Source organism: Phyllostomus discolor, chromosome 14 (assembly GCF_004126475.2).
Source record: "Phyllostomus discolor isolate MPI-MPIP mPhyDis1 chromosome 14, mPhyDis1.pri.v3, whole genome shotgun sequence".
Classification (NCBI taxonomy): Eukaryota; Metazoa; Chordata; class Mammalia; order Chiroptera; family Phyllostomidae; genus Phyllostomus; species Phyllostomus discolor.
The window spans coordinates 32,079,233-32,149,230 of NC_040916.2; the positions used below are offsets into that span (position 1 = coordinate 32,079,233).

Sequence of the window (69,998 nt, forward strand, 5' to 3'; positions counted from 1 at the left end):
ATCAGCATGCCCAGAGGTTGCTCCTAATTCTAGGAAACTCAGGTCTCTTGAATCACATGGCAATATAAATCGTTAGCTTTACCACCAGGGAAAGTAATCATTGACACTGCATTAAAACATATCAATGTCTAATAATCCCATGAGAGCTAAACTGCTACCTCCAAGATGCACTAAAAGTCAAAACACTACCTGAGTGGAGTCTTGCTCCAAAAAGTGAGAATAACTGTTGTATTCTTTGTAAACTGTAACTTTTATCAATGATGTGATGAGGTATTTTAAGAATCTTACAATTTTGGGAGGATGACACTCGACTTTGACTCTTTAAAGCTACTCACTCACTCAGTGAGTTTTATGTAACTTGCTCAATCAAATGTAAAATCAAATTTTTCTTTGAATCAGGTGTCCAGTCCGTTTTTGAAAGAAGAGGAGATGGAATCATTAAACTCAGTGACTGCAGCAAAAACTCACCCATCTCACCCACCCGTTAGGGGAAGGATAACGCAAAAGCCAGGGCTGGTTTTCACACAAAACAGATTCATTAATGTAAAGCAAAGACTACGTCCTATCAACTAGTTCTCCTCCTTTTAAAAGTGCTAAATTTTGTTTTCATTGTATACAGTACATCTACCACTGATACACCTTTCTTTATCTCTATGTAACAGAATACGATAGTTTATTGTATTTCATTTTCAAATTACGTTTGAAGAACTAAACCCTCAATGGACACTTCATTGAAGAGAGAAGATTCAGTATTGAAAAGTTTACCCTAAACTCACCTGCAGGTGGGCCAGGGCCGTGCGGCGCCCTCACCTGTGCCCAGGGCACGTGGCCGCAGGAGGGGAGGGGCTGGCCTCCAGAGAGGAGTCTTCAAGGATTTTCATAGCGTCCGCTGATGTCTCGCTGGATAAAACAACGACGACAACAAAAAGTCAGAATCACAGGTTTCTATTTGAGAGGAAACCTGGGAGGGTCGGGAAGCTGGATGTCATCACGTGACTAGGAATTCTTGTGGATGGAAGCGGTTTTTAGTGACTGCCACGGAGGAAGAAAGGGAAAAACATTCATTATAGAATGAGAAGACTTCATCTTCCCTCAGAACAGCCTATGAAACAGAACCTTGTTTTAAACTACAAAGAACGAAAAACATACTGCTTTAAAAAGATTGTATTCCTTTTCATGATCAGCTTCACTGTTAGTTTCGATGATTTCCTGAGTAATTTAAGGGCTGCCTGTGCTCCTCGCTATGACCCCTCAGTCACAGCACCTTGTCCTGACTTGGGTCCCTCCGCCCCTGCGATGAGGACCCTTGTGATCACGTGGAACCCATCTCAAGGTCCTTAAGGCAGTCACGTGTGCCCCGTCCCCTTGGCCATGGACACAGCCCATGTGGGAGGTTTGAGGGTTAGAATGTGGGTATCTCGGGCGGCCGGGGGCGGGGGGTTCAACTTGCCATGCCTTTATCTGTACGTGTTTTTATCCTATTGCATTATATTTTTCTAGGTTTATGTTTTACCGTGAGGTATGGTGACACACAATATCATTCGAGTGTCTTTCAAAGTCGCCCAGTCTACACAATGGACGTGCTTTTTTTGGTGCCCCCAGTGCGTGATAAGGCTGACAAGAGACAGAGCCCATATTCTTGCTAACGAAGTTCCAGAGGCCAGATTCTCCCTGCCCCCGTCCTGGCACCTAGACTGTGGTCCTGTGACCTCCGCCCAGCCCACGTGGGCTCCGGCTGCAAGTGGCTGAGACCACTTAGACGTCCTTCCCAGGGGGGTGGTGGCAGCCGGGATCCAGTGTGGCCCGGCCGGGGCCGAGTGCCCTGCTGCCTGACCCCCCCCCCGTCAGTGGGCAGATTCCGAACCTGGGCTTGCACCCTCCCTTTAAGGGCTGCTCACTATCCCTCCAACATGGTTCTTTCATGTTCATGTAGTCAATTCATTTTCGATGCTTTCGCAAACAACCTTCATGGGCGACAGGGTCTTTTTTTCTCCCCTAACGACTTGTGAAAATGACTGATGGGTAACCTAAGAGCCTCCTTGTAATTTTGAATCACTAATTGACTATGAAAGATCAGCGTCAGCAGGAGGGACGGCACTGATGGACCCCAGCTCTGGCCCCAGCAAAGAGCCAGCACAGCACCACACAGTGATGCGTGGCTCCGCAATCATCAAGGAGTGATGTGTGTTTGCTCGGTTACTGGGTTTATTTCTAACTGATATTCCCCCATATGGACGTAACTCTTAAATAACTGAAATATTTGGCCAACTGGGCTGCGTTAGCCTTGAACCACGAGATACCCAGAAATGTATCAAATGGCTCTGCCACATTCGCCCCAAGGTGTCGATGTTTTTTGCCTTCCACAGGCTTGGGGGTGAGAGCGAATCCCGAGGCTGCAGCACGGTCGGTGCCGGCAGGGCCGGGCGGAGCCCCCCTTCCCCCGCCCTGTGAGCGAATTCTCCCTGTCACGTTCTCTGAGCCTCGTGCCAGGTCCAAGGTGAAGGAGGACAATGCCCGCAGGTGGCAGGGGACATCCAGGGCAGCTCTTTGGAACAGTGACGCGATCTCCGCCTGCAGGGAGCTCTCTCCTGCGGGACGGACGTGAGGCAGGCATGCGGGCCTCGCGGGTGCCCTGAAGGGCGACTGAGGAGGGCGGGTGTGAGAGGGGCTGCTGGCTCGTTTCCGACGCCTCCAGAGCTCTCCTCGCCACGTACCATCACACTGTCCCGTCCAGTGACACCTCCTGGCTCCCTCAGCATTGCTGCTGCGGCCCCTCCTTCCCGGCCGGCTCTTCTGCCGGCCACGCTGTGTTTGAGCCCCTACTAATGGGCACAGTCAGCTCCTGGGTGGGTCGCATCCCAACGTCCAGCAGCCCCATCCTCACAAGGACTTCTAGGCGCAAAGCCAGCCCTCCAAGATCAAAGCCATGGTCCCTGATAAAGGCTGGCCCAGGATTCCAGACCCTCCAGGGCCCTGGAGCGAGATGCATTCCTCCAGGGCCGCATTCCTCCAGGGCCGCATTCCTCCGGGGCCGCGGGGCTGTCCGGGAAACCTGCAGCCCTGCTGGGGCAGGTCCCGAAATGTCAACCGTGGAGGGCCAGGTGCAAAAGGCACACAGCAACCTGGGGAACGGGTGTAACCGGTGTCCCCACCTCGCCCCAGCCTGCAAGAGCTGGAGAGAGCGGGGGCGCGGGCGCATTGTAAACGCTTCTGGCTGGAGACCCCGCCCGGAAAACTGCGGGAGCCGGGTCTTGGCCCGGACTGTGTTACCGCGGGAGATGTGTGTGCGTCTCTAAACGCAGTCTCAGCCCTGGCGGTGGTCTCAGGCAAACCGGTTTCTCTGCTCCGTCCTGGGACCTGTGAAAGGGGGGTGTGAGGGCCCACCCCCGCCAGCCTCCTGGATAGCAGCAGCGCGTTCAGAGCGGTCCCGGGGAGACACTGTTAGTGAGAGCTGCTCGTCACGCACACCCCACGGCGGTCCTCCTATCAGCCCTGTGACTAGGTGTTTCCACCCCCAACAGTGAGTCAACCCTCAGGTTCATTACCCCACTTCCCAGACAGGGAGATGCAGACTCACTGGCTGCCTGCAGCCCCCAAGTTCCTGCTCACCCCGGGCCCCTCCTCGTGGCCTCGCCCCTCCCCCCCAGAACCCCTGCCCACTCACCTGTTGCTCGGGTGACCCCGGTGGCTCCCTGTGGGCCTCCCCAGGACAGGGCAGCTGTTGGCTCCCTCGGGTTGATGGGAGAGCCCTCCTCGGGACGCCACCGAGGGCCTCGTCAGGGACCCTCACGGAGTAGCTCAGCTTGAAACAAGGTACTCAGTTTGACCCCGGCAGCAGAGCTCCCCGCCATCGTCGGCATGGAGGCTACCAACGGCAGCACCGGCTCCGGAGGGCCTGGGAGTGTGCGCTCAGACCTCGCATCGGGGTGGTGCGCTGTGCGGACCGAACCGGGCGCTTCATCTCTCCGCGCCTGATCTGTCCCGAGGTGACGTGTGTGGCTGGGTGTCCTGCGGCTCTTCCCAGGCGCCGCTGCCCCCTTCCCTGCTCGTCTCCGCGCCCCACAGTCCCCGCCCCCCCTCACCACCCTGCAGGACTCCGGGCCACGCGCTTCCCGTGGCGTGAGCAGTAGGGCCGAGGGTGGGGGAGAGGAGCAGCGAGGTGGTCCGCCTTCTCCCCCACGTGGGCACCAGCTCCCGCCCCTCCCCCCTGCCCTGAGTTTTCACGGGCTCCGGGGACACAGTCTCTACCCCTTGGCCCTTGGGTTCCTGCCCACTCCTGCCCGCCCCTGGCCGCCGCCGCAGCCGCCGAGTGCCCCTTCCGCGGTGAGCGGGCCTTCTTCGCCCCGTCTCTCCGCCGTGCCCTCCCGGGACCTCCGCCCCGGGTCTCGCTCGGAACCGGCGGGTACGGTGTGCAAAAGAGTTCGGAAAAGCTGTGAAGCACGATCGATAAAGGAACAGCTTCTCAGCTTAGTGTTGTTTTGTGATAATTGGTCATATTCTCACCATCAGTACTATATTCCGAAGTCTGCAAAACTTTCCTGCTAACAGCCAGATACTACGCTAGGCCGGGAATGAGAAAATCTGAAGCGAGAGGGATCGAGGGGATGTGGAATACCGTCACCTGGGTCGGTTCCTTCCTCTTCTCAGATTAGGGGACCGAGGCCAGGAGGCTGAGCGGTGCTCCCAAGGGAAGGGTGACCAGCCAGGGTTGAAGTCCCTTCAAAGAGCGGGTGCCCACGTGCGGACGGGACGAGCAGACACAGTTTTGGCACAGATGTCAACCTGTGTGCATGCAGGCCCACTTACACGCACCTTGCGGATTTCCAGTAGGGACGCTGTGGCAGCTGCTCCCCCGTCCGGCTGGGACCCTGACGCATTTTTGATTTCTGCTCTCAGCGCCTCGTAGGAGTCTATATTCATTATAACGCTCGCTTGCCTATTAGCAGTTTTGCATCAACACATTCATATTTTTAAATAAGACTATGGTTTTTCTAACACGTGGAGAAAAGTTATGCTTACTGCGCATATATTTTGACTGTGCTTTCGTGCCCTGGGGAGTGAATTTCTGAGTGATTCTTAAGGAACACCAAAATGAATTCTCATTTTTGCCACTGTTAACAAATATATTTTAAAGGGTCGAATGATTTTTCCAAACCACAGTCTCCAGCCTTTTTCTGCAGGGAGCTTAGGGGTCCTTGGTCACAGAGAACAGAAGAGCACCCGGACGTATGTGAGGGGCAGGGGTTTTCCTGGGAGGATGAGGGCGGCTGCTCAGGGGAGCAGCCAGGGGACCCCGTTCTTCGGGGCTCCGCCATCAGAAAGTCTTGGCTACAAATCCTTTGTGACCTTGCGCTGCTCTGCTCAAGGTTCAAGTCCTGGGAGCACCGGCCTGGCCCGGCTGAGGGCCCAGGCTCCCGGCTCGGCCCAGGCCGCTGGGCGCCAGGACTGTGGTCCTGGTGTGTGGGATGCAGAGGGGCGGTTTGCCTGAGGAAAAGCGGGGTGACAGCCGGGCAGGAGGGAGGAGAAGTGAGGCCAGCTGAAAGGACAGACGGCACCACAGAAGTCTTTGGAGCCTTTCACAACTCCTAAAGGCCCTGGATACAGTGCCTCTCCTTCTGAAACCAGAAAAGCCGGCGTTTGGGCTGCCTGTCATCACCTACCAGCCCTAATAAGCAATGGTAGGGATTGAATCTTTTTTTAAAATGTTCTTTTAGAAGATGTTATTTAACACTTTCTTTTTTTAAAGATTTTATTTATTTATTTTTAGAGAGGGAAGGGAGGGAGAGAGAGAGAGAGAGAAACATCGATGTGCGGTTGCTGGGGGCCATGGCCTGCAACCCAGGCATGTGCCCTGACTGGGAATTGAACCTGCAATGCTTTGGTTCGCAGCCTGAGCTCCATCCACTGAGCTACACCAGCCAGGGGGATTGGATGTTTCTGGGTGCTTTATTCAGAAGGCCAGCGATCTGAGAAGATGGCGGGTTTGGACCCTAACAGACCGTCTTAAATTCCACTTTAAACTGACTCTTTTTATAAGGAGAAGAACAGCGTAAGTAAGGGGTTTGGAATTCAGCGGAAAGGTCACTCAGATAACTCACTGCAGCATTCTTTCATCCGTGTCCCTGGGCTCCTGGTCTTTATCTGTGTCCCTGGGCCCAGGGTCCTTATCTGTGCCCTGGGCGGTGGTCTTTCATCTGTGTCCTGGGCGGTGGGCTCTCCCCCTGGAGCACAGCAGCTCCTCCGATACCATCTTGAAGGCTTGCAGTCTGCCCCAGGCACGAAGGTGGAACTGCTTAGGGTCTCCCCCGAGTCAGGGTGGGTCACACCTTCAGTTCCTGGAACAATAGCTTTTACGTGCATTGATTACTAAGCTTATTCGCTGTTACCTGAAACTAAAAATTTTCCAACATTTGAGTCCCTTGTCATTTCTTCAAAATAATTTTTGCCGTTTGGACATGGGGACACAAAGAGGGCGAACATGAACCTGGGGCTGAAAGAGGGCCGCAGGCAGGTTCTGGGAGATTCTTGCAGAGACCACCGTCCCAGCACCCGGCAGCCCCGAGGGGCTGCTGCAGTGGGGGGCCGAGTTCCCGACCCCTCCCTCTGTGGGACAGGTGAGCTCTCTCTTCCTGGTTGAGGACAGCATAGCAGCCTCGTCCTCGTCACCATGGAAACAAAACATTGGCAGCAGCAAAGTCTGTTGCCTTTTCTTCATCCCTCCAGTTAGAAGCAATCATTTGGATTTCAGGATCCTTTGGGTGGACAAAAAAACCCACCCCCCAAAAAACACAAAAAAGCAACCCGCAAACAAAGCCTTTAAAAAGTAGTTGTTACTTCGAGGGTGAGCATGCTTTTCCTGACCCCCTCTTGTCTGGGAAATTCTGGGACGAATGTAAAGTATTTGCCCCGGAGGGAGAGCGTGTGGAGGCATCCTGTACTGTCATCTGCCAAAGCCGGCACTTGACTCCCGTGTGGGGAAGAAGTGGATCAACGACACCTATTCATAAAAAAGAGTTCGTGACTGGACACTTTTTTGGGGCAGAAAACGTCTTTCACAGGTGAGAAGTTTTTACTCTAAGTATGCAGACCTTAGAGACCTTCGAAAGGAAAAATATATACATTTCAACTATTTCATCTGTTTTTTTTAGATTAATTAGGTTTAACTATTTCTTTTTGTAATTTGAAAAAATATATTTTGTTGATTACGCTATTACAGTTGTCCCATTTCACCCCCCTTTATTCCCCCCTGCCCTGTACACCCCCTCCCACCTGCATTCCCCCCCATTTAGTTCATGTCCACAGGTCTTACATATAAGTACTTTGGCTTCTACATTTCCCATACTATTCTTAACCTCCCCCGGTCTATTTCCTACTTACCTTTTCTACTACTTATTCTCTGTACCTGTCCCCCTCTTTCCCCCTCCCACTCCCCTGCTGATAACCCTCCATGTGATCTCCATTTCTGTGGTTCTGTTCCTGTTCTAGTTGTTTGCTTAGTTTGTTTTTGTTTTTGTTTTTGTTTTAGGTGTGGTTGTTAATAACTGAGTTTGCTGTCATTTTACTGTTATTTTTAATGTATTTTTCTTAGATAAGTCCTTTTAACATTTCATATAATAAGGACTTGGTGATGATGAACTCCTTTGATTTGACCTTATCTGGGAAGCACTTTATCTGCCCTTCCATTCTAAATGAAAGCTTTGCTGGATAGAGTCATCTTGGATGTAGGTCCTTGCCTTTCTTGACTTTCAAAACTTCTTTCCAGCCCCTTCTTGACTGCAAGGTTTCTTTTGAGAAATCAGCTGATAGTCTTATGGGCACTCCTTTGTAGGTAACTCTCTCCTTTCGTCTTGCTGCTTTTAAGATTCTCTCCTTATCTTTAATCTTGGCTAATGTAATTATGATGTGCCTTGGTGTGTGCTTCCTTGGGTCCAACTTCTTTGGGACTCTCTGGGCTTCCTGGACTTCCTGGAAGTCTATTTCCTTTGCCAGAATGGGGAAGTTCTCCTTCATTATTTGTTCAAATAATTTTTCCACTTGCTGCTCTTCCTGTTCTCCTTCTGGCACCCCTATGATTTGGATGTTGGGATGTTTAAAGATGTCCTGGAAGTTTCTAAGCTTCTCCTCATTTTTTTAAAATTCTTTTTTCTCCATTCTTTTCTGGTTGAATGTTTCTTTCTTACTTCTGGTCCACACCATTGATTTGAGTACTGGTGTCCTTCCCATCACTGCTGGTTCCCTGTACATTTTCCTTTATTTCACTTAGCATAGCCTTTATTTTTTCCTCTATTTTGTGACCATATTCAACCAATTCTGTGAGCATCCTGATTACCAGTGTTTTGAACTGTGCATCTGATATGTTGGCTCTCTCTTCGTCACTTAGTTGTGTTTTTTCTGGAGCTTTGATCTGTTCTTCCATGTGGGCCATTTTTTGTCTCTATAGCCTGTTATGGTGTAAGGGGCAGAAGCTTAGCTGTTCACCAGGACGGGGCATCCCACAACCGTCGTTGCATTATGATGCTGTATGTGGGGGAGGGTCCGAGACGGAACAATGCCAGCTCTCAGCCAGCTTTCCGTCACTTCCCCCATTACCCACAAGCAAATTGGGCCCTTCTGGTGCTGAGTCTGGGTGCGTGCATCTGTGTACATTCTAGGACCCTGTGGGTCTCTCCAAAGAACTCTCCTGTGAAGCTGGGAGTTTCTCCCGCTGCCGCAACCCCCACAGGTGTTTTCAGTTAGAGATTTGAGGCTTTATTTCCCCGCGCTGGGGCCCTGGGTTGTGGGTCTGTCTCGCTCCCCAGTTGTTCCTCCCAGTTTGTCCACACACGAATGTAGGCCCACCCGGTCCTCCAGCTGCCACCTGGCCACGTGTCTTCCCCACCAGGCTCTCGTCTCCACCCCTCCTACTGGTCTGGATGAATGTGTCTTCTTTAACTCCTTGGTTGTTCGACTTCCATACAGTTTGATTTTCTGTCAGTTCTGGTTGTTGTTTTTTTTAAAGATTTTATTTATTTTTTTTTAGAGAGGGAAGGGAGGGAGATAGAGAGAGAGAGAGAAACATCAATGTGCAGTTGCTGGGGATCATGGCCTGCAACCCAGGCATGTACCCTGGCTGGGAATTGAACCTGCGACACTTTGGTTTGCAGCCCGAGTTCAATCCACTGAGCTATGCCAGCTAGGGCATTTTTTTTTGTTTTTAAATTTGTTATTGTCCTTCTTTTGGTTCTGCGAGGAGGCACAGTGTGTCTACCTACACCTCCATCTTGGCTGGAAGTCTGTTATATCCATGTTTAACTATTTCTAATGTATATATAATTTATTTATTATATTTGTTACACACCTCCCCTTGCTAGAAAGTGGAGTACACAGGAGTAGAGATCTCTGCCTGTTTTGCTTACTGCTGGGTTTCAGTATGTGCTCAATAAGTGTTTTGAGTAGATTAACACTATGTAACTTACTTATTATGATATTGATGGTTAATTGGATATTTCTCCTACAAGACTATCATCCCCACAAGGGCAGGAATATTTTTCTGCTTTACTCAAGTACCTAGAACTGGACCTGGTGCATTTTGGGTTTAAATAAATATTTAATGACTGAGTGAATGAATAAATAAAATAGTTTAATAAAAATCAATCTATCTCTATACCCCAGTTATAGAAATATAGTTGGAAGGTTTACTGTGCTGCTAAGCTGAAGCTTTGCATACTATGTCCTTATCTAAACAGCTTTTTAAACAACATTAAGATGCAATTGATATACAATGCTTTATAAGTTCAGGTTATGTAAGTGGCAGTTTGGGGACATTTACATGTTGCGATATGATTAACACTGCACTGCTGGCTGTCACCCCCGTCACATCACACAGTCACTTCTTTTTTGTGGTGAGAACATTTCAGAGGTAGTCTCTTAGCAACTCTGGAGTTTGTGATGCAGTGTTGTCGCCTGTGCTCACCGGGCCACGGATCTCCAGGACTTGTTCGGCTTCAGGTTGCCAGCTGGTACCCTCACACAATGTCCCCCCAAACTCCTGCCACCCGACCTCCGGCTTAACCGCCTCCTGTAACCACCATTCTCCTCTCTGGGTCTACAAGTTCGGCTAAGAGAGCTTGGACAAAGAATGGATGATACAGGGCCTTATTCTCAGCGATTTTCAGAGCTCTCCCAAGACCGGACCTTGCCAGCTCCTCCTCCCACCTCCTGTTCCAAGGACACACCCTGGGTGGGCGCTGGCTGAACCTCCAGCTTCTCAAGTTCATAGTCCAGAAGGTCATTTACAGTCTTGAATACAACTGTAAGTGTTGCCTCTGCATTTTCATGTAGTATCAATGTAAGTTTAACCCTTAGCAGAAATAAGTCAGTGGTGCCCACCTTCCAAGATCAGTTAACGTGGTGGAGACTATGCATTTGAGTGTCTAAGGCAAATATAAAAGGCGTGACAGGGTGAGTGAGGCGAGAACCAAGGGACCCTCTCCCCAGCCCGGTTCCTCTCGGTCTCCGTGGGCAGCAGTGCCACCCGCTCTGCATGTGGCCCACAAAGGGCTGGTGGGTGGGCAGTTCGAGGGCTGTTTGCCAGGAGGCCCCAGAGGTTGAACAGCAGCATTATAATTGGGAATAATAATTTTCTTTTCTGCAGAGTATCTCTTTCAGAGGGAAAAAGGTACGTTGTTTGACTTATTATTGCTGTAGTCATTCTGCAAGCAAGAAAACCCAAATGAAATGTCGTCTTATGTTACCTAATTACTAGGGAAATGGGTAAAAATGATTGTTTATATATCAGATTGGTTCTTGTGAATGTCTTCTAGTATGGAAAAGACTGACAGGCTCACATGGGGCACACACTTGCCTTGTCCCCGTGTGTGTGTGATGATGACATCGTCATGGCGAGAGGCCGCACTCACTCACTTGCTCAGCTAGTACTTACTGACACCTGGCCGGGGGCAGGCTTTGCGCCAGGGAGACCACAGTAGGTCCCTGGCCTCCAGGAGCAGAAGACCTCGTAGGACACCCATCCTGCAAAGCAACAACACACGCAGAATCAATCATGATTTAATATGTGCTAAAGAGAGAGAAGCGAATACATGTGAAAGGCAAGCATGGGCTGTGGGTGCCTGGGCCAGTCGGCAGGCTCGGGGAAGGCTTCCCGGAGGGCAGAGTTTAAGGTGGCACCAAAGGCTAAACATGAAGGTGCGAGCCTGGGGCGGGAGGGTGGTTGGCGTGGGGCACAGTTGTCAAGAACATTTCCTGCCACAAAAAAAGCATGCGTGAAGGCCTTGAGGTACACAAGGGCGTGGGACATTCTGAGAAGCAAAGGAACGTCCTTCAATGAGGATGGAAAGTAGGAGGAGGGGTAGGAGGAGACAGACATGGAGAGGTTCAGAGACGGTCTTGGAGGCCTTGTTCAATATTTTGGACTTCACTCTAATAACAAGAAGAAGGCTTTGAAGGATTTCTTTTCCCCAAATTCATTTTTTAATTGAATTCACTGGGGTGACATTGGTGAATAAAATGAAATACGTTTCAGGTGTACAATTCTATAATACACCCTCGGCACAGCGTACCCTCTTAAAACAGAAGTAATGCTTTCACAAAACTCCCGTTGAAGGATTCACACGACCCGGCTTGAAGGCTCAGTGCAAGTCTGTAGTGATACACACAGCGCGGTCCTGGCGAAAGAAAAGGCAAACGGGAGGATGGAGCGGAAGGGAGAGCCGGAAACAGGCTCGGCTGACCTTTGACACGGAAGCCAAGGGAGCGCGGCAGGGCGTGAGCGAGACGGTCTCTCCGGCAGACGGTGCCGGAGCGGCTGGACGTCCATGCGCAGAGGAAGGAACCTAGACGCGGGCCTTGCTTCCCTGGACCACAAGTAACTGAAGATGGATCGCAGGCCTAAAAGTCAAACGCAAAAAGCTGTAAAGTCCGAGAGGGTAATGCTCAGAAAATCTAGGTGACTTTGGGCATGATGGTGGCTCTTTAGACACAACAGCAAAGGCACGATCTTTGCGAGAAAACATGGATAAACTGGACTTCATTAAAGTGAAAAACTCCACGGCCCTGTCACGAGAATGAGAAGACTAGAATGAAGTGCACACAAAAGACACATCAGGTGAACGACTGTTATCCCAAAACACACAACAAACTCTAAAAACTCAACAGTAAGGCAATGCACAAGTCAATCACAAAAGGTGCAAAGACCTGACCAAAGGCCTCGCCAGGGAAGACGTACCGACGGCAAGTCGGCGTATGAAAAGGCATTCCACACCCTCCATTGCTAGGACACGATCGGTCAAAACAACCGGGAGGTGCCCCCGCACGCCGGGTAGGAGGGCCAACACCCAGAACACCTACAGCACCTCACGCTGGCGAGGATGTGAGCGGACACTGTGGAGCACAGCCTGGCAGTTTCTCACAGGCATTCTCCCCACGTGAGCCACCGGTGGTGCCTCTCGGTGTCGACCCGTGCGAATTGCCTGGTCTGCACGAAACACCTGCCCGCAGGTGCTTGTGGCGACTTCGCTCCTGCTGGTCAAAGCTTGGGAGGGGCCAGGGTGGCCTTCAGAGGCCAGTGGATGACTGCACTGTGGAGCACCCGGACGACGGAATATTACTCAACACTAAAAATAAATGAGCTGCTGAGCCATGAAAAGACACGGAACAACTAAAATGCATATTATTCAGTGAATGACGCCAACCTGAAAACACTAAGCACCGTTTGATTCCAACTATTGGCCATGCCGGAGGAGGTAAGAGTGCGGAGACCCTGAAAAGACAGGTGGCTGTGAGGGGTGGGCGGGGCGGCGGGGATGGACAGGCAGGGCCCAGAGAGTATCTAGTTCCACATCATCCTGTCACAGCAGGTGTGTGTTGGGATACACTTGTCAAAACCGTAGAATGGACAACGCCCGGAGTGAGCCTCAGCGCCAACTCTGGAGTTCAGGTGGCAGTGACGTCAGGGTAGCGTCATCGGTCGTAACAGAGGGACACCTGGGTGGGGATGTTGATGGTGGGGGGGGGGCTTGTGCAGGGTCAGAGGGCACACAGGATCTCCTCAACCGTCCATCCACTCAACATTGCTCTGAACCTGAGGCCGTTCTAAAAAATTAAGTTTATTCATTGAAAAAAAAATGGAATTACCAAGTTAAAGAGCAAAAGCAATAGCCCATCTCCTCCTAGTTCTCTAGTGGAGAACGGACTCAGAGGAGCAGGCGTGGAAGTCGAAGAAACAGTGATTCAGCGAGAGGCAACCACAGCTCGGACGCAGGGCCGGGCCGCCATGGGCAGAGAGAGACCTGGGCAGATTGGGTTTCGGCCACAGAACTGGCAGGGCCTGCCGAGGCGTTGGACCGTCCAGGTGACCCTGGTGACTAAAGACATCGTTCTCGCAGCCCTGCGAGGAGGGAGGACGTGAAGGGTGGCCGGGGAGCGTGGGGGCTTTGTGGGAGAGGAGCTGCTGCACCTCGGTTGGGGCTGAGGCGTCTGGGGCACTGAGTCAGAGACTACCCAGGCTACTTTCACTAATTTGTTTTGACTCTGTGGTGATAGGAGTTTCACTAATGCCGGCTTCTCAAAAGTGGCCTTTCCTGGGCTTTAACTTCTCATTTGCATAACCGAAGGGCCTGTTTTGATGGTTTTTCAAGAATAAAAGAGACTCTGACTCAAATATGTATCACGCACCAAATTCCCCAGAAAACTGCTAGCAGTTCTGAAATGAGTTCCCCCCCCGCTCTGTTTCCATGCCTGCGAGAGGGCTGCAAGGATTCCGGGGCCCTGTTTCAGGCCGCTGGGGCTTGGGGCTGAGCCCTCCTTCTGGCAGTCGGGGCAGGAAGGCACGGTCTCAGGGCCTGGGGCCACAAGGACGCAGGCTCCCTGGGCACACACGCCGCAGGGGAGGCCGGGGGGCATGGAGGGGCTCCTCTCTTAGTCATGCCTGTGAAGACCAGCGATTGCATATCCTCAGCAGGGTTAGCCCCTGTGTCTGTGCGTTGGGTCAGCACGTAACTAAAGCCTCCTTGACGTCCTCCGTCTGCAGAGCACGGGCAGGGAAGGCGCGAGGGAAACGGGAGAGGCCGGGAAGAGAGCCGGCCCCAGGTTCAGCTGGAGAGTCCATGCGGTTTGACCTGAAGTCGAGCCAGTGGCGATGAAGCCTCTTACCAAGCAGCCAGCAATTATTATTTTTTTGTATGCAATGGTGAATAGCCAGTTTGACCAATTTCTTTCCCCGAGTTGACGGAACTTTAGTGGTAATTCAGCCTCCATCTCTTCTTTTCGGGGTGTTGGAGGGGCCCTAGATGCTTCTGGGGAACCTTTAACCAGGGGCGTCCCACCTGTGGCCCAGGGTGGCTATGAATGCAGCCCAATGCAGAATCGTAAATTTACCTAAAACATTGTGAGATTTTGTGTGCGTGATTAATTGTCACCATGTATTTAATGTGTGGCCCAAGGCAACTCTTCTTCTTCCAGCATGGCCCAGAGACGCCAAAGGTCGGGTCAAAGTCCTTTGATGTTTAAGGAACAAGAAACAGCCCTGACTTTCTGTGGCTTTCCCTCACTAGCTCAGCAGGTGTTTGAGTGACCGCTGGCTGTCTCCCAGGGACCCCTCCCGGCCACCGACACAACCACTCACTTGCAGAGCTCGCACCCTGGCGGGAGCAGACACACAGACTGCACACTGAGCATGTGCTGCTGACGGTGTGAGTGCTGTCACGGGCGGAGCGGGTTCAAGGAGGTGGAGGGTAGAGAGGAAGTGTGTGTTTTCAGCCCGGGGACCAACTGGCCTCTCTTAGCCGCTGACATTTGATCTGAGGGCGACCTGCATGGAGGGAAGGTGTGAGCCGTCTGTGAGAACGTTCTAGAAAGAGGAAACAGCGTGTTGAAAGGCCCGCGTGGGCACGTGATTACGTCTGAGTGCAGTTAAATAACAAGCTTCAGTGATTGTTCTTTGCAGTGCTCCGAACAGACACTCATTTCAAATAAGTGAGACAGCCAGGAGTGTGGTCACCACGTGACCTTCCAGAAGTCCTCAGTTTCCAGCGGCTTAAATTTAGCAACAGAGACAAAGCTCCGGGGGCCGGGAATTCTGGCTGATCGTGGGAACGCACCCAAGATGCTCTGTTTGTTCCCGCGCTGCCGACCATCAGCTCCCCTCCTGCTGCAGGAAGGAGATTTTTAACAATGACAAACAATGCGTTCTGTGAGAGTTAGAATGGACTGGGAGGGTGGGGGTGGGGGAAAAGGATGCGGAGTGAATGTGTTAAGATCCCGTAGGCACTTGCAAGCATTGGTTTGCTGGTCCTGAGCTGGAAGGAGAGAAGTCACAGTGACAGATGATTTTTGTCGGGAAGCAGGACCTGGAAGGCCGGTGGCCGAGTGCTGGGGATGGGCAGGGCCTTAGAGGCCCAGAGAGGGGTGGAGGCTCACTGCAGGCCCCTGGGTGGGTCCCCTGGGTGGGACCCAGGGCTCCCGCCCTCCTCACTAGGAGCTGGGCCGTCTCTGGCCATCCAGATGCTGAGGTAGGGGCACCCCCGAGCCCACAGAGTGTGCCCGTATCCGAGGCCACTCGCTCAAAGAAGCCGAGCCTGGCCACCTGGCGGGACAACACAAGGTCACGTCGTCCCGTGTCGGTGCTCAGCGTGGGACCCATTGCCTGCCGATGCGTCCTTACGTGCTCTGTGTTCGTTTCTTTACGGTCGGCCTTCCCGCGGGGATGGGACGTCTCCTCCGTGGCTGCGGTCCCCGCCTGAAAACGCCGGCTGGTCCGGAGCGGGTGCTCCGGGGACCGCCGCCGAGTGAGCACACGCATCTCCACTCTTCTCTCTGCGGCCTCGGGGTCGCCTTACCCTAGTTCGCCCTGGCAGGCGGCTCTTGCTCCTTGAACAGGTGCACGAGATGGCTCTCACCCGCTCCTGCCACCCTTTGCTCGTGGGAGGCAGCCCCTCCCTCCCGTGGAGCCCACCTGCAGATGGCGGTGTGGCCGACGGGAGGCCAGCCCAGCCTGAAGGAGGCTGTTCTCAGTGCGGGGTGGGCACCTGGCAGGGACAGTGACAGTGGAAGGAGGTGAGGAAGTGCATTCAGAAGCTCCTTCAGCGGACCCGGTTGGTGGCCAATTTGACATGGGCGATGAGAAGGGGTGGCCGGAATGGGGCCTCGGGTCTAGTCTCACTGAGGAGCGGAGGGGAGACACCACGGAGGGGTGTGTGACGGTCGCAGGCCCCGTGGGCCTGAGAAGGGAAGGGCAGAAACCACACGGTGGCCTCGGAGGTTCCGATCTTGAGGCGCGTGTGAGGCACGCAGAGGCGGGTCTGCGGTGGCTCCTCGGGCTGAGCCCGGAGGGTGGGGGAAAGCACGGAGCTGAGATGCAGGTGCAGGGCGTCGGCACACCGCGACAGAGAAGGCCTTCGGGGCAGGTGAGCAAACCAGCAGCGGCTGAGCGGATGGGGGGCGCACGGGGACGTGGCCCTTAGAGAGGCGGTGCGCACAGTGGGAAAGCGGGCACATGGGCCAAGTTACTGAAGCTTCCTGGGCCTCAGTTTCTTCACCTGTACAATGGGTACTAGGACCCTGGTTGTAGAATTGTAGAGATAAACGTATTACATACCACATGCTCATTGAGGACAGTGCCTGGCACATAACGTAAGCTATGTCATTATTTCCACTATAGAACAGGATGTTTAAGATAATACAGAAGAGAAGTTGGTTAAGGGTGTGGAGAAAGCATGATTTGAGGGAGAAGGCAGCTTGGGCTGGGGCAGGGTGACGGAAGAGCAGAGGGCCGCGTTCCGAGTTTCAACTAGGCGTAGTCAACAGCGTCAACTATTACAGAAAGCTCCCGGAAAGGGGACCGAGGAGCCCCTGGCTCCGCTGGTCAGGGAGTCATGGCGTCCTTAGAAAGATCAAGTTCAAGAGAGCCAGTTGCAGCAGAGCAGCCTGCCTGGGTGTAGGAGAAATATGGAAATGACCTCAGTTCAGAGATGGTGCATCGAACACTTTCACTTCCTCTCATCCCACGAGTCACACACACACACACAATAGTGAAGAGATTTTGTTTTGTTTGCTTAAACAAAGAAAGAAAAGGCTAGAGGTGGCAGCAACAGCATTTTGGAAGCTGAAAAGCAGAGGGATGAGACTTAATGATCTTAGTGGAGTTAAGAAAGCTGCAGACTAGGTCGAGGTGGGGGCGCCCAGACACAGGCCGAGTCGCTCCACAGAACCCCGGGCGGGCCGGCACTGCGAGCTCTAGGTGCGTCTGACAGTGGGGTTGAAAGTTAGGGTGACAATGAAGTCTGCTTTAGAAGCGGTGAGACTCCTTCCCTCTCCTCGCCCCGCCCCACCAGGACCTGGCCCAGCCCTGTCTCTCCCACGCTGGGCAGAAGACAGGGTGACCACCGAGGCCAACACGGGAGGGCGCAGTGGGAGTCCAGGGTGCAGGGTGGCAGAGCCCGGCTCCGCCCCCTCACTGCCCTCCCAGGATGCTGCGGCCGAGTCCGAATCTTCTGGAAAGGAGACTGCAGATCTTTCTCTTCTGGGTAAATGAATATCCAATAGGAAAAAGACCCTAAAGATACTGATGGTCAAGGGTCCTTGTAGGTTGGCTTGTAATAGTATGAAGTAGCTGTGACACACAGCTTTTGTTTTAGTTTTTCATAACCCTGACTGGGGATTGAACCCACAACCTTGGTGAGTTGGGACGACACTCCAGCTAACCTAGCTACCTGCCCAGGGTGACGTATCCTTTTCAATGCCATCTAAATGTAGCCCAAAGTTGACTTCCCCTCAGCCACATTCCAAACATGCCTAGAGCGACTCCCAAAGTCACTGCCACACAAGGGGGGTGCATAGAGGACACTTCCTGTTGGGAAGACAGGCATCGCAGCCAACTATGGTTCAAATAACTTACTTTTAATATTTCTATCACTGAGGGGGCATCTTGTTAGGGCCCCTTTCAGGACCTGGGACACAAGGGACTCGGAAGCTTCCGCTACACCAGCTTCAAGGTTCATTTGCCTCTAACAGTAGCAATGCCATTTTGGAAAACAAATGAATGTTTAATTGAGAATTAAAAGTGGGATACCAGAACGAAAGACGTTCATTGAAGAGTTGAAAGATAAAGTTAAGAAATCTCCCAGAAGTCAGAAAAAGTTAAAGGTATAGAAAATAAAAGTAAATAAATGTGAGGGAATTTAAAACTCAGCCCAGATGGTCCATAATCCACACGGGGGGAGTTTCAGAAAGACAGAATGGAAAACCAGAGAAGATGAACTTATTGGGGACATAATTTCCAGAGACTTCCACACCAAAAAGGGCCCTTGTCTGTCTAGGACAAAGCCTGGAAAAGCAAGGTGTCTCAGAGTGTGATCCTGCCCACGCTGTGGAGAAAGAAGGGTTAAGGAATCTGGAGAAGAAAAGAGGAGTCACGTGCGGAGCTGTGCAATCAGACAGAGCAGCTTTAGACTTCTCATCGGGGGCAGCGGTGTGAAAGGGCAAGGCAGCAGTGCGTTCGAACTTCTCAGGGGAAGTTTCAACCTATAACTCTACCTCTGGCCAAGAATATTATTAGTCAAATGGGAACACTGGAGCTTGACAACATCAGACATGCAAAGATTTAGAAAGTTTATAACACAAGCAGTTTCTTTTTAAGGATGAGCGAGTTTAATCCTTCAACATGGCAGAGAATCTACAGGTGCTGTTGAACATCGATAATCAAGGAAAAGAGGTCTAAAACAGGAGACTGAGAGCCTTTTGGGAAGGTCTGAGGGCCAGGGGGGCCCTGAGGACAGACGGTCTTCCCTGCAAGTTTCGTCCTATTTGATTTTGTTAACTGTGTGCATGTATTAATTTTACGAACAATAATTTAATTTGAAAATGGAAAAGGAAGTGGATGGAAAGATGGAAAGTGGATAATGAAGCGACGACTGTGACAGAGTCGGGGACGGAGGCGTGGAAGGGGCGGGGAGCCCTTTCTCCCTACTGCGGAGGGTTCTTCATACCCATGGAGCTCTGTGTCCCTCCCTGGGGTGGCCGGGGGGGAGATGCCAGGACGCCACTGAGAGACGAGGATGCTGGGGCGCAAAGGAGTTCAGGGAGCTTGCTCCAAGTCACGCAGCCGGGAGCCGGCAGCGCGAGGGCTGATCCCAGGCCCGTCTGCCCCACCAGGCAGTTTAAATGTTGGCAAATAAGAGAAGAGAGAGAGATTTCTACAGGGACCTAGGACACGGGGAAGACAGTGAGTTTGTGATGGAGGAAACACACAGATGTTAATGTGAGTTGGAGGAAAAGAGTCACCGGAGGCCAGGAACGGACACCACAGAAGAGCGCTGGAAGCACCGGTGTGAGTCTTAGAAAGCTGTGTGTGTGGCAGGCGGGGGGACGGCACGCAGCCCGTGGCCATGGGCCAGAGTCTGTGCTGGGAGGCAGCAGCCCCGTGGAGGGAGGTCACTCCGAGCTGGAGCAGAGGGAGCTCGCCGCCGAAGCGGTGGTGGTGGTGGTATCTCCAGGAGGCAGGACACTTGTTCTTCTGTAAAACACCGAGGAAGGGAGCCGGGCTCCTCCCCCGGGGAGGCGGGAGCAGAGGAAGCTGGAGAGTGACTGGCACACTTAGGAAAGCGAGTAGGGTTGCTGGACTTCTCGAAGAAAATGACAGCTCTCCCCACTGCACCGAATTGCACTTCAGCAACCAATGATTGTTTTTTTGTTTTGTTTTAGTATGTGTTCCAAATGTTGGAGGGCACTGCTTCTGGCGAGCCTCAAAGAGAGACACAGCCTGCATAAAGAACAGTCCAGCTGCTCTGACGCCCAGAATTCGGAGTGGGGCCCCCTCCGTGTGACCTGGTCCCCCTCCATGTGAGCTGGTCCCCTGAGGGGACAATGTGACCCCTCAGTGTAACCTGGGTGCCGTGGGCAATCAGGCAGGAACGTGGGCACGGCTTCTGGACAGTGTCGGAGAGGGGGCCCGGCTGGCAGCTGGGAGAGAGCTTGAAGAAGCAGTTCTCGGTGGCTCTCCCGAGAGTAATGATACCACCCCGATGGGCACATGTCATCATCATGCATTTGTCCAAACCCACAGAAGGCTCAACGTCAAGAGTGAGCCCTAAGGTGAGCCTCGGACTCCGAGTGATGCTGATGTGACACTGTAGGTCCGTCGGTTGTGGCAAATGCACCAGGCCGCTAGCGAGGGGTGTTGACAGTGGGGAGGCCGTGTCTGTCGGGGGGCAGAGAGCAGGTGGAGAACCACCTCTGTACCTGCCACTCAACTGTGCTGCGGACCTACAACTTAAAAAAAAAAGTTGTACTAATAAAAACATGGTGATAATAACGCTTATAAAACATTCCTGCCAAAAGATGATGCTTCATGGAGAAAAGCAAAGGGACACTCATTACTCATTAGCACGCTTTTGCTGCAAGTTTTGCGTAAAAGATTTTTAGTCAGGGGACCTTTATAAAGTGGTTCTAAAAGGCATTCATTGGCGTATCTTAGGACCCATTTCGTAGACATGTGTCGTGGGGACATCAGTGCCCATCTTACACTTGAAAGCTATCGTTCTGTCTCCCTTTCTGTTCCTTCGCCATTTGTTTATCGGCCGAAGGCTGGTGACCCGGGAGCCTGGCCTCCGCAGTGTTTCGGATTTGGAGCCCAGCTCTGCCCCTCGCTAGCTGGGATGGAGGCCGCCTGAGGGGGCAGTTCCGACAATTAAATTAGGAATTAAACAGCTCTTGGCAGCGCTGTGGTGTTAGATTAGATAATCAGACCCGCCTGACCCCGGCTGGGTGTGCATGCAGTGCCCTTGAACTCCTTTCCCTTTTGAAGAACTTTTCAGCTGGTGGGTGGGGTGGAGTTTGACACGTCCGTACGTTGTGGGTGCTGGGCTGACACCTTTGCAATATGAAACACGCCCTCTAACCCAATCAGAGCGGATCCTTAAGAGTCTAGAGGACCCCTGCTTTGTTTTTAGGTTTCGTGCAAGGTGCCGTTGAATTTGTGGGTAAGGGCTCGACGACGGTTGAGGAAGGCTTTCAGGGCGCTGTGAATTAACTCACACTTGGCTTTTTCTTTTGCAAACTCATGAAATCCCAGACGCTGGGGGTCTGTTGTTGATTCATGCGGCCCGTTCTGAGTCATTCAGGTACAGGGCGTGCCTGTCAGGGGAAACTACACAGCAGAGTTTTGCCCTCCCATCTGCAGGGGTGAGAGGCCCGTGTCGACCAGGCCCTGGGTGGGACTGTCTCGCAGCAGCGGCGCAGGGCAGGGCGGGAGGGCCTGGAGCTGGCCACACAGCCGGAGCTGACCCAGGCCAGTGCCTCTCACGCTCAGGTTCAGAAGGAGCATCTAAGCGGCAGAAAAGTGGGCGAGGTGCGTGCCCTGACATTTGGGAACGCCTTCCCACCAGAAAGGGAAAGGGCACCAGCCCCAAACCGGGCCCCCGGGGCTCTTCCCCTTCGGAACTTCCTGAGCTGCCCGTGCTGGCCCGGCGGCTGCCTGCCCACCTCCTGAGAGGCCTCTCAGCGCCGGCCAGAATCTGGGGCACCCTAACCCGCCTGGCGCCCAGCCGTGGGAGGGGAACCCCCAGCAGCAGCTTGCCTGACCGACGCTGGCCCATCTCACCCTGCGCCCCGGGAAAGCCACTTTCTGGCCCGTGGACCTCAAGTTTCGAGACAGCGTCGGGATGGGGGTGGGAGTGGAGGTGAGAAGTGGAGGCACGTCCCGGGGGTCCCTTCCCCGGTCCCTCGCCCCCCAGGCCTCCCGCAGCCCCTTCTCAGCCTGTTCCCCGGAGCGCGGCCTGGGTCCCGGTTCCCGCGACTGCGACTGCGCAGCAGCGGCCCGCGGCGCCCGGCCGCGATCTCAGGACCCCAACCCCCCCAGAGCTGCGGGGGCCAGAGAGGCGCGCTGCGAGATGCCGGCGGTCTTCTGAGCCCCAGGACTTCTCCGGGGGAAAAAAGTTCCCAAAGGCCTTCCACCTCCGCTCCTCCCCAAGGCTGGGGAGAGTGGTCGGCAGCTCTGGAGCCACTGCCAGCGGGGCGTGGGCGCGACTTATAATTAGAACCCGGGGTCACCAGGCTCCGCCCCTTCTGTTGTGTGTTTTTTTCTTCTTTCTGTTGGTTGTTGGGGGAGGGGCACTTCTGACCCACACCTTTCGGGGACAGTGCGGCCGAGATTCGGGCAGTGGGCGCGGGAGATTGGGGCAGGAGCTCTCCCCGCCCCTTCCAAGGGGCCGGCCGCCTGGGCCGGCGCTCCGCCCCGCCCGCCCGCTGAGGCGCACAGGCGGGCCAATGGAGAGGGCGGCTGGGGAGGAGGGGACCCCGACCCCACAAGTGCTGAGCGCCGCTGTCAGGCGCGGGCAGCAGCAGGATGAAGGGCGAGCAGTGCGGACCCACAGCTCTCCGAATGCCGCTCCATCCCGCCTGAGCGAGGTAGGGGCGCGGGGCGGAGGCCCGGGCTGGGGGCGCTGCATGGCCGGAGGGCTTCGGGGTCCCAAACGCACTGTTAGATCGGAACCAGGCAAAACAAAAACTTTCCGAACACCCATCGCTGGGAGCTGAAAACGTACAATTCTGGGCAGCGGAGGAACCCGGCACGGTCGGGTTGCTCTTGGGCACTCGTGATTTATGGAGTTTGGAAAAGGGTCAAGTCCCGATGGTAGAACCGACTGGCGGTAGGAGGTAGTGGAAGCTGCAGCTGGCCGGAGGAGGAGGAGGGAAGGCACTTATTTCTGGAAATCCTAAAGACAAAGAATATTGGGGGAGAAGGGGTAAGGGCTTAGACTTGCACTTGCGGGCCGGCGGAGCTCGCGGCGCCAGAGCTGCTGCTGCCCTGGGGTGGGTGGGAGCGCTCTCACCCCCATTCCTCCACTTGGACCCCATTGCCGCCGCCGCACCTGGCAGCACCGAAACAACTTACAAGTAGACCTCTGCTAACGAAGGTCGCAGCCAGGTCCCTCCACACTCTCGAGAGCTCTGCGGAGGAGGAGGCGACGTGCGGGGGGAGGGCGGCAAATGGAACTGCCCCCGGCAGCTCTCCTGTGAGTTTCTGCAGAGCAGCTTTGCGGGGGGCGTCAGGAATGCGGAGACATGCATTGTTGGGGGGTGAGGGGGGGCGGGGAGGATAGCTTCTCTGTGTCGACGATAGCCACGTTAACTAGAAATACTCCTTATACAATCAAGGAGTTTCCAAAACTCCGGGGGTTTATTGCGATCTCTCAGGAATGGAGCTTCGCTGGGCTGCTGTAGATGTTCTCACATTAGTGAGAAAAAGAAGAAAGGAAGGGCAGTTGCTCAGGCGGTTCCTGTTTATCTCTAGGCCAGTGTGGGCTCGGCCACTCAGAGCTCACAGGGCCCTCGAACCCTAGACACACCTGCTGTGGAGTTATTAATAGAGCCCCAACACAATTTAGCTGTCAAATGACTTTCACGCCTGTCTCATTTCTGGCAGGACAGTTAGGAGAGGGTTCTGGTCTCCCTGAGCCGGCTAGCAGCGGCATGCAGAGATGTGCTCCTCCAGCTTGTTGGGGCGGTTGGGTCTCCTCCTAGGAGCCTGGGAATGCTGCTGGCCCGGTGGGGGGAGGAGAGGGAGAGGGAGGGAGTGGGGTCGAAGGGGCTGGTTTCTCCACTTTTCCCATTTCCATTGGAGTGGACGTGACCTCAGGGAGAGTTTTTGTCTGGTTGGAGTTTTCAGTTGGGGCGAGTTTTGGTTGGTGGTCATTCTCCTAATCTTTTGTCCCCCTCTTCCTTTTTCCTATTTTTAAAACCATTTTTTTTTTTGCAAGAGATAAGAATGTGATTATTTAAAAAAAAAATCCCTCTCCCTGCGCCCTCCCTCCCCACGTTCGTTTCCTTAAAGCAAGCCCACGAAGCTGGAGCGGTGCCCCAGCTCGGGTGGATTGTGCCAGTGTGCTGTGGCTTTTTTCCCTGACTCGGACTCTCTTTGTACCTCGTTTAAGGCTGCGGTTCCCGAGACCTCTGCAGCCCAGATACTCGGGAAGTCTGGATCTCCCCCGCTGAGGCACCGCCGGGGCCAGCAGCAGCCTCTCTCTCCGCCTCGCCCTGCCCTCTAGCGTTCTCGGTGGAGCACTGCCACCCGGGCGCCTGGGGACGCGCGGGGCGCACCATGGGGCCCACCGGCTCGCCGCTGGTCAAGGCCCTCCGCCGCTCCGTCTCCGACTACGTCAACTATGACGTCATCGTCCGGCATTACAACTACACGGGAAAGCTGAAACTTGGGACAGAGGAGAGCGGCCTCAAAGTGACTTCGGTGGTGTTCATTCTCATCTGCAGCTTCATCATCGTCGAGAACATCTTCGTCTTGCTGACCATTTGGAAAACCAAGAAATTCCACCGGCCCATGTACTATTTCATCGGCAACCTGGCCCTCTCGGACCTGTTGGCCGGGGTGGCCTACGTCATCAACCTGCTCTTCTCCGGCGCCAACACCTACAAGCTCACGCCCGTGCAGTGGTTCCTGCGGGAGGGGAGCATGTTCGTGGCCCTGTCCGCGTCCGTGTTCAGCCTGCTGGCCATCGCCATCGAGCGCTACATCACCATGCTGAAGATGAAGCTGCACAACGACAGCAACAGCTGCCGCTCCTTCCTGCTCATCAGCGCCTGCTGGGTCATCTCGCTGGTGCTGGGCGGCCTGCCGCTCATGGGCTGGAACTGCGTGGGCGCGCTGCCCGGCTGCTCCACCGTGCTGCCGCTCTACCACAAGCACTATATCCTCTTCTGCACCACGGTCTTCACCGTGCTGCTGCTCTCCATCGTCATCCTCTACTGCCGGATCTACTCGCTGGTGCGGACTCGCAGCCGCCGGCTCACCTTCCGCAAGAACGCGTCCAAGACCAGCCGCAGCTCGGAGAAGTCGCTGGCGCTGCTCAAGACGGTGATCATCGTGCTGAGCGTCTTCATCGCCTGCTGGGCGCCGCTCTTCATCCTGCTGCTGCTGGATGTGGGCTGCAAGGTGAACACCTGCGACATCCTCTTCAAGGCCGAGTACTTCCTCGTGCTGGCGGTGCTCAACTCGGGCACCAACCCCATCATCTACACCTTGACCAACAAGGAGATGCGCCGCGCCTTCATCCGCATCCTGTCCTGCTGCAAGTGCCCCCGCGGGGAGGCGGCGGGCAAGTTCAAGCGCCCCATCATCGCCGGCGTGGAGTTCAGCCGCAGCAAGTCAGACAACTCGTCCCACCCCCAGAAGGACGATGGGGACAACCCGGAGACCATCATGTCCTCCGGGAACGTCAACTCTTCTTCCTAAAACCGGAAGCTGCTGACCCGTGGGGAGTGTTCTTGCACGGTCGCCCACCACCCACGGTTTGGAAACCGTCTCTCTGCGCCTCAGTGCCGCGAGGGAGGAGCTGCGGAGCCGAGGGAGGGTGGGAGAGGAAGACGTTGGCGCGCCTGCCTGCCTGCCTGCCTGCCTGCCTGCCGGGTGGGGTCCTGGGTACAGTCAGTCCTGTGAACAATGCGCTGGGGAAGGGTGGAGAGCAGGTCCGAGCCGGGAGTCCGTTTCCTCCCCCCACCGGAGCCTTGATTTTGCACTGAGCCAAAGGTCTAGCCTTGTCACGCCCCCGAAGGGGCTCCCTTGGCCCCCCTCAAAGACCAAGGGCCCCTTGTGGGAGTGGCCGTCTGGAGCTTTGAAGAGGAGAGATGTCACCCTTCACTTCAGTTTCCAGCCACGTGAGTGTGCGCACTTCTGCTTCTCTGGCGCTGCCCCAGAGCCCACCCTCCCTTCCCCTTCCCCTACCTGGCGGCCCGGCCCGGTGGGGCCCCGGGGGTGTGGCGCGGCCCTGTTTCTCCAGCGTCCGCAGCTGATGGGCGGAGTCCAGGAGGCAGACTCAGAGGGGACAGTTTGCCGTGTCTGGCAGTTTCATTTGCTGAGGCCAAAGTTTCCCCGAAACCTGGATCTGTTTTTTTGGAATTTGGTTGTAGTCACTTTGATGTTTTTGTGGACATCTGTACAATGGAATGCGTCACAGTACCCCGCCCTTGTGGCTGGAATCTGCCCCGGGAAGCCCAGCTCATGGAAACGGTATCAGCCAGGGTCCCGGGCGTCCTGGGAGAAACAAAGGCACAAAACATGGTGAAAAGGGGCCGAGGGGCGGACTTGGAGAACTGAGAGGGGTTTGCTGAGGAGTTTGTCTCATGCCTGCCACATCCGTCTTAGGCACTTTCGTTGATGTTGTTATTTCAGAGCGTGGTGTGGGTCACTGCAATGGGACGGTTGCATGTGGTTGTGTTCCAAGCGTTGTTTCATGATGTTTGAATGTATTTGTTTCAGCATTTTATTGGATTTTTCTAACCTGTGTTAACACCAGTGAATGTGTACTTCTAAAGAAAGCATCATCACCCTTTTTGTGCCCTTAAAGCATTACTTTAACTGACGGAGGACACGAGGAATTTTCGAACTCATTCCATGGTTCACGGAACAGGAGTGTAAATGTTACAAAGAATAAAAATACATTGCTGTCTGTTTAGAATGGTTTTCAGTGCAATTAAACCAAGAAATGTCTTTTTTAAAAAAAAGTATTTAATAGGTTTCTGACTTTTGTGGATCATTTTGCACATAGCTTTATCAACTTTTAAACATTAATAAACTGATTTTTTAAAAGAGTCCTTTGTGAAGAGTATTTTAAAAATAATGATCAAGAACTTCTATTTCATTCCGTGGCTCCTTAGAATCCAAGTCAGGGGTAAATGCCTGTTACTGTTTAAACGATTTTTACCTTAAACAAACCAGGCTATAAAAAAAAAAAAACAAAACGTGCCCTGGCTGGTGTGGCTCAGTGGACTGAGCACCAGCCTGTGAACCAAAGGGTCGCTGCCGGTTCAATTCCCAGTCAGGGCACAGGCCTGGGTTGCGGGCCAGGTCCCTGGTATGTGGGGCGCGTGAGAGGCAGCCACACATCGACATTTCTGTGCCTCTCTTTCTTCCTCCCTTCCCCTCCCTCTGAAAATAAATAAATAAAATCTTTAAAAAAAACTTTAAAACATGTGGTTTGTTTAAAAACCACCCTTTCAGGAAGAGAAACTTCAATATGTGAACCTGAGTGCAGTAGAGAATGAAAAACCACCTCCCTCTGAATAGCGCACGGCAGGGAGATGTAAATCTTTGACTCGAATATGGCATCCACACCAAGCTAAATTTAGTCCGGTAATTCGGTCCCCAAACATGGGTTTTTAAAGAAATAACACAGAACAGTGTGGTGGTAAACCTAATGTAAATTTTTAAATGATGACACTCAGTGGTCAGCTCAAACGTATCAACAAAAGCTTACATTCTTGGCTTCCTACCAGCCTGCGGGGCCAGTGGGGATGTGGATACACATGACAGATAACAGGGAGTCACTTAATTTTTCAGGACGCTGCCTCGGTCTCACCCCCCGAACTTTCTGGAGCTACGCACGCAGTGTCCCCTGAAGCAGCGAGTTGTAGCGTCAGGCCGAGTGGAAGTCACTTTCTGTCTGCAAACGTCCAATTCATAGTATCTGCAAGCCCTTCACATCTGCAGCCACTAATTTCTCCAACCCTGAAACGAGGGCAAACGTCCTTTACAAGCAAAACAGAATCCTTGCCCCCGGTTACCGCTCATGGTGTGGTCATTTTCACCGGGGGGCCCAGTGGAAGCGATTTGGCGTGCCCCGGCCCTCCGGTGCGATTGTTTTTCAGAATGTGTGCTTCCCAGTGTCGGCGAGTGTGCACAGGACACAGTTGGGACGTGAAGATAAACCTCACGTAAGAGGGTGGATGTCATTTCTGGGTAAGGTTAACTGTGGGAAACAGAAGTGCGCTCACTCAGGAAGCCCTGGGTCGCAACCCCCAGCTTCCTGAAGGAAATGCCGAGAATGCTCCGGAGACAAAAGGCTGGAAGCGGGCTGGAAGGCCTGCCCATCTGTCTGTCTGCCGGGGTGGACAGTGTGAGCTCACGCCACGCTCACTTCCTAGAGCTCTCGTTCTACAGGCAGGTCTCATGGCAAAGCCAGTCCTTCCGGGGGCTCAGGGGACGATAAGGGGGTCCTGCCCCGGGAGGTGGCTCTCTAAGCACCACAGTGGGACTGACTCATCCTGGGGGAGATGAGGCAGGGCAGCTGGCCTTGGTGGGGAGGGGGCTGGGCACCAGGGAGGACGGCCTCCCTTGCCTATTTGGGAGCACAGGGTCCAGCGGTGAGATACGCTTTTTTCCTGGAAACTGCAGGCCGTGCATTTCATTCCGAGAAAGCTGGGCCGTCACAGACGGTTTTCCAAGGTGGGGGTGGGACAGATCCCCGGTTCCAGTCAGGTCACCGTGGCTGTGAGGAGGGGCATCGTGGTTGTACCCCAGTGTGAGCGTCTGGGTTTAATTCAGTATGTCCTGAGCATCGGAGATGGGAAAAAGAAACAAACAAAACCCCAGTAACTGTATGTTTATACTAAAATAAACACCCATCAAATTTTGATTAAAACACGTAGAATTTTAAACAGTCTGCGCAACACTTGACATATTCCTCTTTTTATTTTGAGATTTTATTTATTTACTTTTAGAGAGAGGGGAGGGAGGGAGAAAGAGAAGGAGGAAAACATCAACGTGCAGGAAAAACATCAATTGCTTGCTTCTCATATGTCCCCAGCTGGGGACCTGGCCCACAACCCATGCACGTGCCCTGACTGGGAATCAAACCAGCAACCTTACGGTTCACAGACTGATGCTCAGCCCACTGAGCCACGCCACGCGAGGGCTGGACAGATCCTTGTAAAAAAGTACCATTGGCTCATAAATATTTAGCAGAGTTACAAAATGACATCAAATAATACCTTATTTCCAACCATATCAAGTCTGATTATAACTTTACAGAAACTTCAAATAAAAATCTCCTTGCCCTGCAGCCCTGGCAGGTGTAGCTCAGTGGATTGAACACAGGCTGCAAACCAAAGGGTCACCGGTTCGATTCCCAATCAGGGCATATGACTGGGTTGCAGGCCAGGTCCCCAGTGGGGGCATGTGAGAGGCAACCACACATTGATGTTTCTCTCCCTCTCTGTCTCCCTCCTTTCCCCTCTCTCTAAAAATAAATACATAAAAATCTTCAAAATCTTCTTGTCCTGTGGCTCAGTGGGTGGGGCATCCTTCTGCAAACCAAAAGGCTGCTGGTTCAATTCCCATTCAGGGCGAGTGCCTGGGTTGCAGGTTCGGTCCCCAATCGGGGCACTTGTGAGATGTGACTAATTGCTGTTTCTCTCTCATATCGATGTTTCTCTCCCTCCCTCCCCCTCTCTCTAGAAATAAATAAAGTCTTTTTAAAAAATCTTGTTTTCAAGTATGATAACAAGAAAAATTACTTTCACTTGAGCCACTATTATTAGAAATTCATACTTTCATAGTAGTGGGAATTTTGCATTCATGCTAACTACATACTGGATTCTATTTTAGTAACATCAGCACTTGGGTTGTGATTTATGGCATCTCTCCTTTTCCCCTTGGTATAAAAAGTCTTGTAAAGATTTTCGCTTTAGTTTTCTTCAGCTTGGGCTAATTTCTGCCCTGGAAATGGCCTGTGTTAAGGATGCGCCCAAGGCCACGGTCCCCCTGTAGTGCTTCTAACCTTGACTGTGCTTTGGGGTGACTGCACCTCCTCCTGCCTCCATTCAGTGCATCACCGCCCCCCCCCGCCCCCCCGGGTTCGCCAGGCAGTGGCGAGTGCAGCTCCGTTGGGAGCCACGCCCTAAAAAGCCGCTTCAGAAGGACGGCGGGGTCCCCTGGAGAAACCCTCCGAAGCGAGGACTGGACGTTTAAGTGAATCTAAATATTAGCAACGGCGTTTCCGACTGAGGCTCGAGGGATAATACTCAAGTGACCCATGAAAAAATTCTCACTATAAACCAAAGATTTGACCTTATAGATAGTCGCTGGCTCACAAATTAATCCTCAGTACTGGCGCTGATGAGTCTGTATGATCTGTGTGAGGTTGAGCTCCTGCTTTTTCAGTTTTGCTCGCTGCTGCACACCCAGCTGGAAAGGCGTTTGCTGAGGACATCTAACTGTTTAGAGACCAAACTGCACTGGTCTCGTTTGTCTCCCAACTAATTAGAGCCAACGAGATATGTCTGTATTTGTCGAACTAAGTATTAAACATTCTGAGGAAGGACTCACGAGTATCCAAGAGAGAAACCTTTATGTAGGATCTTTTATTCTTTCCCCGTGGGCACCTTAAGTTCTGATGAGGAATCATAAGAAATTGCATCATTTCCCCCACCCTACCTTCCTGCTTTTTTGATGTGTGCTGCACGTGGTCCAAAAAAAAAAAAGTGGACTCAGGATATCCTTCTATGTACACCCTGGCTTTCACTGCCGACTTACTGAGTGGGTAGAGTCACCTTGCGGAATACCTTAGCAAGCAACGCCCACTTGAGTCATGCAAAACCTCTCTATCTACAAGGAACAAGGATTTGGACCCAGTGGTTGAAGGAGCTAGGAGAGCCAGGAAGAACATAACTCTGAGTGAGGGTGAGACCTCCTTTAATTCAGTCTTTTCCCAGCCCTGGAGCAGAGCTGGGGCCGAGAGCAGGTTTGGTTCCCGATGAAGAGAGAGCCCCTGAAACATCCTGTGCCCCCTGCGCTTGCTCCTTGGATTCTGCCTTTCGAGCGATTCCTATTTCTCCCATGGTCTCCTTTTCATCCCTTTGAGGACCGAGGATTAAAAATCAAAGTTAGCTCTGTGTATATCCACGAGCCAAAGCCAAGTGTGCGTTGCTGATGGGACCAGGCATTGCTTACATTTTGTTTTACTGAAGCGCCTTCCTGTGACCACCCACCAGCCTCTGTGTTCACAGCGGGTCAACCTCGTGGTGAGCGCACACTGTGGAATACTAGTCAGCAATCAAAATGGAACCAAGAGCGCTGCTCGCTGCCCCTTGCCTAAGTCTCAAAGCCTTAAGTTGAGCTCAGAAAGCCGGCCAGCCACCAAAGAGAGCACACCGCATGATTCCACTTGGGTGAGGCCCAAGGACGGATGAAACTGGTCTATTGACACAGCAGCCAGAAGCGTGGTTGCCTGGGTGGGGGAGGGGGAGGATCAACTGCAGGGGAAGAGGAGGGAACTTTTTAGATGGTTAGCAATGTTCTACATCTTCATGTTTTAGGGTGTTGTTTACTTGGGTATATATACATGTGTCTAAACCTCTCCAACAATATTTTTAGGACCTGTGAAATTAAAAAAAAAAATCAGTGTGGTGGACTTCCACTTTTGAGCCCGAGGACTATTTGGGACTTTCCCTGTGAAATGATCGAGCAAGGTCGCCAAGAGCTGGGTGGAGTGGGAGCCCAATCCCAGTGTGTCTCACAGAGAGGACAGGCTCATTTCCAGCGTCCCCTGAGGCCCCGCAACCAGAACACGAAAGCGCTCAGTCATTGAGACCCGATGACGCTCTCTCTGCTTCTACAGGGTGACACTTTGCGCTCGGAAGGATTTCGGTGTCTGCGGGTGTGGGGGTGGGGGCGGGGGCGGGGGAGTCTTGGGGGTTGTGATGAGGCCTCAGTCTTAGCGCTCCATGGTGGATTGTAATGCCGGCACGCAGATGGGGGTGGGGGTCAGGTCTCCACCCGTTTCTTAACCACCTGAGCCAATGTAGGAAAGGTCAGGTGATAACACGCATGTGGAGGCAATGCTGCCTTGCTAAACCGTGATGGGCAGAGACGGGAGACCTGGAAGGCAGGCTTGTACTCTTGAGGGTGGCGTAAGCTTTTGAGACGGGACATCTTGTGGCCCGGGCTCAGCCGGGTCGGTGGGCTCCTTCCTGCACGCAGCCCGGGGAGTCGCTGCAGAAGTGCCGCAGGCACTGTGGCGTGCTGGCGCCCACAGATTAGGAAAGCTAGACAGGGTGCAGGGGCGTGGAGTGTCTTATCTACTTCCCTCCAGCGCCAATCCCATTATCATTCCACCTTTCTGCTTCTCGTTGATACGGGGACAGAAAGAACCGCCTTAGGGGAAGCCCTGGCTGGCTCCTGCTCCCTGCTCCCTGCTCCCACTCCTCCTGGTGGGCGCACCCAGCGTTCACCCATCTGCTGCCGGGATGCTTGCCCCGGCTGTGCGTTTGCTGGTTCTTGTCTTCACAGACACCAAGGACTGACGCCCTCCCGGGCTCTGGCACTGCGGGGACTCCTCCCCTTTGGGGTCTGGAGAGCCTGTAATTGATGTAAGCGTGTCCAAGCCGGTGAGGGACTTTTCAGTACGAGTCTATGGGAGCCCAGACGGATGACAATAGCAGGGAAACAAGATGGCCAGGTGCCCCGGAGAATACCAGGGTTGCAGTCTCTTCTGTGTGCGTGACATCCAGGGGGGAAGATGAAGGAAGGCGACCTGAAAGTGGGAGGAAGCCAGGCAGGGAGGGTACTGCCGGACAGTTACCCAGATTAGCTGCTCTCCCCGCGCCGTGTGTTCACCCAGACGCACGTGAACAACGCCCAGGGATTGCTTAAGGGGAAGAGAAACCTTTTACTCCAAATGCTTACGTGCCTGCGACGTGACTGCACGCCGTGACTCACCCAGGTAGGAATTTATGATCAGGTCTCCCTGTGAGGTCGCTTTCCCCAGGACCCTTTACGTCCCCACGGACGTGGCAAGAGGCAAGCTCTTCTCCCGAGTGTGCCCACGGCGGTGGCACGCCTGTCCCACGCGCTGCCTTCTTCAGCGGCGTGACATAATTTCAGTCTGCAAATACGGTGCATGTGGGAAGCGTCTGATCTTTGGCTTGTATTGAACGAGGAGTATCTTGAAGTCACTTTAAGGCAAATACAGGGACATGAACACTTAGAGTGGGACAGGAGCGACCTCCTGGGTGGAAATACTGGCGTTCAGTGTCTTGGGGTGCTCTGGGCCCCACGGGAGACCAAAGCACTCGATGGTGTTTTCAGCTTCCCCTCCCCCAGCTCTGCGCTCTGCTACCCAGCACCCAGGCAGGCGCAAAGGCTGCTGCCGGGTGGAGCTGCTGGGCTCCACTGGGTGAGGGAAGCCTGAATTTGAATGTCTTCCCTCAGAGAAGCCTCCTTTGACCTGGCTGAAAGAGAAAGGACACAAAAACGCACCAGGCGAGAGGAAACGGGACACCTGTCCTTAGTTCTCAGTGTCTTGACCTGCAAACTTATCTCAAGGTAAAAAAATAAAAAATCACAAATTATCTAGAAGACCAGAGAGAGGGGTCTCAATAGGTCTTTGGTGTGTGGTGTGTTTTGGGGGTGACCTGTGCCTGAGGGGTGGTGGCTGGGGTAGCGGCCAGAATAGCCGCCCAGGACCCAAGGACTCTGCCCCCCAGGCTTGCACGCTGACCCCACTGAGACCCAGGGGGCCCTGTCACATCCGAGAAGGCCAGCAGCTCAGATGCCCACCCACCATCACCAGATCTACCCCTCAGAGGTGCGAAAGTGTCAGTTTGAAACTGTCAGGTTCAAAATGGCGTCACTTGTGCTAAAAACCCAGGATCCCAAACCCAGAGCGAATACCTACTCTCGCTGCAATTTCAGCCTCTCCCAGCAGTGGAATTTCAGACCAATCAGTTTGGAATTTTTCTGACTCTCACAGCAAAGGAATCTGTCTGATCGGCTCCCCTTGCTTTCCTCTACAGGGGAGTGTCCTTGCCTAAAATAATCTGCTCAACTCCTTTGTCCCATCCTCCTTCTGCCGCAAAACTTTCCTCGGCACACCACCCCTGGGAGAATGCTTTCCGTTGTTACACGGAACGCCACCCGATTCATGAATCGCCTCAGGAGGCCAGTTAGGTCTTCAGATTTACTCGGTTGAATCTTGTTTATTAACAAGGGTGTGCCGGCGAGAGGAACCAAGGTCTCATTCTTTTTGCACAAAGGAAATCGTATTTTTTTTCTTCTAATTTCAGAGTTTCTCTTGTCCCCTGTCTAGACACTTCAGACAAAAAAAAACAAATTTACGTCGCCAGTGAAATGGTGTTCGAAAATAGGGGAAGGCTCACGCTAAATCACTTGTGAAGACATTAAACCGGATCGTGTGCCTGGAGAGCGAGCGCTCCCCGAGCTCCTGCAGCTACTCCATGGCGCCAGAAATAGCGGTTAGCGCTCACATGCTGTTCTGCTTCAGCTGGCTCGAGCTGCCACCTGCAGCAGCAGTTCTTGGTTTCTCTTCCTCGTCTAGGGCCTGGCCAGGGAAGACGTTAGAAAAACATAGACGTTCATATTCCCACTCGCATGCGCAAAGTGAATTAGGATATCCAAGAATGACCTCGGTTATTCCATCTCTAAGATCCTTCGCCTCAATTCTCTGAATATTTTCCGTGTTGGTTTTTAGAGAGAGAGAGAGAGAGAGAGCAAGAGAAAGGGGAACAGAGAGAGAGAGAGATACATTGATTTGTTGTTCCACTGATTGATGCAGTCATTGGCTGCTGCTTGTACGTGCCCTGCAGGGATCTCCCTGCAACCTTGGTGTCCGGGGATGATGCTCTAACCAACTGAGCCACCTGGCTAGGGTGATTTTCTGAATTTTTTTTTGCCAATAGTTTTCCCAGCTGAATTATTATAACATAGTAAACACCATGGTTAGGGGTTGCAGCATTATTAGGAGTTCAGGAGACCTCCTGATTTCAAGCAGCAGAAGGACCCCTTTAATAACACAGAGTGTGACAAGCAGCTTTATATACATTATCTCACTGTGTCTAATCACTTTATTAGTTTTTCTTTTACAAACATGCTCATTCAGTGCCTCCAACCCCCCCATAATTTGTTATTTTGAATCGTGGCACTGAGTAGCAAAAATGGAAATGTGTTGAAGTAATTTAAAGATCTGTAGGTGATTTGTGTAAAATAGATTTTTTTCTCTGTTCATTTTTTTTTAAGGAATTCAGTATGAGCTAGTTTAGTTACTGAACTTGTTAGCAGGGTGAAGTTCAAGGAGATTCCTGACTCTCCTTTCCTTCAAGGGCTACTGCGGGACAGGGGCTGTGCCCAGGGGCTGTGCCCAGGTAGTGGGGCCTGCAGGTGAGGAATTCTGGGTTGAGCATTTGGTTGACTCATCAGGTTTTCTGTGAGACTTGCAAATCGGCCAGTGCTGGCTGTTCTCCCGAAGTCTAGGTAGCGTGCTAATCAGGGCTCTCAGTTATGTACCTGATGAGTGTGTGTGCTAATAACTAAATGTTCACAGCAGCAAGCGATGAGGGATTGGTCAGCTGGAATCTTTGCTGCCCACATGCGCTTCAGATTTCCACTGGAGAAAGATCGCTCTGTCTTTTTTCTCCTCAGAACAGGAATGGACGAGCCACTTTCTCCCTAAAGGAAACATTTAGGAGAAATGGATTAATTCAGTGAAATTCTCACCACTGAAAACTTAAAGTATTTTTAACTTAACAAACACACAGTTAGGGTTTTTTTGTGTGTGTTTTCAAGTAGACTTTTTTCCCCCCAAAGGGGAACTCTATCAAACTTTTAACGGCAGAATCTCAAGCAGTACAAGATGGAAAATTTGCAATGATTTCCATCAGGTTTTCAATATAAAAACCTAGCAAATACCACACAGTAAAATAAAATTATAACAACTCCCGCAGTGAACATTAGTGCTAAAATCTTACGGGAACTATCAGCAAACAGAATCTAGGGTTATAGCAAAGGGTTTATTATACATCACAACCAAGTGAGATTTATTTCTGTAATTAAAAGATAATTTGAGCCTTGGCCGACGTGGTTCAGTGGACTGAGCGCTGGCCTGTGAACTGAAAGGTCACCGGTTTGACTTCCAGTCAGGGCGCATGCCTGGGTTCCGGGCCAGGTCCCCACCGGTCCATGTTTCTCTCCTTCTCTTTCTCCTTCGCTCCCTTCTCTCTAAAAATAAATAAAATCTTCAAATAAAAAAGATAATTTAATATTAATCAAATTCCTCATACTAATAGGACTAAGGAGGAAAATATGACGCAAAAGATGGACTTGATAAAACTTAGTGATTGTGGGTAAAGAAAACACTCAAACTAAGAGTTTGTGGCTGTACCACCAATAAACAAATGCATTTGTTTCGCCCCAAATCCTATCAGCAAGCTTCTTGAATTAAAACTTGAAGCACTAGCTGGGGAAGCCAGAGACAGAAAGACATTTCTGCTGTTACCTCGGTTATTCAATGAGAAGAGAAAAGCAAGCGAGAGAGAAAAGGCAGATGTTTCTTTTTGGGGGAACTTACGCTTGATGCTGTGGGCACGGTTGTGTATTGCTTTGCATAGTCACTGACCGAGATTGGTGACAACCGATGGCCATGGATGGGGCAGTACAGCATGACAGCCCCGGCCCCCTCACCACACCCTTGGCCCTCGGTGGTCCAGCCGCTGCTGCAAGGTCAGGACCAGGGGCCAGGGGCATCTCCCACTGGCACCTGCCTCGTTGCTCAGCCTTTCTGCCTCTGGGACTCCCCCTGGACCACGGAGACCACTCACCCAGGGTGGCAAGTACCCCCTAGGCTTTGGATTCACTTCCGAGTCTGAGGTTTTTGTCATGGCTCTAAGCCTTTTGGAATGACAGGATGTCAACTTTGACGCTGAGAAAGGCCACTTCTTGGGCGTGACAAGAAGTCCGGTTCTTGCAGGTACACTATGTAGTTTGAACTGATGGCCTTTGTAGGGGCCAGTGTCCCTGATGGGACCAAGGGTAAGAGTAGACATAGGAGTGGCCCCTCTCACGGTGTCCCGGTGACCTGCTGGGGGCCGGTGCCTCCCGTCGCTGCAGCGGGAAGTGCTGGTGGACGAGGTCCTCTATCGCTTCCGGAAGGGGGCCCTACTCTTCAAGCAGGAGACCCAGTAGGCACTCCTCTGAACCTGACCCTGGCCGCCAGCAGATTGTCTGAGGCACGTGCGTGTGTGTGTGTTCAAATCCTGTTTGTTTTTTCATTAAATGTATTGGGGTGACCTTGCTTTATAAAATCACACAGGTTTCAGATGTAATTTTGTAACTCCTGCATTCTATGGCCCAATTCTATAATCCCTCCTCAGCGTGTTGTAGTGGGTGCTCCCCACCCCAGGTCAGGTCTCCTTCCGTTACCGTTTGTCCCCCTTCACCCTCTCCCCACCGCTCTTTCCCTTGGGTAGAGAGATGGCTTTCTGGAAGCACGATTTTGTCAGAAAGAATTGTTTACACAAAATGTTGGCCTTATGGATAAAGTAAGCCCATGGAGAGTGTGGAGGAATTAAATAAACTTCGAAGGGAGAAAAGCATGAAGAGGATGCATTTCCCTGGTGGACCCGCTGTGGTCTCGTGCTGTGCCCACCTCCCTGGTGAGGCTGGGCTCGGGGCGCAGCGCGGCTCCGGTCACGGCAGGGCGGGGTGTGGCCTGGCTGTCCTGGGGCTCGGAGGTGTGCACCCCATGCCCTCCGATGCGATGGTGCGCCTGTGTCACGGCAGGACGTTCCCCGCACACGTTGAGTTTCCTTGTGGACGAAGGAGGGCGCAAACCTGGCAGGACACGTCCATCTGCAGGAAAAGAATTGGAACGTTTTCTTGGTGTTGGAGGCACCTTGACTGCTTTCCTCCTTGAATTAAATTGGTCTGAAGGGCCGACCGAATCCGGAGGGTCAGCCTGAAAGAGCCACTCGTGTTCCACACCTAAGACGTCTCAGCCACCGGGGTTGCTCTAGTCCATCGCTCTGCCACCCCTTTCGTCTCACGGCACACACACACACTGACGACTCACACTCTTGCGGCACGCCAAAAAATGTATTTTTTGCCGATCTGACAAAAAGTAGGTATAATTTTGATTGATTGCGAACAAAATCATAATAGTATTTACCTGTCCTTTTTGCCCCAAAGTGATGTAAAAAAATCAGATGCCTAGACTTGTATATAAGGATTTCTGGTACCAGAAATCCAACTCAGGCTTCACACCAGATGCCTATTGCTGCCTTGGCTGTTGTCATTTTTCCATGTGACAGTCTGAGGGAAGAGAGGTCAGAGCCCCTGGCTCAGTAGGCAGGCTCTGAGTGGTTTACGGATTCTCGCGGCTCGCCGGTGGGGAGTTGCTGCTCCAGTTTCTCTGTGCTGTGCACGACCCACATTCTTTGCACATCCCTCCCCGGACCTGTCTGTCGTCCAGAGCGAACTGTGTGCAGCCTGGCCTCTGAGACCAGACCGAAACCTGCCTGCAGCAGCTGATGCAGCCGCGCCAGGGCCCCGCTGGGATGGATCGAAGGAGCAGCCCAGATGCAGGCTGTGGGGCCTCGATTCCACATTGTCGAGTCACCCAGGCATCTCTGGGGGCGGTGGCTGCCCCCTCCAGGCCCCTCCGGGAGGAATGCCCCTCACAGTTCACAGCTCTCGCCCCGGGCCCTTAGCCAGCCTCGCTTTTCATTTCACTTGCAGGAGGAGGAGGGGGCCCTGCCAAGTGCAGCGAAGGACAACAAAGCGCGAGCTCTTCGCCGGGGTGAACGGACACAAAAGTCCTTTCCCGCAAGCGGGGCCTGCCTCAAGGACGGCCGTTGGGCTGCCGACCGCCCCATGCCGGGAAATAGCCCTGCAGAGAGGCAGGGGCTGCTGCATTGAAACGAGCCAAGCGTGGGCTCTGGGAGAATAAGGGCCCCTGTGTTCAGCTTTGCGCGGCTCGGGCTCTCCGCGACTCTCGGCGCTTTCCCAGGCGGCGGGTCCGTTCTCGTGGAAGAGAGCTGTCAGGTCTGCAAGGCGGGGGCAGGGGTGGCATTCGGCTCTGGGGACGTCTGGGGCCCCTGGATTTCCGCTGCGCGGTGATGACGGTGCAGAGACGGGAGCGCCTCACTCGCCTCTCTGAAAGGTGCTGCCCCCTACTGCGTAGTAACTCAATGAGACGAGCAGCCCCGTGCAGCCCGTGCTGCGAGCTGGGTGGGCACTCTCCAAATGCTGGCTCCCCCTGCCACCTCCCTTTCCAAACGCCCTTAAACAGGAGAGAGATTTTAGAAATACACAAGCAAGTGTGACCTCCTACTTTTCCGTCGGCCACACACAGCACGCCGGTGAGCCGCGTGTCGCTATCTGTCCCTGGCGGATAAAGAAGCTCAAGCTCATGGGGCTCAAGAACTTCTCCCAGGCCACATGGTCGGCGACCAGAGAAGCTGGGCTTTGTTTTCTGTTACACAGGGCGGCCGGGAAAACATCCGGAAGCTTCCCCGTCCTGGAATCATGGACCCACTGAGCTGGAAGGGGTCGGAGAGATGAGCGTGAGCCACTGTCACGTTTTAGGGATACGTGACTGGCTCCTGATCATTTCTTTGCCTTGTCCCGTTTGGAAATCCTAGCCGTGCTATCAGAACCAATGACAGACAGACGGTGGAATATTTGTGTCGCACGCCGGTCATGTTTCCATTTTTGTGCCTCCAGCTCCATTTCTCCGAGATCCAGCCCGCGTTTCCTCAGACCCTGCGGCTATCAGGCCCTGCTCCCTTTTACAACCCAGAGAAATGGAATGCAGGTTTTCGAAATTACAGTGATTGTGTTTCTGCAGCCTTGGGAATGTCTGCCGGGTTGAGAGGAAGCCGCAGATCAAAGCCCCAGGGCGGGACGGACGCGAATGCAGATGCCAGGGTCCAACCAACCCGGCCCCGGAGGGCCGAGCGCACACTGTAATTAAACCAGACGGCGGGCCCCGTGCGGTCTGCAACGTCACCGGCAAGCCAAGAAAGACCTTGTTTGGTGCAAAACTAGGCCTTGTTTGGCCTGGTTTTCTGTTGTTTATTTTGATTACACAAAGCTCAGGGGGCCTTTGGACGTTTGCAAATGCCTGTTTCGGTGAAAGGGCTGGTTACAGTTGGAGCTCCCCTCCTCCTTTCCTTCCCGGGGGCTGCATGTGGGTTTCCCGCACAGCTCCTGCTACCTCTCTGCGCCTTCCTTCTGTGCAGATAACAGTCCTACCAGCCTTCCAACCCACACACGGCAGCTGCCACTCTATGGGTGCCACCTTCCCGGTGGGGCCCTGGCAGCTGAGGACACATGTTTGCCGTGGGCGTCAGGTCACAGCCAAGAACGGCCTGTCTTTCTTGTGGGGTCAGGTGGGGGCAGAGATACCCCTGGGCTTCCGATGTGAAGACATTTCCTTCCGTGGGAGAAAGCACACCGGGAACTTGGTGCTCGAGTCCTGTCCCAGCACGCACTCGGGAGGAGAAGTTACCCAGCCTGCGACAGCCCGTGCCTTTGTCCCTCCAGCTGTGTCCAAAGGCTGCTGAGAGAGTTCAACGGGGGCCTGTTGTGCAGTGTTCGGGACAAGGCGGACATGCCATTCATGTCCATGGGCTCATTCCTGCAGCGTGAGTGCGGGAACCCCTGCTATGCTCCGGGCACCACCCACGCAGCCGCGGACAAAACCCTTGCCCACGGCCAGTCCCCGTCTTCTCCTTCCCTCCGCAGTCACTGGACTGGGGACCCGGCCCCCACAGCCACGGCACGTACCGTGGACATTCCCGTCCTTTCTGCGAACTCATCCCTTTGGAAGTTCTGCTGGTGGGCGACTACATTTTGCGCCGAGGTTGCCTTTTTGCGTGAAACCGCAGGGAGAAGGCGTGGTGTAATGGCAAGATTTAACCTGCGTTCCCACTTGGAAGTGCGGGAAGGGGAAGTCTACTTAGTCTATCCCATTTGGCTTCCTCCCGAGCCCCTGCCTTCCGGTCAGAGGGAGACAGAACATGAACTAAACACCTGGTTTAAAATATCTGATAGCTTAGCCCGGCTGGTGTGGCTCAGTGCGCTGAGTGCTGGCCTGTGAACCAAAGGGCTGCTGGTTCGAACCCCAGTCAGGGCACACACCTGGGTTGTGGGCCAGGTCCCCAGTGGGGGACCTGCCAGGGGCAACCACACATTGATGTCTCTCTCCCTCTCTTTAAAGAAAAGAAGAAAAGTGTTCGATAACTTAACCCGTTTGGATGCTCGTCTGCTTCCCTTGGTGCTCAGATAACCTCCTCCTCCCCAACTTGTGTGGAGCCCGGGACGGGGCTGACGCTGGTGCTATGGGCAGAGTCACAGCCCCCTGATGCCCAGACAGACAATTGTCCCTTTCCACCCAGTGCTGCTCACCTGGTGGGTGTTTCTGTGGGACCTGTGGTTGGTCTCCCTTGCCATCAGAGTCCGCTGTGCTCCGGGTGACCCACCCTCCTTCCAGTTCCCCTTGGCAGCCTGGCTGGCCTCTCCTCCAGCGTCCCCCACCCCTCGACCTGGATAATGAGCAGAGGCTTGTGATTTCTGGGTCCCCTCGACGTGCCTCTCTCTGCACACACTGGGCCCCTAGGTCTCTCTGCAGGCATTCACACACAGGGCCACTGCACTGCAGAGTCTACAGGAATCTCTACGAGAGTGACCCCCCAGCCCTGACTTTGGTGATGACCTTGACCTGCTGGCATACCTCTCCCTTCCTGGGCCATACTCAGAAGGTAGGGAAGGGAGAGGAGGGCCCCTATAATTGGAAGCCTCTGAGCTTGGTTGTTCAAGTACAAAGGACTTAAAAGGGTTCAGAAAATCCCATTTCAAGAGACTTGCATCACCCACTGATTTTGAACAACAGAAACAGAGCATAACTCTTTCTTGTTCCTTCTGTAATAAACTCAGAACTTCCTTAGACACAATAGACTCAGAGCTTCCTTCTGGAAAAATCACGACCCAGGCAGACTGGTGTGACGATTTCTAGGCAGAAACACCGAAAGACAAACACACTTCAAAGATTTGCCCCAGCTACAGAACCACGCGGTCGCCTGCGAGGAACCCCTCACTGGCCAGCTTCACGGGACCCTGCCCGTCCAGGTGTCGGAGGCTCCGGGTAGTTGGCCAACTGTCCGCTGGTTTGGGGTGCGGCAGACTGCACGCTGTGAAGCCACACTTCTCTGCCCGGTGCAGCCTCCCTCCCTCACCCTCTCCATCACCCCACTCTCGCTCTCAGCTCACCTCTGCTCCTTGCTCCTGCTCCCCCACGGCACAAACATCACACAAATGCACACGCCCCCCCTTCTCTTGGTCCGTGTAGACGCACCGACAGCCCCATCTCTCCGGATCTTCCTCTTTTGTCCTCCTGCGTAAGTGAGCCTGGATTCCTTCGCGGGGCAGCCGTCCTTGCTCTGTGCCATGGAGCCACGCTCAGTCAGCAGGGACGGGAGAGGCCTTTCAGCATCGCCTCCCTCACTTTGCCGGCAGAGTCTCCATCGCAGGCAGGAGGCACGCGACGCTCCGAGAGGCTGACAGTGCGTGTCCCCCCGGGCATGGGGCTTGTCCTCTGGGAGTTGAATCCAGGGTCCCTTGACCTCTGAGCCCATCCCACTAAGGCACCCTGTTCAAAATACAAACTTAGACTCAGGGAGAGACGATTCTGTACACACTGAATCATCCTACCATCACACTGAAACATGGAAGTCAAAAATGACATTACGATGGCTGGTGGAAAAGCCACTGCTTTGAAGGGAAGAAGAGGGAACTCCTTCATCACAGAGATGATTCCTCTTTGGTGCGATTCTCTAAGAAGTGCTGACGAAAGGTCTGGTGACAGCGATCTTGCTGCCCTGACTCCAGAGCGAGCTCGGAAACAGAAACAGCGCACAGATTCCAGATTTGCTAACAGCGGAGGTCTCCTTATTTCGATGCTGGCTCTTTTCAGGACTCGTCTGACCACTTCTTCTTTTGTTCTCCTGTTTGGTTTTGGAGGCCAAGGCACTTTCCCTCTTTTACGTGATGATTAATTTTCAAAATCATATTAAATTTTCCAGTTTTTAGCATCTTTTACCACCCATTCGTATTTCCTCCCCTTTCCTGTTCGTGTTCTCTGGCTTCGTTTCCTCTGTCCTGGCTCACCGTGCTCTGCCCTGTGCGGTCACTGAAAATAAAATATATAGAGGGACCCTCCTCTCTGAAACCCCAGGCGTCGTGAGGAGGCCCCTCTGGACTTTGCTTCCAACCTCTCCTCGGGGCTGGCCACCCCCCCACATCCCCCCGATTGTGGGTGTGCCATGATAGCATGTGGAGGGGGCTGTCTTAGTTCTGTGGGCTGTTTTTTATTCTGTGAGGTTTTGCTAAAAGATAATAGTGGCTCAATGAAATAAATCAATTGAGCATTCGCTCTAGACAAAAAAGCGAGTGTGTGTGTGTGTGTGTGTGTGTGTGTGTGTGTACCTTGGGGAGTGAGGAGGTTCAAACCTAGAGAATGGATGGTTGTTTGCTGTGAGCTCCTTCTCAGGGCGCTCCTGAACCCGGGTGGACTCAGCATCAAAGCAAAAGGATGACTCAGCACGCGCCCATGACTCATGTGCAGGATTAGGGAAGAGAAAGGACGGAAAGGAGAGTTTCCAGAAAGAACGTCTAACCCCAAACGGAAGCCTCGTGGATCTCCTTCCTCCTGCTCACATTCCTCTCTCCCTCTTCCTGGCTGGCTTGTCCCTGGGGAGAAGGAGGAGGAGCCCCCCAAACTTCCCCTTTCCCGAACAAAGAAAGATCCCGGTTTCCTGTTTCAGCGAAGGGAGCAGATTTTTCAAGATTAGGAGGAGGCCACAGTGGGCTCCTCACATTTCTGTTATTGTTGAGCTATGAGATTTCCCCCACCCAAACGGCTGTGGCCTTTCGAGAAATGTCTCTGCTGGTGCTATCCGGGGCGCTTGGGAGAGATGGAGCCTGCCAAGATGCCACAGCTGCGGATGGGCATGCGGTGTCGTCAAAGATCAATTCCAGTGCACAGTATTCATGCATTATTGGATTTTCTTATCCTCACCGAAGGACATTTTTTTTTTTCATTGCTTTCAGAGAGACGGGAAGGGAGAGAGGGAGGGAGGGAGAGGGAGGGACATCCATGTGATAGACAAACATTGACTGGGTGTCTCCCAAATGCACGTGGACCAGGGATCAAAGTGCAACCCAAGTACATGCCCTGACTGGGAATCGAACCTGCAACATGTTTGTTATAGGACAACACTCCAACCAACTGAGCCACACCAACCAGGCCATGAGTAAATTCATTTTAAAGAAATGGTTTGTATAGAAAAGGACACCATTGACTCACAGGACATCTGTGCCTGTGCCTTCGTTTTATCTATGTACATGTCATTAAACCCAGGGGTCCCAGGAAGCACAGCGCACACAGGTGATCCGTAGGCACGCAGAACCACCTCGGCGTCCATTCTGAGGTGACACGTGGTGGGGCACCTATCCAGCCGAGATTATTTACTGTTGATTTTTTTTTTAGTTTTTCAGTTACAGTTGGCACACAATATATTATTTTAAGGTATACAGCATAGTGGTTAGACATTCCTATAAATTGCAAAGTGATTGCTGGACACCTTGACACCATACATAATTAGTGTAAGATTTATAGACTGTATTTCCTATGCCACACTCTATGTCCCTGTGACTGCTGTGTAGCTGCCAGCTTGTACATCTGGATCCCTCCCCTTTTTCCACCCGGTCCCTCCCCCAGCATCCCTGGTCTGGCAACTGTCAGCTTGTTGTTGGAATCCATGAGTCTGTTTGTTTGTTTGTTTTTTAGATTCCACGTATAAGTGCAGTCACGTGGTATTTGTCTTTCTCTGACTTGCTTCACTGAGCATGACACCCTCTAGGTCCATCCACGTTGTAGCAAATGGTAAGACTTCTTTCTTTCTTATGGTCGCCACATTCCACTCCCCATGTGGCCACGCCTTCTTTATCCCTTTGCCCGCTGATGGCCACTTGGGTTGTTTCCGTGTCTCGGCGAATGTCAATAACGCTGCAGTGAACACAGGGGTGCATGTATGTATTTCCAAATTAGGGTTTTGGATGTCTTCAGCTAAATCCCCAGATGTGGGATTGCTGAGTCATGTAGTTCTATTTTCCTATTTTTAATTTTTTTGAGGAACTGTAACAGGGTGCAGCCAGGGCGCCTCCACAAGTCTGGCTGTGGAATGGGAGACAGGGAGCAGGGCCCTTGGGAGTTATTTTGCATATCAATAACAGGCTACTTCCCACCTGCAAGCAAAAATGGTTATTCTGCATATCAACAGCCGGCTAGCTAGGGAGATGGGCGTGACTTTGATCCGTGGTGTAACTGGGAGGCAGCCCCCCTGGTTACAGTGCCTGCGTGAGAGCTTGGAGACCGGTTTGCTCCACACCAAGGAGCCACACCTGCGTGGACTAACTCTGGCAGCCGAGAAAGGCTGGGAAATGCAGGAGCGCTGGCCAGTGTAGCCGACTGTGGGAGAAGTCGGAAGTGGGGTTCTGGAGGAGGTTCCAGGCTGGGATTTAAACGCAAGGTGGGCCGCCCTGTGGAACAGGAGACAATGTGAGGCCGTGCGGGAAGGAAAGGGGTGAAAGGACTCTCACTGGTGGGCCAAGAGGAGGAGCCACGTGGTTTTGGTTTAAGAACTGAAGATGCCAGCAGCAGCAGAGCTGAGGGTGCTGGGGACTGCAGGAGACCTGCCCAGCTGAGTGTGGACGGCTGGGAAGAACGGGGAGTCCAGCCGGGCCACAGACCTCGATTTGTTTTCCTGGGATGCTGGGCCGCTGACTGGCCTCGTCGGGCAAAGGGGGAGGGGCAGGACTGTGCGTGGGTGTTTTAAGGGACTTTGGGATTTTAATGGCGACCTTCTGCCATTACTCTAAACCTGTATAACTTTGGAATAAATGGTTCCTTTCCTGTTTACCAAACTCTGGCATTGAGAGCCGCAGTCCCTACCTGGCGGCAGGCAAGATGAACCTAGTGTAGAAAGACCTCAGGGGGGAGTCCCCGGTAACAGTATCTGCCCCCCCCCCCACGGGTTCAGTTCTGGAACAGAACTTCCGTACTGGGACGCTACTTACCCATACGATTCTACCCAGAATTGTGCAGAGAAGTGGGATGTGCGGGGGGATCTGTTTGTGGCACTTCTCCAAACACTGCGCTTTGCTTTCCTCGAGAGCAACGCCCTGTCGTCCTGCCAGAACTGACGGGGGGGGGATAGAGTGAATGTGGGTGGAGGTCTTTGGAAAGGCGTGCTCACCAACCCACTGGGGAAAACGGGCATTCCCACTCATGCTTCCAGCTGTGGCCTGCCAAGGCCTGGCTTTGCCGTTCAGCCTCCCTTGCCAGGTGCAGCCCGTCCCTGAACCAGCACTGGGCGTTTGGATGAAGTGGACACAGGCTGAGGGACGGGCGGGGGTAATCAGGTCCGGATAGCCACAGGGGAGGCGGGACTTGGAGACCAACGGTGTGGGGGGCGGGGCAAAGCAGAGACGGCCTGGGAAAGGGAAGGAAAACGGTGTAGCCTCTGAGTGTGCTTTCTTATGGTTTTTTTTTTTTTTTCCTTTTTAATTCAAAGGAAGGTCTCAGTCCAGGGGTCTCAGCAGCGAGGAGTCGCTTCCAAAAAGAGAAGTTTAGACTCATAAAGAGAGCACTTTTTACCTGTACGGCGAATAAGCACCATCAGTTCAGAAAAACACCCCTGGAACGTGGGGCCGAGTAGCACTTTATCAGGAAGATCGGCCGACAGGGCGGTCAGAGGGAGTCTCCTGGAAGGGTCAGGGACGGGGATTCCGGCTCCGTCTTTCCGGCAGGGCTTACTACCCCTCCCACTCCCTTAAAACGACTCCTTCAAGGATGTGCGTGTTGCCAGCCCCCTTTCTGTGGGTGGTGCGCTCCAAAGGAAACGGGGAGACTGAACAGGAACCCTGGGGTGTCCGTATTCAGATCATTTTCAAGGTCAAGAGACAGAAGTAAGAACCAAGACTCCCAGCAGTTTTAGCGACGGGCCGGTCACCGTCGGTCAGCAGGCTCGACCGAACCCTGCGGCCTTCAGGACTCGGGAGGCAGGCTACTTGGCTACGAGGAAACACTGAAGTGATAGGGGGCAGAGAGAGCCTAGGCTGAACAAAAAAGAAGAAGCAGCAGCAGCTCCAGTGTTTGGTTGCCAGGGCAACTTTTCCTGATTGCAAGAAGGCAGATAAAGGGTGACCCAGCCCAGCTGGTTCCTCAGAGCAGACTTTGACCATCTCTCCCCTTGTGGCCAGAGGTCACGGCAGAGAAAGGGCAAAGTGTTCTTTGCCATTGCCCAAGAGACGGCACAATGGGCAGGAAAGGGAGGTGGGTCGGGGCGTGCGGGAGGCCCTTCCGTGGCCTTCCGGAGAAGTGGCGAGCAGGCGGTCACAGGATGGAGCCGCGCCCGGCCCTTCGGCGCTCCGGCATTCGGGGGTCAAAGCTGCCAACGCTGAAGCTGCGGGCAGCCCTGGGCCTTTCAGAAGTCCGACAGCTTCTCGGAGGAGAAGGCAGGAATGAGACTCAGCTCGTGCTGCCTAACCCATGGGACTGGTGGTGGGCCACGGACGGAGCCCACGCACGCGATACAGGTGGTCCTGGCCCAGACCCTGGCCACGGCGGGGGTCTCAGCGGCAGAGGCGAGTCCGACTGCGGCAGGAGGAAGGGGGGGACTCCTGCACCTGGTGCCTGATGCAGTCGCGGGTTGCAGATGGCGAGGAGGAACCACAAAATCTGTGTCTAAAGGACAGGGCTTCCTGGGGACCTGCTTCTGGCTCCAACGTGAGCGGGAAAAAATTATTTTACAAAAGTTATGCATACTGAAAAACGAATGACTACTAATAAAATTAAAAAATAAAAATATCACCTTTAGTACCCAGAGCTAATGTTATAACCGGCACCTAATAATGATTTAATAAGTGCCAGCCATTAAAAATAGAAACAAAATCAATAAAAATATATTTAGGTATTTTTGCACACATATCTACCTACTGACCTACATGTCATTTTTTTGAAAAACTAGATTAATCGCTAAACCATATATTAGGAATATTTTTCCATGTCAATAACTATGTTTTGTAGCTCTCTTTTCTCTGTTTTTTTTTTTTTTTTTTTAGATTTTTATTTATTTTTAGAGAGGGAAGGGAGGGAGAAAGAGAGAGAGTGAGAGAAAAACATCAATGTGCAGTTGCTAGGGGCCATGGCCTACAACCCAGGCATGTGCCCTGACTGGGAATCGAACCTGCGATGCCTGGTTTGCAGCCCGCGCTCAATCCACTGAGCTACGCCAGCCAGGGCTCTTTTCTCCATTTTACCACTAGGATCTGTATTCTTTGCCACATGAGATAGACTGTTGGCCATCTCGACTGGATGCAGGAATCAGCAGACCTTACCTGTAAGCCTCACCTGGCTTACCTGTAAGCCAGACCTTACCTGTATCCCTCCTACGCCTCAAAGAGAAAAAAAATAATGGCAGAGGTTGGGTGTGCACTCGTGCAAAGACACAGACTGAAGCCACCGAGATCCATTCTTGACCCCGGGAAGGGAGAGGAGCCCCCTGCTTCCTGCTGCGGGGCCCCGCCCTCCTTTCCTTCCCCTCCCCCCTTACTTACAGGTCCCCAGATGGGCTCCATGATTTCCTGACTACAAGGAGGAAGCCCAGCTGATCACCAGGGACGCCTGACATCTCAGCACCTTCTGACTTTCGGCCGCACCTCTGTTTACTCGTCTGAGCCGAAGGCAGAGGAGCAGAGCGACAGATGCCACACCTTGTTCTCTCTTCCTGTGTCTGGTTGAGAAGCAGAACCAGGGGCCGTTGGAGCTGTGGCGGCGGAGGTGCAGTGCACGGGCAGATATTGACCTGCCCGCGGCCGTTCTGTGTCATTGACAAAACACAGGGCGTCTGCGGCAGCTGGCTGATTCTCCCACCACCGAGTCGGTCATTCTGCCGGCGTCTTTCCCCGACTTTTCTCGTGGTCCGTCCTTGTCAAGGCCTCTTCCCTCCCCTTCTGCCCTGGGACCCATTGCCTATGGACCTTGACCCTTCCTCTCCTTCTCTTAGCCTTTCCTCAGCATCACTCTCTCATCACGCAGACATAATCTGTTGGCTATCAAACTAAAAAGTAGGCACATTAAAAAAATGTGAAACCCTCCATTGAACCCCATCTCCCTCCAGCTCCTGCCTCCACCTGTTCTTGTGTCCACGGCCTAAACTCAAACTCTATCCACCAACACGCCCTCATCTGGCTTCCGTCTCCACCAGTCTCTGTGGTCACTTTGGTCAGAGTGATCAGTGGCCCTCACGTTGACCAGGTAATGGTCACCTTGTGTCTTACAACTGTCACCCTCTCAGCATCCTCCCACGTGGTGCACGCGCTCAGCCACCCTCCCTGACTGCCGTGACCTTGTGCTTCCCGGGGTTTGCCTCTGCCGCCCTGGCTGCTCCATCTCCATTCTCAGCTCTGCAACCCTCGCTCAATTCTGACAGCTTGACTTAGTGTGAGGTTCTGGGTCCTTTTCTCTCGGTGAGCGCCAGGAAACAAAGTCCTGGCTAACTTCCAGCCACAGTGCGTCTGCCAGGACCCCAGACCCACCCGGGGCTCGTTTCTCAAATCCCCACGTGCACAGCTAGGATTTACCTACTGGCAGGTGGAGAAGCCTCCACACTGAGTTATTGGCCCGTGGTGCAGAGATACCAGAGCAGATGAGGCCAACTGGAAACCTCAGAAACTGCCCCACCCTCCTCAGTCGAGATAGAAAATTGCACTCTGGCAGCAGGGGGTTGGTGCAGATTCACGGTACTGTTGAATGCCTACAGCGCGCAGGGTTGCTGCCAGTACTCGTGACCATATCTTCATTCGGGCCATCAGTCAACAACTGGGTGTTTCTCTGGAATGTCTTCAGAGGGACCACAAGCACAGGCCAGTGGCACCCCTGACGGTGGCTGTGGCACTGGATGCAGTGTTACTGCCGGATAAATGAGAGAAAATGGGTTAACAAGGCCTGAGATGCAGGGCATGTGGTCATTGGTTTGGGAAATGTACTGTTTAAACTGCAGCCGGGAAGAGGATCAGAAGCCGTTTGCACTCACGCGACACAAATACAATCTAACTGTGGCTTTGACCCAGGATTATGGTGACTCTCTCCCCTCTCTGGCGAGGTGGCCTGAAGACGCTTGGATCACCTTGAAATCCCACTGAAAATGATACCGATGCATCCCCTTGGTGACATGGTGCTGATTGGACAGTACTCCGGAAGACCTCAGAAGACACGGGCGGGAGAAGCACCGTGAAGATCTGGGGGCCTGACACTCCGCTCTGGCGATGTCCTTGCGGACCCAGAGGTCGGGAGCATGCTAGGCTGTCCCCTCTAAGGGGAAAGGCACACCTTGCTTCCCCTGCAATCAAGAAGGAAGCACGGGGCCTGATCGGCATCTTGGGGTTCTGGGCGTGGCACTTGATACACCTCAGATTACCACAAGCATTTGGGGCCCAGAGCAGGTTAAGCGCTCTGTAGCCAGTGAAAGCCGTGGTGTCAGCAACCTTGTCATTCAGGCCAAGTGGCCGGCACCTCACTGTGTGTGAGGTGTTGTTGATGGTGAGACTCACCACATCGTGAATTAGGGCAGGCCCGGCAGCGGTCTGTCAAAACAGTTCACCCGAGATCAAGGGCAGAGCACGCGCAGGGGGCGTGCCGCTCGCCAGATTTGTGCAGCGCCCTCCCGCAGCTCACACCCGCCGCCACAGAACATATCTCGCGCTATCGGCGGAGGGAGGGCGAAGCGGTCTGAGCTGGGATTCTCAGCGAGTGGTCTCGGCCGGGGTGTGCAAGCTAACAATAGCTGCAGTCTAACCACGGTCAGGGCCGGCCTTGCGAGGCGGTGGATTGGGGGGAGTCGTCCCGACAGGGTGAGCTGTCAGGGTGCACCTCGTCCTCAACGTTGTGTGGAGGGGAAGTGGCCCTGACGGCTTTAGGGACGAGCTGTGTCAAGTACTTAAGGTAGCAATGACACAACTGTCACCTGTCACACAAACGTCTTCAAGATACAGGTGGGTCCACAGATACACACTGCATTTCCAGTCAAAATCTAAACACAGTTGTTGGTAGACATTGAGATTTTGACTTTAAAATTTATATGGAAATGCATTTTGAGTAACCAAAATAATCTTGACCAAAAAAAAAAATACCTGATTTTAAGACTTATTACACAACTACGGTAATAAACATATACAAAAAGATCAATGGAATAGGCTAGGGTCCAGAAATATTCCCATACACCTGTGTTTAACTGAAGTTCCAAAAAAGTCACCAAGGGAATTTCAGTCGGGAAGGGAAGTCTTTCCGACAGTTGTGAAGGGAAGCCGAAACGTGTTGGAAGGGGTAATGACCCTTGACCCCTGCCTGACACCATGCACAAGTATTAATTCGAGATGAAGCAGAGACCTAAATGCAAAACTAAAAGTATAATGCTTCCTGAAGTACCCAGTAAGCACAGACATGAGCATGTCTTTGTGACTTTGGGCAAAAACACTAAACATGAAAGGGGAAAAGTCTGTTCCTAAAAAGCCATGATTAAGAAAGAGAAAAAGCAAGTGTGTCTGGAAGAGGACTTATTTCTAGACTATGTAAAAACGCCACACTCAATAATAAAAAAGACAAGCAACGCAATTTAAAAATAAGCAAAAGAGCAAGAGACTGGGAAATATAACATTCACAAAGGAGGATGTTATGTACGGCCAATAGGCATACGGAAACATGTTTACGGAGTTCAGCATCACTAGTCATCAGGTAGATGCAAATGAAAACTGCCAAGAGATACTATTTCACATCTGACAGAAGGGCTAAAAAAATACACGACAATGCCAAGTGTTGGCGAGGATGAGGGCAGAGTGTGAGATTTTACAATCATTTTGGAAAACTGGTCGCCACTTTCTCACAAAGTGAAACATACACTTACTCTACAGTCTAGCAGTGGACAGCCCTAGGTATTTATCCAAGCGAAATAAAAGCCTATATTCACAAAAAGGTTGCACAAGGTTTATAGCAATCTAATATACAATGTCAAAAAAGGGAGAATCACCACAAATGCCCCGCAACGGGGAAATGGATAAATACATTGTGATGAATGGGCCAGATCGTCATGTACGAGACGCTCATTGGAGCTAAAAGGAAAACAACACTGTTACCTGAAAACAACACAAGTGAATGAAAAAAAAATCATTATGCAGAGTGACAAAAACTAGATGTGAAAAGTACTCTGTGACTCCGTTTGCACGAAGCTCTAAGACATGCAGAAGTGATACACGACCATAGAAATGGGACAAGTGGTTTCCTCTGGAGGGACTCAGGTGGATTGGAACTCATGTAAAGAACTGGGGGGAACCTTCCGGAATGATGGAAATGTTTTATGTGGTGGTAACATGGGCACGCACAATCGTCAAAACTCATCTATAGTAACCGGCCCTATAAGACCTGTACATTTTATTTAAATGTTATCTACAACAACGTATTCCTTGCTGATACGTGTGACAACGTGGAAGAATCTCAAAGACATAATATTCAGCAAAAGAAGCCAGACACTGAGAAAGTATATTTTGTCCGAATTTATTTATACGAAGCTCACTGATATGCAAAACTAATGTTTGGTGATGGAAACGAAGACAGCAGTTGCCTGTGGAGGGCGTGGCCGGGCTGGAAGGGAGATTCTCTGAAGTGACAGCATTTCCACGTCCTGATTGCCGAGTTGGGGACGTGGTCTACACACTCGTCAAAACGCATCAGACTGTGTACTCAGGATGCATAGGCTTTACTATATGTAAGTGCACTAAATACTTAAAAAGCTGCATCCATACAAACTGACAACAGTGACCCGTGTTCTGGCAAACACGCAGGCCGACGGGCACTCACCAGCTTTCCTGTGGGAGATGGGAAGGAGGTGGGTGTTTCCCACGAAGGGTCTGTCAGCCGCACGTCTTCTAGCCCAGCGGCCCCCCTGCGAGGACCCTACCCCATCCACAGCCCCCGGACGCAAGGACATCGGAGCACCGGCGCTCGCTGAGGCGGCGTGCATGCATGCGTCACAGCAAGAGGGCTGCGGACAGATGGACGTCCGGCATCGGGGACTGTGACTGCCCCGGGGTGCACCTGCCATGCAGTCCTCCCAGATCCCCCGCCCCGCTGCAGTCACAGCTGCGGTGTCCGTGACCGGGAGTCCTGTTTCCTTTTTCCTCCGTCCCTCCGCCCCCTAGCGTCCCCTGCCCCCCCACTGGCGGTCACCTGCTCTCCATCTATGAGTCTGTCTCTGTTTCGCTTGTTAACTCAGCATGTTCATTAGGCTCCACACATGAGTGAGATCACATGGTGCTTGTCTCTCTTTGACGGGCTCAGTTCACTCAGCATAATGCTCTCCAGGTCCACCCACGCTGTTGCAAAGGGAAAAATTTGCTCCTTGTTAATGGCCGACTAGAATCACACTGCGTCAACGTCCCGTAGTTGTTCTCTCCACTCATCCATCGGCGGGTACTTGGGCTGCTCCCGTATCTTGGTGACTGTCAACACTGCAATGAATATAGAGGCTCTTATGTTCTTTCGAATGAGTGTTTTGGATTCCTTCGGATGTATTCCCAGAAGGGGAATCACTGGGTCAAAAGGCAGATCCATTTTGCACTTTTTGAGGAGTCTCCATACTGTTTTCCACAGTTGGCTGCACCAGTCTGCATTCCCATCAATGGCGCAAGATTCCCCTGTGTCCACATCCTCACCGGCACTTGTTGTCTGTGGATTTATTGGTGATGGCCATTCTGACAGGTGTGAGGTGATATCTCGTTGTGGTTTTAATGTGCATCTCTCCGATGATTAGTGACGTTGAACATCTTTTCATGCGTTTATTGGCCATCTGTATGTCCTCTTTGGAGAAGTGTCTGTTCAGGTCCTTTGCCCATTTTTTAAATTGGGTTATTTGTTTTCTTGGTGTTGAGTTGTTAAAGTACTTCATACATTTTGGAGATGAACCCCTTATCAGATGTATCGGCAAATATGCATTCCCATTCTGTGGGTTGTCTTTTTATTTTGCATTAGTTGGTTCTTGTATGTGCCCTGACCAGGGATCAAACCCACAACCTTGGTGTATCAGGACAATGCTCTAACCAACTGAGCTACCCAGCCAGGGCCCTGTCTTTTTTTTAAATAACACAAAGTAAGTCAGCCACCGTGCTGCTGTGTAACGACCTCCAACGGCTTGCCGCTGCACCTAGCAGAGGAGTCTAACTTTTCTGACAGCCGTTAAGGGCCTTCCTTCATGATCTGGTCCTTGCCGCGCTATCCGTAGACCCCCACCACACGGACCCCTGTCTGTTCTCTGACAGGCCAGTCCCGGGCCTGCTCGTCCCCTCGTCACTTCCTCAGGACACCTCCTGACGGGCTCTGTCACCTCCTGCAGATCGCAAGTGAGTGCCCACAGGTCTCCCGTGTCCCTCTCCCCCACGCCATCCCATTCGTCTTGCTTGCAGCGTCTGGCGCACCCTGTGCTCACTGTCACGACTGTTCGTTTCCTGTGGAGTACGAGCTCCACGGGGCAGGGGCATTTTAGCCTTGACCTCCACTGCATTGCCACACCCCACACAGTGCCCGGTTAACGGCGGGGGCACCGAAGCATTTATCGAATATGTGCACAAATGAATGAAAGGCAATACCGGCGAGAGCCGAGCAAGAGCTTAGTTCTAGCATCAGGGAGACACGGGTTTGACTTCAACATCTGATCTCGGGAGATTTATGAGGCCTCTTAAAACACATCTTGTCGTCTGTACCGAGGAGTCGACAGCATCTACGACACAGCATCGTTGGAAAAACTAAATGAGAGACCCTATCTATGAGGCACATTGGTGCCACTCAGTGTGGCATAGCTGTTAGGTTTGTCATCGTCACTGTCGTCATTCTCAGGCCATGTCACAGGTGACCCTCCAGCCTGTGAGGTGACAGACCTAGGGTCAGGTCCCGTCCCTGTGGCAGTTGGCTTAGCTTGGCAGGTGGGGCCAGAAGAAGACCTCACAGCTGAGCCCCCGGCTCGTGCAGGCGCATGGCCGTCATGCCCACGACCGTGCTCCCAGCCGGGAACAGTTCCCGGGGAGCCTCGTCCCCTCCCCCTGCTCTCCCCAGCCTTGCGCCCCTTCACTCAGCTCCCTGTCTGCACTGGGGGCTCTTCAGCAGTGCGAGGGGTCCTGCCCACAGGCCACGCTCAGCAGAATCAGGTGCTGGGTGCTGTGTTCAGACGGGCTAACCTGGCTCTGGGGCGCATTGTGGGTTAACAATAGTAAAGACCTGATAACCCCTTGTTTTCTCTCCTTGGCGCACAGGAAACGCTAAAACTACTCCACCCTTTCCAGTGGTCCGGGGGGTGGGCCGAGAGCGCTGGTGTGGTTCAGAGTCTAGAGTATTTACAGCACAGAGACGGGGGTGGGGGTGGGGACAGGTTGGGGTTCAACGACCTTCACGGGGCAAATGCGCTGGGAGTTGGAAGATGAGACAGGGAGGGCAGAAAGCCTCACTTGCTTCGAGTTTGTGTGAGGTGAAAGGGCAGGGCTGTTGCTTGTCTGGGGATCCGCCGGGAAAGCCAGCCTGGAAAAGTACCGAGTTATCCGGGCTCACGTTGCCAACTCCACAAAGACTTCCTGACTCCGGCCCCCTGAGCTGCAGCGGCTGCCTTGGGCTCATTGTCCGGTCTGCGTGCGGTGTCCCTCTGTCCTAGGAATGCCCTTCCATTCCTCATGACCTCTAGTGACCTTGAGAACTCCTGCCCCTGGAACTGTCCCAGCACACCCTCCGCGCCCCCCATGGTGCCTGATGCATTAGTTAGAGGCGTCTCCTAGGAGCTTTTTGAGTGAATTGTGGACATTCGACACCTTCTTGGTTCATGCAGACACAGTAAGCAGGGGAGAGAGGTAGACGTTGCATGCATACAGGTGTCCTGTGAGGGGGCTGAGCCTTGGGAATGAATGGTCCCCAAAAGTGACACAAGCTAATAAAAGAAAAATATCAGACGAAAGGCTGGACACAGTCTTGAAGGGCAGTTCCATACTGCGTGACAGAGGGGAGGAGCTTGTGCCTGCAGGGGCTGGTGACAAGGTTGCACCCTGCACAAAAGGTGGGCAGGGGGCAGCACGTGAATGGGGCTGATGGTCAGCCCTGTCTCCGCTAGGCAAGAGGTCAAGCTGCTTGCCTGGGCGGGGGTGGGGTGCGTCCAGGACAGCCCTGAGGATGGGCCCCTTGTCCTAACGGGTCCCCCCAGAGCAGCTGAGTCCTTGGGATTTGCACAAAGTCCCAAGCTAGCGTTGGCCCTGGAGGAGCCATATTTTGATCCTTTTTATGCTAAGGTGGTAAAAAAAAAAAAAAAAAAAGGAAAAACCCTCATTTTCTTCCATGTAAACGTAGCTAGTAGAAACAGCATGGGACGCCAAGCTTGTGCGATATGAATGCTTCTCTGCCCCGCTCTGCCCCACTCTGCCCCGCTCTGCCCCCCTCTTCCTCTCCCCCCCTCCCCCCCCTCCCCCCTCAGCTGAGGGGTGGAACCCAGTAGCTGGGTAAAGGGGAGGGGTTTCCACGTTGAGTGAGGACTGCCCTCTGCGTCCCCTCCCCCCTCGCTTTTCTTTGATGGTTAAAGGGAGGAGCTGGTGCGCCCGCCCCTGCCGCCCCTGGGTGTCGTTGAAAGGGGCCCAGCTGTGCTGTCTCCCAGGAGGGCTCAGTGACACTCAGCTTGACTCCAAAGAGCCATCCTGACCCATTCGTGTCTCTCCCAACCTCCTATCACGATCTGATTCCGGGATTTAAAATTTGCATGTCCTGAATATTCATCGGTGCCATCCATTTTGATTACCGGGGGCAGAGGCTGTGTGTCGATTGGGTTAGATTGGGTTAGTGGCCATTCACAATCGCTTTTGATTTCCAGCTCTTGAGGGAATCACAGACTCTGTGTAATTGGCGCCTTTGTGGAAATCACTACCGTCGGGAGTTAAGGCGAGGGTCCCCTCCTTCCTCGATGGCCGCTTCGGGGAGAGGGGACAGGCCTTCTGCCTTATTCTGAAGAGGAGGCTGTTTGCAGGAGGCACCCGGCCAGGGGACCCACGTTTCCCGCGTGCACCTGCTGCAGTGCAGGGCCAGGCGCCCTGGCTCCGAGGGCCAGTTCAGTCCGTGAGCAGCCGTGGGACCTGGGCCCACTCGCCACCCCAGTGTGCCCAGGGCTGTCCGGGTTTTAGCGCGGGAAGTCTCTTAATCCTGAGCAAGCCGGGAGGTCTGCGGTCCTGGCTAGGTCCCTTCCCGTCGCCTTTCTGCTGCTTTTTATGCTACTGGGCACATTTGCAGTAAGTGCTGACCATGTGCCGGGGCTCGGGAGCTTTGAGCAAACACCTGCCTGGTGCTGGGCCCCAGGGCCCAGGAGACAGGTGTGGGTCCCTCTGCTCCACGGACAGGGAATGCGGCTGGTGGGGTGGAGGGTGGTGAACTCCCGGACCTGGGTCATTCACTCGGCGCTCCCGGAGGCGGAAGGAGGCGGGCAGTGACCTTGGAGTTGCTGTCCTCAAGCTGAGGAGGTAGTTCCAGGCTGGGATCCCTCCGCTCTGTCCGAGCCCTCAAAGACCAAGCAGCCGTGTCTTATCTCTTCCTCGCCTTGGGTTACAAGTTTTCTTTTGCACGTGCATCGCCTCGCGCCTGTGCTGATGACGCCCAGGTCCGTCTGCTCTCGCCTGCACCGCACTGCCAGTGCGGGAGCGCGCGGAGCCACTGCGGCTCCGGGCGCGGGTCTGCGCAGGCGCGCCACGCTCGGCCACCTCGCCGCACGCCCGCTGCCTCAGCAAGCGCGCGCTTAGCTCCAATGGCACTTTCTTCCCCCAAAGCAAGACTTCCTCGGTGGAGCTGGGGGGCTGCCTCGGGTCCCTCTCTGACGCAAGGCCCCCGTCTCGCAGCGGGTCCGCAGAAACAGCTGGGAGCGGGCGTCAGGCCAGAATCGCGCGCAGGCCGGAGGCCAGCGCTGCGCGGCGCTGCTCCAGCTGACGTCACGCCTGTCTCCCGTCGCCACCGTCCACCCCGGGTCACCGCGACATCCTGTTAGGTGGCCTCCGGCCTCAGGTCTTTCCCCCAGGGACACTCTCCGCCTCTTGGCGGGAGAAACCTTTGCAACACCGGCCTCCGTGGGTGACGCTCCCACTCAGTGCCCTCCACTGCCTCCTGCCATGTGCACCGTCCACGGCAGAACGAGACTCTTTGTGCCCTGGCTCCAGGGCCCTCTCCCGCTTTCTCGCTCTCTCCCCCGCGGCGAGGCGCGGGCTTTACTGGATTGGATGCGGTTCCCCGTACAGGCTGCGTGCTCACGGCCCGGTCTGCGTGCGTTGCTCTGTCCGTGCTGGCGTCCCCCGCCCTCTCGCCCCATCATGCACACCCCCCCCACACACACACATTCTCTGCCTGCTCATCGCTCCCACTGCTCCAAGGGACTCCGACGGTGATATGGGATTTCCCGTGGGGCTGGGAAGATTGTGTTTCAACTTCAGGGCCTGAACAGGTGGAGAGGACCGGGGTGGACGTGCTGGGTGTACCCAGGACGGATGAGATGTTCTGCAAGGCTGGTGGTGACTACCCCAAAGCAGGGCGAGGGAACCCAGGAAACGGCATGGCCGGAGGGTGCGGGTTCTCGCTATGAAACAGCACAGGCGAGGTTGAGAGGTCATGCCCCGGCTGAACTGAGAGTCCCTGCAGCAGACCTCCCTGGGGTGTTCCCGCGGGGGCCTCCCAGCCCGGGGGAGGGCCTTTTGCCTTTCGAATGCCCGAGTGCCCAGCGTCACGCCAGGCTGGAAAGCAGTGACTCTGAGCGAGGCCGGCTCCTGCCAGCCGGGGGGCTGGGTGCCACTCTCGGCAGGCTGGCAGAGGAAGTAGTTCGAGCTCACCCCTCCCTGCCTCCCACGCTGGGCAGGGCGGGCTGTGGGCAGCGAGGGTGTCAGAGGCTGAAGAAGTATCAGCAGTCCTGGGGCGGGGGGGGGGGGGGGGGGGGACTGCCTCTCTCTGTTCCAGGACAGACAAGGTCACGGAATCCCCAGCTGGCCTCTGCTAGGTTCTGATAAGCAAAACCTTTCGTGGGAAAGGCATCGTTTCGCTCTTCACTCGCTCCCGTGGAGTGAAGTGCGCCCTTGCCCACTTCTGGGGGGCTCAGGTTTATTCACGTCTGCAAATTGCCTCCTTCCAGAAGACACTGTTATCAGAGGATTAGCGTCCTAGCAGGTGCTTAGCCTGATGCCGGCTCTGGAAAGACACAAATGAGGGTTTGCCCATTCGATGTTATCCAGGCGCTCTACAAAGATGAACTGGCCCACCCTTGCGGCCTGCTCTCGAAGGTCATTGTCCTTGGCTTTCAGCCGTGGCATCGGGACTCAGAGGGGGCTAGCCCAGGGCTGCGAGGCTGGTAGGCCCGGCAGTGAGGCTGGCCGGGCCCCCTCTGCGGGAAGGAGGTGCTGCGGGCTTCCGCCCAGAGAGCTGCGCAGCCCGAAGGAGCTGCTCGGGCCCCAGGAAGACAGAAGACCGAGCAAGACACACTCGCTGCAGGTGCCAGGCCATGGGGATGAGTGGTAGTAGGTGGGCTGGCGTTCGGGACGGACGGGAAGCGGTAGTAGAATCGCATTGTAAGGGGGCGCTTCTGCAATTTGTATGCCAAAGCCTTGCAGTGGTTTTAGTTTATTTATTTTTATTTATTTATTTTTTTTGAGAGAGAGATGTGTTGTTCCACTTACGCATTCAATGATTGATTCTTGCATGCGCCTTGACCGGGGATCGAACCCACAACCTTGGCATGTCTGGATGACGCGCTAATCAACTGAGTGACCTGGCCGGGGCCCGCCCAGGTATTCTGTGCATACAGTGCCTTCAGGCTCTGACGGCCCTCTCACGGGGACACCCGTTTCCCTCACAAGAGCTCCTTGACATAAGTAGGTCGATTTTAGAGGCCGAGTCGTGTCTCCCACAGAACCTCTGTGTTGAAACCCTAACTCCAGCACCGAAGAATGAGCTTGAAAGAGGGGATGGCGTCCCAAGCCCACCTGCCCGGAGTCCATATAAGAAAAGTAAATTCCAGCACAGAGACGCCCAGGCCGTCCCTGCGTGCAGAGGGGCAGCCACGCGAGGACACGGGAGAAGGTGGTCATCGGGAAGCCAAGGAGAGAGGCCAAGACACCTGGGTCTTGCACTTGCAGCCTCCAGAACCCTGAGAAAACAAATCTGTACTGTTTACGCCCCCGGTCTGGGGTGTTTGGATACGCAGCCGAGCAAACTAGTCCAGTGGACTATTTTGGAGCATCCTAAAACATTTTAAGAGCAGTCCTTCCTAACCAGAAAATGGCCGTTTTCACCAGAAAACTTGCACGTTGTCTCAGTGACAGAAACATTCGAAGTGGCTCACACTTCTCGGTGTGATCCAGACACTGTTCTAACGGTCTCACTTCGTCTCCGCCTCGTAAGAGCCGTCCACGCCAGTGAACGGGGCAGAGGGCATGGTTCTTCCTCGCAGCAGGACTCTCGTGCAGACGGAACGAGGCGCCGCTGGGCAGACAGTGCGGCGGCGGCTCCTGCAGGCGGGAACCACCCAGGGACCCTGCAGTCAGCAGGTGGAGACAGGACGAGAACTAGGACGCTGCGTGGGCTCGGAGTGTCTCCCCACGCGGTACTGGTGAACTCCTCCGGGAAGACGGCAGCTGCGGCGGGGACCCTCCCCGGCCCCTGAGACTCGACGCCACCCCTGTTCCCCAGGTACGATGCGCAGAGAACGGCGCACGGCTCACACCACCTGGGTGGCGCCCTCGCCCGAGAGGCACGACCTCCATCTACTTGAGGGAAAATGGGAGCGACAGCCTGTACACACAGCCCGGGCCGCCCAGAAGCCTCACGACTGGAGGAGATGAAGACCGCGGACACCTAAGGTACATCCACCAAGGGCTCCTGGCCTGGGGCCGGGCGGGGAGAGGAAGGTCAGCCGGAGACTGCCGGACCCCCAGCCGCGTCTGTGCAGCGTTCGTCCCAGGGTCCGTGTTCCGGTTCCGATGGTGGGGCTGCCTGAGCTGGGAAGGGTGTGCCGAAACTCCTCACAAGCTGTGCAGCGTTCCCAGAATTCTAAAGTCGTGGCAAACTTAAATTTAGAAAATAAGTCCTTTGGAATAGGCACGATCATTATTCTCTCCCTGTTTCCAGTGATGAGCTTTTCTCAGACCCGATGCAGAAACAGGTTTTATTCTTCACGCTGCTTGATTACTGGGATCCCCAAAGGCGTTCAATTTGTCTCCTGTGCACTGATGGTATTAGTGCTTCTTGAGTCTGAACGCGGAGCTGCGTGTTTCAAGGGGAGGAGCCAGCGCCTGACCCAAAGGGAAGAAAAATACTCTCGTGGCTTTAATCTGCTGCAGGTGAGTTAATGTCGAGTCGGAGCTGTTTGTCAAGCCCAGGAGGGTCGTTCAGAGGGGACCCCGGTTGCATTTAGGCGGTTTTCCCAACCTTGTGCAGATGAGCGGAGTATGGAGACGTGTGGCCATTCCGATCTCTATTGTTGTATTCTTTCTTTCCAGCGCCATCTATCCCATCCCACCCCACATTGTCTTCTTCCACTGCCACTTCTGCCCCGCCCCCCGGCTCCTAAACTGAATGTTAACGCCGGACTCTCCCACAGTGCAGCGGCCTCGCCTCCGCGCCTGCGCACGTGGCGAGGTTGTGGGGGCAGCGCCGCGCAGGCTCCGTGGTGTCGGGTCAGGAGTCGAGGCGCCTCCAGGACGGGAACGTGCAGGCCCCGCCGTGGTGAGTACCTGCGGCCCCAGAGGCGCTGGGCCCCTCCAGGCGCCCTCAGACCAGCGCCCCCGCGGGGCTCACCACGAGCCCGGGGCCCTATGTACGCTTATTAGTAGGTGCAGGGTTCCCCCGCTTGTAAAGGCTAAAGCAATGGTGTGTACCCGGGCTGTCCGATTCCAGAAATTCTACCGAAACAGCCCCTTGCAAACGCTGAGAGATGGGGAAAGACAGCTGGGTAACTGGGGAGGGGGGAGATGACATTTCACCCGGGCCTTCAAGAATGAGAATGACTGAAAAACAACAAACAAACAACAAACAAACAGTACGCAGGCACGGGTGAGAACACGGCGGGCAGAGGAGTGACTCGGGAAGAGGCAGGTGCCGCTGGGGAGCTGCGCGGGCCGGACCGGTTAGCCGGCAGTTGCGGAGTCTCTCTGTGTAAGAAACCTTTTGGCAGGGCTCATACACCTCAGAAGCCTCCGGGGGCTGTGTCAAGGCCTGGAAGAGTCTGGAATAAGACGTTAAGGAGTGGGGGAGCTCCGCGGACTGGAGAGGGCCTGTTCCAGCTGCAGGCATTCTGGTTGCAAACAGAATGACAAAACCTACTCTTTTGTGATACTCAGTTCACTGCCACCGTCTCCCAGCACCCTAGGCGGGCTGCTTTCTTGTCGTCAGGACGCTGCTGCCCCCTAGTGGTCACTCGCACTACGCGGGGAGGGGGGGGGTGGGAAGAAAGTTATGGAGTTGTTTTCTATATATGGTGCTTTCTTTCCCAAATGCTTGCCTTGTGACTCATGCTCCAAAATGCCCAAATAAGCTGCATAATCCTTTCTGTGATGTGCTTGTTCATAACGTGCATTTCAGAAATGGTGGGAGCTGGCATTGCCCTGTGGTCAGTGCTGTGACAGCGAGGGCTTGTGTTGATTTATTCGGGGTCTGCTCCACACTTGTTCCCTGCCCCTGACGTGGGCTTGCACCCATCGCATCTCTTTGGCCTGACTGTGCAAGTTCCACACGGACGTGGGGTGTTGTGTGGAAGGGATTACAGGTTGGTGGAGGCACGAAAAAAAACACATTGAGGAGAGAGTCAGGAGACCTAGGTTTATCCGTCCGCTGTGTGGCTTGGGGGAGGTCTCTTGGGCTCTCTGGGTATCCGTTCTGGCTGCCAAAAATGAGGGTGGGGAAGGTCCCCAACCAGATCCCATGGGGACCTCTCGGAGGAACCTCAGGGAGGGAGAAGTCTTAATGATCTTCCTCCGGCTGGGGGTGAGGCTGAGGCGGAGGGAGGTGGGAAGGGGAGGCCTTCCTGCGTGCCCACACGGCCCGGCTCTCGTGTCCCCGCCGTCCGGTTGCACCTTCCACGGCCCCGCCGCCGAGTGCCATTGGGGGCTCCAGCCACCGGCCGGTCTGCTTGGACCCGAACTGGCCCTGCGCTCGCTCACACGTCGGTGACTCTCTCGCTCTTCCTCGGTCTCGCAGGTTCTTTCTGCGCCTTTTCTCTGTCCCTCGACGCTACAGATGCCCCAGCCCCTGCGGAAGCGCTGGTTTCCCCGAGGCCTTGTCCTGGGCCTCAGACCGAAGTCTCGCTCGCCCACCTCTCACACGGCACCACCCCTGTGTGGGCCTTAAGCCCGTTCGCTGGGTCAAGGGCTGCCTTAACACGGGGGCTTCCTGGGGCAGGGACGGGGTGGGGGGGGGGGAATGTGACCCAGTCCCTGCCACCGCCCGCGCCACAGGGAGAGACCAGCAGCTCTCCCCAAAGAGCCTCCCAAAGGAACAACCGCGTGAGGAAAGAAACCTGCTCACGTTACTCGATGAAAAACGGCACTTGGCCCGGCCTGACCCCACACCTGGACCCCCCGGAGCCGGGACCGAAGGGGCTGCAGGAGTTCCCCACAGTCACCCACCGAAGGGGGCAGAGCGGAGCGTGGCACGTGCTGGGGAATGCAGGGCTGCGTGCACCCCGCCGCCGGCAGCTGGGCTCAGGCCGTACTGCAGACGCTCAGGACGTACTGCAGACGCGAACGCGTTTCTTTGAGAAAAAAAGCCCCTCCCTCGGCCAGAGGTGAGCGCTCCCAGCACGGACGTGGGTCTCCTTACGGGTGTGGCGGTCCTGCGGTCGAGAGAGGCCGGCAGAGTGTGGTGGCATCTCAGGACATGAGGACGGATGACCCCAGGGCTCTCTGTGGGGGAACGCAGGTGGTGTCGGGTGTTCGGCCCCCAGGGGAGGACTTGGACTTGACCCCCCCACCCCCTCCCCAGGAAATCCGGTCCGGGTGAGACCGTGCTCTTCAGCCGCCACAGAGCACCCAGTGCCCCGCCTGGGACTCCTCACTGTGTGCTCTGGCCTCTTCCCTCCCCGAGGGTCGCCTTCCACTGTCGCTGCTCGAGGGCGTTGCTATTCCCCAGGTCTCCTTCCAGAAGCCCAGCTGGTCTTGAGTCACGCCTGCTCTTCTGGGGTTCCCAGCTGCACCCCACACTTGCTGTTCTGCAGCGAGAAGAGCCCTCCGCTGACTCGGCGCCCTGCAGCGTGACCCTCTAGCCCTCCTCCCCAGCGTGGGGTGCACTGTGTCCCGACTCGGAGCCCTCGCCCCTGCCCCGTGTTGGTGCAACAAAAAGGAAACTTGCTCCCCTTGCCTGGAATTTCCAATCTCCAACCTCTCTCCCCCGTGCCCCGGGGTTGATGCGCAATCCCCTTCTCCCAGGAACGGGTCCGATCCTGGGTAGCCCGTGGGGCCGGTTCTTTGTTTCCGCCCTCGGAGAATGTATCATTTTTATAGTTTCTTTCGCTGTAGCCGTCCTGGAGCTGTTTCGTCTGATCGGACACAGCAACCAGGTAACGGCGTGAGTGCAGACCTGACCCCGTGTGCCCCGGAGCCTCCACCCCCAGCCCGCCTGCTGGGCTGAGGGAGCAAGTCTTGGGGGTTCAGGATCGGCGAGCAAGGGGGACTCCAGGCTGACACTGTTTAAAACCAGAGGTGACCCTCCCGTAGGAGGAGCCTCTCAAAACCGTGGGAAGGGTGGTCGGCGATGGGCGAGTCCCAGACTGTCACACACCTGTGTCAGGCTCTTTCACTGTGCCCAGGGTCCACTAAGGCCATGGACAGGACATGTGGGCGCCGGGGTGGGCGCACACCCAGCGTGGGGGCCGCGGGGTCGCAGCGGGGGATCTCAGCCAGAGCTGGGTTCAGAGGGAGAGCAGCGGGTTTGATGTGATTTAGAGGCAGAATAAAAACCCATCCAAACAGCAATGTGACATTTCTTGCACCCGAGCAAGAGTGGAATAATTGTTCCTACACACGGCACGTGAATGCTGAGAGGGTGGGAGGCACAGCTACTCCGGGGCCCCGTGGGGCTTGCCCTGCGGGGCTGGGTCATTCTTTACCTTCCTTCCCATGTTTACAGCACCCCCATCGAGCCCTGCCAGGAAGCTGCGACACAGGCTGTCTGTGACGGGAAGGGGCCGGTGACACACGATGACATGGTGACCCAGTGGCCTGGGAAATTAAACGGAGGGGGTAGAGAGAGGCGGAGCTTTGTTATCCAAAGGGAACAAGTATAAGGATGAAAAGAAATACCCCTGATTTGTGGGTCCCTTCGCCCTCAGGTGTTTCTCCAGTGCCCTGTGTGAGGCGCTGTTCTGGGTCTCACGTGTCTCCACGTGTTTCTAGGGTTTTCATGCCTCTAAATTAGATTCTCTCGTGTCTCTCTCTCTCTCTCTCTCTCTTTTCTCTCTTAGATTCCACATGTCTCTCACCCCGGCCCCCCACTCCCCAATTCTCTTTTCTTTCTGGTTTCCTCAGGCAGGTGCCCGCCCCACCTTCTGGTCCGGCTCTCTGTCATTTTCCCCAGCTCTGAGCAGCCCTGCCTAGGGCTTAACTAGAAGTAGGTGCCTCCGAGTGGACTCTACAGTAAGCATCTGGCAAGCGAACAAATGCATCTGTCTCCTTCCTTGGGGTGCGGGGGGTGACGTCAGTCACGCTAGAGATAAGACAGAACACACTTTGAAAGGCTGGGGGGGTCCTGAGGCTCACTGCTCAGGACCCCCAGTGGGTCCCCATCTGCGTGTCGCCGAGACTGGGTGGGTGGGACGTCCTACTCTGTACTCAGGGAGGAGGTGGGCAAGGTAATCTCCAGCCTGGTGCCTTGCACGCAGCAGGCGCCTAATCATCGACCCCAGGGTGGAGCTTGTGAGGAGGGGCAGCGGCTTCTCCAGCCAAGCCCCGTGTGGATGAAAGCCGTCGGTCAGGAAGCGGGGTTCAGCCCTTGAGTCGCCACTTCCCCCGAAGAAAACATCCTCTTATCTCATGAAGTTTTGGGCCCTGATGACACCGGCTGGCTCTCAGGAAACAGAAAAGGAGGATGAGATAAAGCTGAACCCCCGAGTCCGGATGGGTGGGCCCCCGTGCTGAGCACCTGCCCTTGCGGTGTGACTCAGAAACTGTGCCCGTGAGCAACATCCTTCTGCTCCTCTGTCTCCGTCCACTCCCCGTCCGCCGTCTCCTGCCAGCCCCGCCCGGGGCCTTGCGGAGCTTGGGGAGTCCGGGGGGAGCCCACCCCGAGGTCTCCCTGGACCGGCTGGGAGGGGCCATCTGCCGGCATCTGAGGACCCTCATGTCGCTCTGGGGGGGGGGGCATTCCAGTCTCCAGCGGGCCCACTGCCACCCACTCGCCTTCAAAAAGGGACACGATGGAGACAGTGCAGGGAGCTGGCCGCTCGCTGGAAAGTGAATTCAGGAAAAGGAGGTGGGCCTTGCACGCGCCCTGGCCTGGCGTGGGAGGGGGCTGCTGGAGGACAGGAACATCCCGTTTCCTGCTCGTCAGCGACCCGAGACTTCCCTGCGGCACCAACCCCACGGTGGTGGACTTCTGACCGCTCCGCCGGAGCGCGAGGCTGCTACAAAGCAGAGTTATTTCCAGGGGTCTTTCGGGCAAAGGTGGAGACATGGAAAGAAGGAACCGACGAGGTGGCTGGGGGTGGGAGGGGGGCTGGGAGGGGCCTTCTATTCTTTATTTCTTCGTAGGCCCAGTAACAGGGGCCGTTCATTCACTCAATAAACATCAGCCGAGCGGCCACTGTCTCCAGGGCCTGCCTCAGGCCCCGGGGCGCATCCCTGACCAGAGCCATGGCCACGGCCACAGAAGTCCCTGCACCCGTGGAGCTTCTGGGCCAGTGGGGGGCGGGTCCCTCCTGCCGGCCTCTCCCCCTCGTGGGTGAGCGCTCAGCGGGTGGGACAGGCCCGGGGAAGGAGGGGACTCTCGCCCTCCTCTGTGTGTGTCTTCCCCTCCCCTCACAGGCCCCGGCCTTTCCCAGACGCGCCTCCAGTGGGGACACAGAGAGCTGCGAACCAGCTCCCCCACCCCGTCTCCTAAAGGGACGACGCCCAAAGGGCCCCGCCAACTCTCGGGGGGATGAACCCGTGGCATCGTTTCTTGCGAGAGCCGGCATCTTCTTTTCCCCTGTTTCTGGGGCGGAGGGTGGTCCTCCTTGGTTCCATCGGACACCGAGGGGGGGTGGGGCACGGTTTGGGGATGGGGCCTCCCGTGTCTCGCTCCTGCTCCTGTCCCCCCCCCCTCCCCGATGAGTGTCCAGCGTGGGGTGGACATGACGGCCGGGGTGGGGTCAGTGGGCAAGTGGCCTCCCTGGCTGTGCACGCCCGGGAAACCCCCCCAAGAGCCGATGCGAGTGGCTCGGACAAGCGAGTGCCTCTTCTCTGGTCTTTGGGCTCGTTCCCGGGGGACGTCAGGAAGCCGCTGTGACTCACCCCTCTCGCTGGGAGGTGGCCCTAGCTCTGCCCTGGGGCCTGCTGGCCTCCTGGGGTCGGGCCCTGGGGGAGACTTCACTCCCGGCTGACGGCCGTGTCACTTGTGCGCAGAAGTGCCCGTCACCGTAGAGTCAGTAAAACGGGCTCCTCGTCCTTCGGAATCTCGAGGATTCTTCCAGCACAGATTCCCCTCCGTCGGGGAGCCTCCCTCGAGGCCCCGGTCAGAGCAGGGAGGCGATGCCACTGCCCGAGGCCGCCCTCCCGATCCCACCGTCCTTCCCCAGGGCCAGGAGGCAGAGCGAACGCCCCTCTGGCCCCCCGCCCCCCGCAGGGAGAGCGGAGGGAGGGCCGCCAGGTGTCCAGGGCACGTCCCGGGTTGCCCTGATGGAGAGTGCGTCTCCGAGAGCCGCTGCACCGACCGGCGACGGCTGTGGGAAGGTCGATCTTCGGGAGACGTGGTGGACGGGGCGAGGCCGGTGGGGGGACACACGGACGGGAAGGCTGGCCCCCGGGACCTGGGCCGGCGAAGGAAGTCCAGAGGGGTCCTGCCGCAGTCAGCGGTGCCGCCGGGCTGGTCTGTGGGGTTACTTTTCAGATGAGCAGCCAGAGGGGGAGGCGGTAGTTCCTGCCTTGAGGAGTCTGGTGGGGGACCCCTCGAAGGCTGTGAGTGGGGAGGGCTGTGCTGTGCAAACACCCCCATAGGTCTTCCCCCTCAGTCCTGGGGTGGCCTGGGGTGCAAGGAGGCTGTCCAAAGGCCATCCCAGGCGAGCCCCCTGTGGATGAAGAGGAGTTGCTTCCTCAGACAAGGGTGGCGGTGGGAAGGGCGCCTGTCACTGACCAGTGGGGGAGAGGGCTCTCTGGGCCGCAGGCCCCCAGGTGCCGAGGTTCAGCGGGGACAGAGGAGGAGCCGTCACTGTTCAGAATGTGCAAAGCACCCTCGGGGGGGAAAGGGGAAGTCGGGGGTGTGATGTGGGAGCCTCCCTGCGGGGCCCCAGAATGACAGCCGCCCCAACCGAGGAGGCCGGCTGGCTCACACCTGCCCCCGCGCGAGGGGCTGTAGGGGGACGGTCACCGCAGCCTCGCCCCCGCCTCGCCCTTGCGCCGTAACCCTCTGAAGGCGGGTGGCCAGAGCGGGCGGCAGGCGTGGGTGGGTGACAAGGTGGTCGGTCTGCCCGTCTCGGCAACATTCTGGCTGTGTTCACCACCCGCAGGGGCGGTTATAGGGGTGTTACTGCTCAACGAGGCAGGAGATGGTGGTGGTGGGGTCCTGCCTGTTGCCATGGCAACCGCCAGGGCTGGGTGCAGGGACCTCAGTTCCCACTCAGCGGGCTCTCTAGCAAGTGGAGACCCTTGTCAGTTCGCTTGGTGTCCTTCCTGTCACAGGAAAAGCCCACTGGCTCCCTAAGGTGTGCGGGGCCGCGGCTCTGGGACTGCTGCCTTCCCAGCGTCACCTGGAAACTGGAGCCCAGAGATGCAAAGGATCGGGCTCTGCTCCAAGCCCACCGAGTTGGAAACTCCGGGGGTGGGACCCGAAATCTCGCGTTCGCCGGCTCTCCTGGCGTTTCTGGGTGAGCGCTCAGGTCTGATAACCACAGGTTGGGTGGTGGGGGTAGCCTTTGATAAAAATCGGTTGCCTCCAACGTGGGAAAACGGGCGTTTTTCCTTAGCTCTGCTCCCTGCAGCTCTGCAGCCGCGCCGGCGGAGGGCGCGGGGGGCCGGGCTGGCCTGCCTGTGCCAGCCGTGAGCGTGGAGGGTTGCAGACACAAATCGCAAATGTATGCAGAAGAACTTCAAAAGGCGGCGGCACCCAAGTGGCAGTTAGGGAGGAGTCAACCTCCAGCCGCAGGTGCGGAGGGCGACAGCACCGGCATCCCGAATTCCGGAAGCGTCTCCTCTCGGGCTGAAGCATTTCTTCGCGGCCCTTCCAGCCCGGTTCTTTGATCCTTTGATATACAAGAGCCTTCCGACTTTCCTTTGTTCTGTCTTTTTTTTTTTTTTTTCACACGTCGGGAGTCGGTGCAGCCTCGCTCCCTCTGCTGCTGCCCCCGCCTCTCAGTTCCGCTTTGTTTGGCAGCCTTTGCAGGTTCACGGCCCTTGGGGGCAGGGAGCACCCCTCTGCCCCCTGCCCCCTGCCCCCTGCCCCCCCACTTCCTCACAGGGCCGGACCCCCTACATATCCGTCCTGTACAGGGTCCCACTAGCATCAGGAAATCCGAAAACGGGGAGGTGGGCACAGGATGACTGGGGGCTTTGCCTGTGTCTCACCTGCCCCCCCCAAGAGAAACACTGAACTCTAGGAACGAGTGCGCAGGCTGGGGGGGCCCCCCCGTGCGGGGCTGGCTCGAGGAAGCGGCTCGGAAACCTTTCTGCAGCCTGGTCCCGGGCATGCCATCCCGGCAGAAGCGGGAAGATGGCATCTTCCAAGATGGTGTGTGTGGGGTTTTTTTTTGAAGACTTATTTTTTTTTTATGTTTACGACAAAAGAGAGAGGCAGGCACACTGACATCTCGGAGACCCTGTGTCCCCACACGTGCCCACCTGCCCCACTGCCTGCACCTCCTGCCAGAGAGGTGCATGTCTCACGGGGGGGGAGTCGGTGCCATAGTCACCCAGACCCCGGAGCCTACCGCAGAGCCCCCTCTCCGTGGTGTGTGCTGAGGGAGCTTGGGCCAGCGCGCGATGAACCACAGGTGCCTGTCATCGCAGCAACACGCAGGGCAACTTCACAGGCCTGGGGGGTTTCCTCTTCACGCTGCCCGTTCACGTCCCCCCTCCCGGAGCCTGGCGGCCCCTC

General features: G+C 54.8%; 1 protein-coding gene and 1 long non-coding RNA gene across 3 annotated transcripts; one reads left to right on the forward strand and one right to left on the reverse strand.

Moving 5' to 3' along the window:
• The first annotated feature begins 22,170 nt into the window (after positions 1-22,170).
• S1PR1 (sphingosine-1-phosphate receptor 1) lies at positions 22,171-26,592 on the forward strand. 2 transcript variants are annotated; one of them, XM_028503204.2, is made up of 2 exons: positions 22,171-22,398; positions 23,925-26,592. In XM_028503204.2, exon 2 carries the CDS (start codon positions 24,092-24,094, stop codon positions 25,235-25,237), a length of 1,146 nt encoding a protein of 381 aa, XP_028359005.1. In that variant the 5' UTR covers positions 22,171-22,398; positions 23,925-24,091; the 3' UTR covers positions 25,238-26,592. The 2 variants fall into 2 exon arrangements, with proteins under 2 accessions (XP_028359005.1, XP_035870941.1); XM_036015048.1 differs by lacking the exon at positions 22,171-22,398 and adding an exon at positions 22,418-22,647.
• Positions 26,593-34,316: 7,724 nt separating this feature from the next.
• LOC118498168 lies at positions 34,317-59,499 on the reverse strand. Its single transcript, XR_004900688.1, has 3 exons — positions 59,398-59,499; positions 34,618-34,622; positions 34,317-34,339 (listed from the first exon to the last, which is right to left on the reverse strand). It is a non-coding gene; the product is annotated as an uncharacterized LOC118498168 (long non-coding RNA).
• Positions 59,500-69,998: the final 10,499 nt, after the last annotated feature.

What these genes read in the sequence shown, in the direction of transcription:
- S1PR1 (XM_028503204.2), top strand. Translation starts at nt 24,092, where the DNA reads ATGGGGCCCACCGGCTCGCCGCTGGTCAAGGCCCTCCGCCGCTCCGTC.